The sequence below is a fragment of the Myxocyprinus asiaticus genome, chromosome 13 (genome assembly GCF_019703515.2).
Source record: "Myxocyprinus asiaticus isolate MX2 ecotype Aquarium Trade chromosome 13, UBuf_Myxa_2, whole genome shotgun sequence".
In the NCBI taxonomy this organism is placed as follows: Eukaryota; Metazoa; Chordata; class Actinopteri; order Cypriniformes; family Catostomidae; genus Myxocyprinus; species Myxocyprinus asiaticus.
The window spans coordinates 6,393,298-6,465,380 of record NC_059356.1 but is presented as its reverse complement, the minus strand read 5'-3'; the positions used below and the strand labels follow the sequence as shown (position 1 = coordinate 6,465,380).

General features: G+C 38.2%; 3 protein-coding genes across 5 annotated transcripts; 1 reads left to right on the top strand and 2 right to left on the bottom strand.

Moving 5' to 3' along the window:
• Positions 1-23,113: 23,113 nt before the first annotated feature.
• Positions 23,114-37,676, bottom strand: si:ch211-165g14.1 (transcription factor 20). 3 transcript variants are annotated; one of them, XM_051714344.1, is made up of 6 exons: positions 37,500-37,676; positions 32,511-34,422; positions 30,543-30,636; positions 28,872-28,921; positions 28,652-28,692; positions 23,971-24,091 (listed from the first exon to the last, which is right to left on the bottom strand). In XM_051714344.1, exons 2-6 carry the CDS (start codon positions 34,317-34,319, stop codon positions 24,088-24,090), a joined length of 1,998 nt encoding a protein of 665 aa, XP_051570304.1. In that variant the 5' UTR covers positions 34,320-34,422; positions 37,500-37,676; the 3' UTR covers positions 23,971-24,087. The 3 variants fall into 3 exon arrangements, with proteins under 3 accessions (XP_051570301.1, XP_051570304.1, XP_051570302.1); XM_051714342.1 differs by lacking the exons at positions 23,971-24,091; positions 28,652-28,692 and adding an exon at positions 29,906-30,012; XM_051714341.1 differs by lacking the exons at positions 28,652-28,692; positions 28,872-28,921 and having other exon boundaries at positions 23,114-24,091.
• A 1,639-nt stretch (positions 37,677-39,315) lies between these two features.
• Positions 39,316-49,335, bottom strand: mfsd13al (major facilitator superfamily domain containing 13a-like). Its single transcript, XM_051714396.1, has 6 exons — positions 49,008-49,335; positions 45,426-46,154; positions 43,101-43,255; positions 42,658-42,741; positions 40,490-40,633; positions 39,316-40,266 (listed from the first exon to the last, which is right to left on the bottom strand). Exons 1-6 carry the CDS (start codon positions 49,152-49,154, stop codon positions 40,125-40,127), a joined length of 1,401 nt encoding a protein of 466 aa, XP_051570356.1. The 5' UTR covers positions 49,155-49,335; the 3' UTR covers positions 39,316-40,124.
• A 130-nt stretch (positions 49,336-49,465) lies between these two features.
• cdr2a (cerebellar degeneration-related protein 2a) lies at positions 49,466-68,777 on the top strand. Its single transcript, XM_051714422.1, has 5 exons — positions 49,466-49,711; positions 55,162-55,274; positions 58,575-58,723; positions 59,245-59,412; positions 64,447-68,777. Exons 1-5 carry the CDS (start codon positions 49,630-49,632, stop codon positions 65,261-65,263), a joined length of 1,329 nt encoding a protein of 442 aa, XP_051570382.1. The 5' UTR covers positions 49,466-49,629; the 3' UTR covers positions 65,264-68,777.
• The last annotated feature ends 3,306 nt before the right edge of the window (positions 68,778-72,083 follow it).

The window sequence follows — 72,083 nt, the reverse complement described above, 5'->3', positions numbered from 1 at the left end:
TTTAAATTGCAATTAGTGTCTGTGTATAAATAAACAATGAGTTTGTTTGCTCTCATGTGGATGCACTGAGCAGGCTAGATACTGAGCCATGGGGAGCAGAAAAGAACTGTCAAAAGACCTGCGTAACAAGGTAATGGAACTTTATAAAGATGAAAAAGGATATAAAAAGTTATCCAAAGCCTTGAAAATGTCAGTCAGTACTGTTCAATCACTTATTAAGAAATGGAAAATTTGAGGATCTCTTGATACCAAGCCAAGGTCAGGTAGGCCAAGAAAGATTTCAGCCACAACTGCCAGAAGAATTGCTCAGGATACAAAGAAAAACCCACAGGTAACCTCAGGAGAAATACAGGCTGCTCTGGAAATAGACAGTGTGGTTGTAGTATGAAAAATACACAAAAATAGAACAAATCAGGAAGGGGGCAAATCGTTTTTCACAGCGCTGTACATACACCGATCAGCCACAACATTAAAACCAGCTGCCTAATATTGTGTAGGCCCCCCTCGTGCCGCCAAAACAGCACCAACCTGCATCTCAGAATAGCATTCTGAGATACTATTCTTCTCACCACAATTGTACAGAGCAGTTATCTGAGTTACCGTACACTTTGTCAGTTCAAACCAGTCTGGCCATTCTCTGTTGACCTCTCTCATCTCCCAGGAGATCAGCAGTTACAGAAATACTCAAACTAGCCCATCTGGCACCAACAATCATGCCACGGTCCAAATCACTGAGATTAAAAATATTCTCCCTTCTGATGGTTGATGTGAACATTAACTGAAGCTCCTGACCCGCATCTGCATGATTTTATGCACTGCACTGCTGCTGCTTAGATAATCACATGGATGATTGTTGGTGCCAGATGGGCTGGTTTGAATATTTCTGTAACTGTTGATCTCTTGGTATTTTCACACACAACAGTCTCTAGAATTTACTCAGAATGGTGCCAAAAACAAAAAACATCCAGTGAGCGGCAGTTCTGTGGATGGAAATGCCTTGCTGATGAGAGAGGTCAACAGAGAATGGTCAGACTGGTTCGAATTGACAAAGTCTACGGTAACTCAGATAACCACTCTGTACAATTGTGGTGAGAAGAATATAATCTCAGAATGCTATTCTGAGATGTGTGTTGGCGTTGTTTTGGCGGCACGAGGGGGACCTACACAAAATTAGACAGGTGGTTTTAATATTGTGGCTGATCGGTGTATATGGTCAAAGATAAAAAATTAAGGTTACCAAAATGTTAAATAAATTGTACAAAATAAATAAATAAATAAATAAATAAAGGACAACACTTCAGCTAGAAGATATAGTGCCTGACATGTATTCTTTAGTTGGTCATTGGGCTGCTTCAAAGTAACTTCAGTAGGTAAACATGCATTTCACATCATAATTGTTACAAAATTGTCTTTTAGCACGGCTGGAATACCATTTTGACCAATCAACATCATGGATCTGTTTTATAACAACCATTATTGCATCCATCAGAGTTTTAGTCTGTAGACTGGCCCTTGCTCTCTATGTCTCATACCAAGCATTCACTATCCAAAACAGCCTCCCTTTAAGCTGTTCTATAAAAAAAAGAAAGGCAATGAAAGTGGAAGTGTTGTCTGAGCATGTTGTCATGGTGTGAAAGCTGTATGGCAAAGCAGGAAGAGTCGACTGCCTGGTGGCACCGACAACTGAAATCTGCAGACGCAACCTGAAATATTGTCAACAATTAGTACATCATGAAGCCAACATTACAAGCCCTTTATGATCTGGAGGTTGATGTACATATTCGCTGAATATGTGAGTGCACAGATTGTCTAACCTGCAATTGTAGTTCATTTTCCACTTTATTAGTTCATCCGTACAAGGATTAATGATCATTTCTCTAACATGGAGCCACTGAGTTAATGTGTATTTTTACTTTTTTAAATTGTATTACATCTAAATGCTACATTCAGAATCTGCATGCCTTGTAATGTCCAGGTATGCCTGTTCCACCAATCTGTAATTAGCAGACAAATGTAACTCAATCCACATGTCCCTACCCTTTAACTCGTTTTAGATATGTAAGACAAACAAATGCAAACATAACTGTCAAACATATAAAACACAAGAATACATATTCACTCAATAATCTCATCCCAGACATTTTAAGAGCAACAAAATTACATTTCAAAGCAATGGCAAATTATGTGGCATAAATTGCAGTAACATGAAACAAGTTGTTGCAGGAATAGAGGCCCCAAATGAGTGAAACACCACGATAAATTAGTGCTTCCACATTTACTGTATATGGGAGAAAGAGTTCAAATTTGGATGGATGGATGAAAGGAGATGTGCGGAGAGTGGCAGCAACGTAGAAGAGAGAGTAAGATCCAAAGGTGGTGCTCCTGGACCATTAAGATGGACATCGCCTGCCCGAGAGACCGCGCCGTGACCTTCATCACCCGGAGAGCAAGGTCGGTCACCGAGCGCAGCTCCTGCATCAAATCTGGGGCGGAACTACCTTCGTGCAGTTCCTTTAGCACCTTGGCTTGGTGGACTTGCAGGAGAGCCATGGCTTGTCCAGCGGCACTGTAGGCTTTGGCTGTCAGGGACGACGTGAACCTACAGGCCTTGGACGGGAGCTTTGGGCGTCCATGCCAGGTGGCAGCGCTCTGCGGGCATAGGTGCACCGCGAGCGCCTTATCCACCGGGGGAATCACCGAATGGCCCCTGGCCGCCCCGCAATCGAAGGTAGTGAGGGTGGGGGAGCTGAAGGATCGGGACCGGGCAGTTAAAGGTGCCTCCCATGATCTTGTCAGCTCCTCATGCACTTCCGGGAAGAAAGGGACTGGAGCGGGGCGTGGCTGCTTTGAGCGGCACCATGAGCCCAGGAACCAATCATCAAGCCGCGAGGGTTCAGGGGAGAGCGGAGGGTTCCACTCTAGCCCGATGCTCGCGGCCGTCCGGGAAAGCATGTCCATCATTTCCGCATCAGCCTGTGACTGGGCAACCGCACCCAAGGGGGGGAGCCCAGCTGAGGCTTCTGCATCCGACTGTACAACGCTCGAGAGCTCATCAGCTTCGCGGGCTCCGAACAAGAGGTCGAACTCGCCATGAGACGAGCCAGCGGACTCATCCGGAAGCCCGATCAGGGCAGACGAGTGTGCTGGGGAATGGGAGGTCCGTGGGGGGATACCCGGTAGAGGTGGTCCCATTTCTTACGAAAGCAAGCCGCGACCGCATGCCATGGTCATGTTCTCGCAGTGAGTACATGATCCATCCACGAACGCTGTCTCCACGTGGGTCGCGCCTAGACACAAAAGACAGCGATCATGACCATCAGAAGTTGAGAGGTAACGACCGCAACCAGGAATAACACACAAACGGAAAGACATATTTAAAAAGATGTGTCTTTAAAAAGATGTTCCGTGTGTACCGCTCTTTTAGAGAAATATACTCTTTTAGGAAAATATACTCTCTTTTTTCTGCCGAAGCGCCCAGGGGCATTCTCTGCAGTACACCAGTGCAGAGAAGGGAGAAGCCGCTGAAATGTGCCTTTAGATCCAGCAGAGGTGAATGAACAGTCAGCTCAGTAAACATCGACCGTTCGGCTCCAAAGAGAAAATCTGAATGAGTGGTTGCATACCAGCTCCTTTTATACCCGTATGTCCAGGGGAGTGGTATGCAAATATCACTCGCCAATTTTCATTGGCCTTTTATCAAAGACCAGAGGTGTCTCAGGCTCCCAAGTGTGTCACTATGTCGACACAACATCGAGTGAGTGCTACAGCACAGCTATGCAGCAGTGAACAGCTTACAGTTTTAATAAACTCTGTCCACAGTTGCCATGATGAATCTAATTGCCTCTGGACTGTTTTCTGATACCAATCTCCATAAGAAGCAATGTAGAAAATAGCGAAACAAGCGTTCCAGATGGAATATAAACATTTTAAGTGTTAAGCTGGCACCATACTAGCAGACAACTCGATTTTGGCCAAAGATGTCACACATGCGGACTGCTTTGCTGAGATCTCACTGAAAAGACATGCTGCTGCACAATTAGAGATGAATAAAATCCCCCTACAAAGCAGGGAAGCTGCACAAATACAACACGAAACAACCCCCCCCAAGCAGATCTACCGTCATGACATATTTACTGCGTCTCCAAAGAGTCATGTGCACCGAGTGCATGCTAGCTACTGTAAGTGTGCCTTGGCTGCTTAGACAATGGCATATCACCAATTATCTCAATTACAATGTGTGCCTTAGCCAGCTTGGCCGATGGCTTAATTCTAATGTCCTGACTCATAATGTGTGGCTAACCCAGAAAGGCCCAGAGTTTATTTAACGAGTGATTTAGCCTAGTTATGTGTGGATTTATTAAGCCTAAAATAGCAATGTGTGCCAGCCAGATTTGCTGAGGTTTACCTTGGTAAAGACTTGCTTCTATGTGTCATTGCCAAAGCTGACCTTACCATGCAAGCTGCTGGAAGAAGGCCCCAGCAACCACCTGAGCAAGTATCGTTTTTATAAATTAATGCATTTGCCCAGCTCAAAGTAGTTAAGAAAACAATTAAAAATCAATTTACACAACACAAGACTGTGCAGTCATGAATTAACATGAGCTTGTAGAGAAATAAAAAAACAGCTTGTTGCGAAATCATGTAGTGAAGCACTTACCATGAAATCATGAATCAAATCAGATCTTGCTAAAAGTCCTGAATTAAATGACTGCCACAAGGTTGCTATAAAATCATGAATTAAAAGAGAGCTGCAGAGAAAATATTAAGCAAGCTTTGCAAATCAAGAAATCGAAAACAAAAGCTCACTGCAAATTTGTTAATTAAAACCACAGATCTTACAGTGAAGTCATGAAGAATGATACAAGCTGCTGAATGACATGAATTAAAATGAGAGCTGGCAGTAAAATGATTTAGATCATAAATGTTTGCTGCAAAATCATGCAGATTAAAAGACTTGATTTAAAAGGTTGCAGCAATCATAGATTTAAAAGTAAAGCTTGCTGCAAAATACAAAGAACTTGAAGTGTAATCATGAAGTAAAACAAGCTTGCAGTGAGATCATAAGGAATTAAATCATAAAGCTTGCTGCAAAATTATGTAATAGAACACAAAAGCTTGCTAATAAATCTTGAATTGAAAACTTATCACAAAATAATGAATAAAAGACTAACTGCAAAAGATGGCTGTAAAATGATGGGTTGAAGTAAAAGCTTGCAGCGGAGACATTAAAATAGCTCTCACGAGAGGTTGCTGCAAAATCGTGAAGAGCTTGCTACACAACTTAAAACTGAAGCTAGCAGAGAATCAGTAAGACTAGATTATAAAGCTGGCAGCAGAAACATGAATTGAAACAACATGAGCTCGCTGCTAAATCATCCAAAGCTTGCGGTGTTGTCATGAATTAAAAACACGAGTTTACGTGAATGGCTTTAGAAATATAACATTATTATTACATTAATCGTGAATAAAACTCACTACAATATCAAGAGAATGACGACAGCTCGCATTGAATATCATTAACACGCAAACTACTGCAAAATCATGAATTAGCAAGAGCTCGTTGCACTATTTAGTAAACAAGGTGAACATGAATGAGATGAAAATTAAGCAACTTAACAACAGTAAGGGACCGCCATGGGGCAAAACATCTGTCACATACACCGATCAGCCACAACATTAAAACCACTAGCCTAATATTGTGTAGGTCCCCCACATGCCGCCAAAACAGCACCAACCCGCATCTCAGAATAGCATTCTGAGATGATATTCTTCTCACCACAATTGTACAGAGCGGTTATCTGAGTTACCACAGACTCTGTCAGTTCGAAGTAGTCTGGCTATTCTCTGTTGACCTCTCTCATCAACAAGGCATTTCCATCTGCAGAAATGCCACTCACTGGATGTTTTTGTTTTTTGGCATCATTCTGAGTAAATTCTAGAGACTGTTGTGCGTGAAAATCCCAGGAGGTCAGCAGTTACAGAAATACTCAAACCAGCCTGTCTGGTACAAACAATCATGCCACGGTCCAAATCACTGAGATCACATTTTTACCCCATTCTGATGGTTGATGTGAACATTAACTGAAGCTCCTCACCTGTATCTGCATGATTTTATCTGAATTTCATGCATCATTGTCTTCTGAAATTTGTCAGAGCACTGTTCATAACATAATGCAAGTTTGAATTGCATTTTTAGCATTGCTTCAAGAGACGTTACAGAAAGATATTAAAGAGAATCTTGCTGAGAATGTTATATCTTATAAACATGTTTTTCGTTAGCTACCTGAACAACTGCACAGACATCTGAAGGCAACTCTATCGCCCCCTTGAGTACTAGGATGGGACCGCACGATTGCAATGCACTGGCGTTAATGCATTAACGGTCGGGGTTTGCATACTCACATTGAGTGTTTTTCTGGTGTTTAGCGACTCTGCGGCATGCATCAGAGAGCTGCTGTAGGGGCAAGTGCCAACCAATTCCTTTACACAAATTATATGAGGTGAGGTGAGGAATATGAGGTGACTCATTATGGGATGGTAATGAGAATCAAAGAAGTGATGTATGGGGAAGACGCCTGGAGGACTGGGCATGTTGGTCCGTGCTTCTCTAAAGTTGAATGCTTTTCCCTTTTTTCATCAAACCAAACATGAAAGGAAATGAAAGTTTAATCTAGTCTAATCTAGTTTGCTTTGATTTTTCTGAGATATGCTATAAAAGCTTTAAAGGGATTGTTCACCCAAGTCATCAGTTCCTGACATTCTGCCTAGCATCTCCCTTTTGTGTTCTGCAGAAGAAAGTCATATAGGAAGAACATGAGGGCAAGGAAACGGTGACAGAATTTTCATTTTTGGGTGAAATATCACTTTGCAATGTACCATCTCTTGATATTCTGCCATCTGGATGGCTCAGACTGAAAGACGGAACATGGAAAACAAAACAACAGCTCTGTTGTACATTTTGTTCGAATTTATCAAACTCCCACCTGATTACCATTCCTCCTCTTTCGCACCTCAACGCCAGGCTCAGTTTAGCAACATGATATTGAAAAAATGACAAGACCACAGTGCTTTTTTGGTGACTCAGTTGTTCTTGTACATGGTGGATTTAAACAGTATGGATATGAAGAGGAGATCATATTTATTGTCGGCCGTCTATAAGTTGGAGGCAGTGAAATAAAGTCTGGCACAGGCAGTCAGAACAGAGTGACCCATCTTTTGATTGGATTTCAATGCCCAAAGCTTAAAATGGAACTCCAAGATCTTAGCGTCAGCCTTTTTAAAAGCTTAGAAATGGTGAATTGCAATGCAATTTTTCAGCTATTTATCAGATAATGATGTAAATGATATATGTGCCGTGGCATATAGGTTTTACAGTGATTCACACTGAACACATGGTGCAGCATACTGATTGGTGTTCTTAACTGAGTGCCATTAAATGAAACAAGAACTCTGCAGCTTATTAGTTGAGTTTGCTAAGGCACGCATCAATATTATTTCTCATACTTAATAGAGAGACGTAATTCACCTTTTTTTACCACATGTGAACGGAACACTCGTCATGTTCACATACACATACATGATGTTTATAGCTTATTAGGGACACATTGTGAATGGATCAGATAGATGGATTTCAATTCCAAATGATTTAGATTGGGTTTTATACATTTACACACAAAGACGTTAAAAGATATTACACTTTTTTTCAACCCAAACCCTGGGTTGGGCCTGTTGGGTAATTTTATTGGGTTATTTTCTCAGTTGGGTAGTTTTTGTGCAACCCAGCCAGTGGGTTAATGGCTGGGTCATTCTCACTGGTAGTTGAATCTATACAGTACACCCCTCCCCCCACCCTAATGCGACAACCCAGCGGCGGTGTCAGAACAACCCAGCTGATGAGTTACCTGACACTGGCTTTTTAGATCGTCTTCAGGAGTGAGTGTTTCGCAGCGCAGACAAATTAGAGGATTTATTCTGTGAAATAAGGTTTGTGTCAGTGTTTTTATCTATTATATTATTACAGTACAACAGAAAATGCAAAGAGACCGTTCCATAATCAGAACTGAGCAGCTCATATGACATCAGCTGTTAATAGATGTCACGTTAGCTTCGGCTTTGCTAACCTGTAATGCCCACTAGATGCTGAATAGGTTTATTTACTTTTTCAGATTAGTTTTTTAATTTATTTATTTTTTGTAATGTAAACGTTTCTTTTCGGCAAAATTTGCCATTTTGAATCCAAAATACATCACCTACATGATTCATTTAGTTCATACCCTGTATCACCCTGACTACACCGGACACGAGCAGTGCGTCGCTGATACGAATGCCATTTCACAACACAGGCTTCAGGGCTTTAACACACCACTCTACACAAGCATCATGTGGAGCTTTGTCCAACACATGAAAAGCGTTGGTATGCACGATAAACATTGAAAACATATTTGTATAATTTAGTATAGAAAAAAGTCAGGGAACAATGAGCCATCGAATATCGGATCAAGTCTACGTTTTTCTTTCTACTTTAAAACGTCTCTGGTTATGCATGTAACCTCGGTTCCCTGAGATGAAGGGAATGAGACATTGCTATGAAGACCTAATTGGAAACCTTGTACAATAATGGCAATCTTCTGATTGGCAATGATGTTTGCATAGAGGTACTGCTTCCAGATATCGCATTGCGTATTCCACCAGAACCAGCACAAAGCGATGCCCGTGTGCTGTCCACTCAAATGGCCCATGCCAATTCTTTCAAATGGAACCTTGATCAAAGGAAGCGGGTGCAACGGCTTTCTTGGAGTGGCCGGCAGATTCATCAGCTGACATTCACGGCATGCTGCACACCACTGGCGAACATCCCTGTGAATGCCCGGCCAATAGAAATAGGCCATTAGACGGTTTAGTGTTTTTTTTCACCCTAAGTGACCCGCCATCGGATTATGATAAGCCATCTGGAATAACATTTCCCGATGGCTCTTTGGCATCAACAATTGGGTTGTATCCTCTTTTGTCTGTGTGTCCTGCGTCACTCGATACAACCAATCATTTATAATAGAGAAATACAGATATGAGAGTGCGATGTCTGGCTAAAGACATTGACCATCAATCACTTTCACTTTATCAAAGGCATGCCTAGGCATGTATCGTCTCCCATCTGCTCCAGAGGGTAATCCCTGGTAGGGAATCCTCTAAGGTCTGGGGAAGCCGAGACTTCCCCCTCCCTTATGTCATCCTGATGCGGAGCTGACGTAGACAGCCCCAGCTCCACCTCCCCAGCCAGTGCATCAAATCCCACACGAGACACTTTGTTACAGGACCGATCTGCACAGATTTCCTTTAATAAAGTGGTAAACACTGGCCAATTCATTCCCAAAATTAGCAGATGGGTGAGGCGGGGACTAACTGCAGCCTGGATAATATGCTTTTGTCCCCAGAATTGAATCGTTACAGTCACTACAGGATAATCATGGATATCACCATGCACACACCTCACCTTCACCCTGCGACTAGCACCCAAAGCCTCATCTTGAACCAGGCACTGATGGATGGAGGTTTGGTTGCAACCCGAATCCACCAAGACCTGGTATGTACCCCTTAATACTCACAGGTATGCGGTACATCCCAGCTCGATCAGGGTTGGCCTCTGGGGTATTGGGGACCCAAACCAATATCCCCACCTCCACCATTTCAAGGACTAATGCCCTGGCTCACGCCAGCTCCAGCAAACCAGCCCAGACTTCATGCCCATACCTGTGGCAGCAGGTCCACCAACCTGGGAGTGAGTGTGGAGAGGGACAAAGGAAATGGGAGGAATAGGCAAACCCCAAAGCTGGGGAAGTGGTTTGGGGGGGGAGAACTCCCCATTTCTGGGGAGTGGGAACAGGACGGGAGGAAGGGGAAGGGGAGAGCAAGAGAGCGTCGTACTCCTCCCCAGCCCATACCCACTTCCGGCAGGCATCACGGAGCAGCTGGGCATAAACAAACAAGCGGCCGACCTCACCGAATGTGAGGGAGCGAAACCACTGGCAGTGTTGTTCTGGAGTGCGGCCAACCCGTTGTAAGATCACTTTCTTCAGGGTCTCATACTCCACTCGGATGTCCACGGGGAGTTTCTGAGCCATGAGTGGGGCTTCTCTGGACAGCAGCGGAAGCAGCCGAATCGCCCACTCAGTTTTCGGCCATCTGGAGGCGGTCGTGATCTGTTCAAAGAGCCCCACGAATGCCTCCGGGTCATCCTTGGGCCCCATCTTGGTCAACATGAGGTCTGACGTGGTCATTGCTGCCTCCGGGGTCTGTAATGCCTGCCGATCCTCCATTTTAATTTGGAGAAGCTCCTGGAAGTGCTTCTCCTGGGCCAGGAGGGCCTGATGTTGCGTATGTTGCATGTCTGTAAGGGCTTGGATGACTTTGCCCAGTGGTGAGGATTCCATGGCGGCAGCTCTTCCTCCAAAGTCCTGGGTTTCGGCACCAGTGTAACAGATCAGGCTCTTAAATCCATCTCCAACTCACACTGCAATGACAAACAGCTGTTAGAGACAATCATTGCCAGATGATGATACTTACCGTTCTCATCTTCTGATCTCGCTCTCCATTCACAGGCCGGCACTCAACCACGCCCCCACCACCACAACGGGGTAAGACCAGCGTCTAATTGCTCTTGAAGGAATGTAAGAATCTCAGCTATGGAGCAATTCACTGGGTCTTCATTACGTGAAGAGCACCAATTTGCAAACACCTGCCATTTTAGTTCATAGAGGTGTCTCGTGGACAGTGCTCTAGCCTGTAAAATGGTGTTTATCTCCGACTGAGCCAATTCTGGCTGGTTTGATGTGCTCCATTCAGAGGCCACATGTGCAGGTTCCACAGATGCCAAATGGCTGGGATGCCAAATCGTGCCTTGCGCTTGAGAGAGGAGGTCTGTCCTTAGTGATATTTCCCACAGAAAGCCATCCAATACCTCTATCATCTCTGGAAACCAAGACTGATTGAGCCATTTCAATCAACAGAACAATTTCCTCATCCTCTCGGACTTTGCTGATGACAGAATGAAGGAGGCGTTCCAGGCGAACCGCATATTGGCATTTCGCAGGCCACTTGTTGTGCAGAGGGAGAGGAGATGACGCTCGCTCCATTGGAGGAGGAGTTCACATCCTTTGTGGTGATCATATTCCACACTGGCGATTTATGCATGCCACTACTGTCATGTTATTCGAATGAATCAGAACATGGTGATTCATTATGTCGGAATGGAAAGCCTTCAAGGCTAGAAAAATAGGCAGTAGTTCTAGGTGGTTGATGTGCCATGTCCCCTTAGCACCTGTCCAGGTGCCTTCCATCCATTGCACACCATGCCCCAACCCATGTTGGATGCGTCCGTGGTCACCACTTTTCATCTGAAAACTTGACTCAGCATAACACCTTGCTGATAGAAGGCTGAAGCTGTCCAAGATGCTAAAGCAGCCAGACAGTGGCGAGTTACCCCAATGTGCATGCACCCGTGGTGCCAGGCTTGATGTCATGTCGTTTGAGCCAATACTGGAGAGGGCTCATGTAACAGACCTAACGGTATGATGGTGGATGCTGCCACCATAAAACCTAACATTTTCTGAAAAGACTTCAGTGGAACTGTTTTTCCCAGTTTGAACTGAGGCAGACACTGAAGAATGGACTGAACGCGCTCGCTCGTGAGGTGCGCACGCATGCTCATAGAGTCGAGTTGAACCCCTAAAAAGGAGATTTGTTGGCTGGGGGATAGTGTGCTTTTTGCCCAGCTGACATTCAGATCCAGGCTTTTAAGATGGCAAAGCAATAAGTCTCTGTGTTCTCTCAACAAAGCCTCCGATTGGGCTAGTAGCAGCCAATCGTCGAGGTAATTCAACACATGCACACCGTTCAATTTCAATGGGGCAAGCGCCACATCTATACATTTCGTGAATGTGCAGGGAGCCAGAGACAGACCAGAAGGAAGGACTTTGAATTGATACACAGTTCTCAAAAACCACCTGTAACGCGGCACAATTGATACATGAAAGTACATGTCCTTCAGGTCTATTGACGCCAACCAGTCCTGTGGACAGATGTGCGAGAAGACCTGTTTCTGAGTTAACATTTTGAATGGGCGCTTCATGAGTGCACGATTCAAGTGTTTCATGGGCCGGAGCCCGCCACCTTTCTTTGGAATGAGAAAATAACGTCTGTAAACCCCTCTGTGGTGTCGCAGTCTGGGACAGTTTCTATGCCGTCATTCGAGAGGAGACTGTGAATTTCTGCATGTAATACCAGCGCGTCCTGTAGTGGGACCACAAATGGCAGAACGGTGTTGAAGCGAGGTGGTACGAAGTGATAGTAAAGCAGTGTTCTATTGTTTTTAAGCATTCAATTTGACACGCCCGTGAGAGTTCACCACGCGTCAACGCAGTGAGACAGCGGGCTTATTGATTCGCTCACTACAGGAGACAGAGCGCCGCTCGCCATAGGGAAGCAATTGATTATTGTGTGTGGAGTGTGACATTTGTGTATCATCCCGGCAAACTCCGCCGGGGAAAGAGCAATGTGTAAATGTGCATGTGTCTCACGCTTTCAAGTACTTTCTCTTTTGTGTGAGAACACTGTTTATGTGAAAACAATACACAGAAACACATTTGAGCACCATCCCGGAAACCTACAGTGGGGAATGTGCAGCGTGTGAATGTGTGCTTCTCGAATAGGTGCGATAAGTACATTTCTGATTCATGCCACATAGTTTATGTGAATACAATGCAGAGAAACTGCATGCGTTAAGTCTCCCGGCGAACACCGGCGGGAAGGAGAATCGAACAGCGTGCGAGTGCTTTCTGTTTTTTTGAGAACATTGTTTATATGAAAACCATCACACAGAAACAACATATATGCAAACTTCCAGCAAACTCCAGTGGGGAGGGCGTCTCGAGAAGGTACAGGGCAAGCAGATGCAACAAGCACTATCTCTATTGCGTGAAAACATTGCTTTTGTGAACATAACACGCAAAAAACATGTTTGTCTATCATCCCGGCGTACTCAGCCGGGATGAGTAACGTGTGAATGTGCGTCATGGACAGCGAGTGCATTCCTGTTTCTTGTGAGAGCACAACACAGAAACACATCTGTCTACCATCCCAGCGTTCATGGCGAGGATGAGTAATGTGCAAATGTGCACATCATGAGCAGCAAGCGCATTTCTGTTTCTTGAGGAAGCACGACACCGAAACGTATTTGTCTACCATCCCGGCATATTCGGCAGGGATGAGCAGCGTGTAACTGTGTGCGTTTCGCATCACATTCATGACTTAGTCAAGGTGAGTTAGCATGAAAGCCGGATCTATCTTTCCAGCTTGGCTGGAGGAGATCACTGTAAACCAAGCTCTTCAACTGCCCGTGAGAGGATGCGAATCAGCTCTATATCAGTGGCATGCACACGCTCCTCACCCTCACTGGGGGAAGGGACGGCATATCCTCTGTGGACCAGTCATATTTGATGCTGCAAGGGACACGGAGTCATCCCCATCATCAGAACCGCCAAACGTGATCAGGCTGTGCGCTCTAACAGAGGTCCGGAGCTCATCATGCACATATTGTACTGGTGAGGACACTAAACCGGAAAGTTCAACCTTCATTTTCATGTCCTTCACTTCAGTGGAGACGAAGTCAACCATTTTATTTCAGACCCTCTATTTTCATTGCATTGGCATTCACCAACTTTTCCAGAGAATCAGAACGCTCATTAATCAACGATGAAACTGATGATGAAACTGACGATAACATCATGACCACATCATCCAAGGATTCAATCTTCCCTATCTTAGGAGCAGGTTTAATCGGGGTGTCAGCGAGAGGAACTGGACAGAAATCCGGAGCACCAGCAGATAATGCATAGTCATGCATTTCCATAGAAACGTCCATCAAATTCTTTGCCCTTTCTTTACGCTTTTCAGTGCTTTTAGGCATTGTTCTGCAGCAGTTGTATCTTAAGTGAATTAACAAAAATTTATAAAAAAACAAGGTAGAAGTAATCTGCCCGCGTCGGTTGAAAGATAAAAAAAAGGTCTACAGACAAAGTTCATGTCTATGAAAAAAAAATTATATTTATGGATACAGTCCCAGTGTGCAAACAAAGTTCCCGTCTAATGAGAGTTCTCATCTATGGATAAAGTTCCCGTGCATGGACAAAATTCCCGTTTGTGGACAAAGTTCCCATCTATAGACAAATGCTCCCGCTGAGGGATTAAGTTCCTGTCTATGATTAAAGTCATCTGTGCAGGCAATGTTCTTGTCTATGGACAAAGTTCTAGTCTATGGAAATACTCATGCATATAAAAATTGGTATGACATTTAATACTTTGTTATTTACCAGTATGGTTAAGGTTGTGCTGCTCTACTTAGCTATAGTTGTCATTTAAAGGCTGTTACCTATTCATTTTTGGTCAGCTGAGCTACCGTTTTCTGGTTTACACTACTTTTTGTGCTTTTCTTGCACTTGTTATAACATTCTCGTTCTTTTTTCTCTATTTCAATGTATCTGTTTCTGTTATTTCTATAAATGCCTGGGGAATTAGAGATTCTGTAAAGTGTAAAGCTCTTTTTCTTTTTGGGAAAAAATACAACACAGATTTTTTTTTTTTTTTAAGAGTCGCTCTCAACTACGAATGATTGCAATTTTTGGAAATCACAATGGGGAGGTGATGCTTGTTTTTTCACGGGTCAGAACATTCAGCAGGTGTCTTAATTTTAAAAATATATTTGCTGGTAATGTTTTACATACCAAGATTTTATAGCGAGCAATTCGCATTTATCGAAATTCAAAGTTAGACCAGAAGCTTTGGAAAGACCTTAATATAACTAATAGCAACAGGTATCTGTAAATCATCTTTCAAAAAAAGTGTGGTGTCGTCAGCCAGTTGGCTTACAAGCATATGTTTATCAGCTATATTAACTCTTTGTAATTGGCTATTCAGCAGAAAAGACGTGAGAAGTTGAGAAGCTATTAAGAACATGTAAGGTGAGACAGGACAGCCCTGTCGAACTCCTCGAAACACTCCGAACATAGAAGAAGTACCAGAATTAATTTTAATTGAGCAATTGCCGTTTTCATATAGTGTTCGAATAATTTTACAGAAGGGATCACCAAAGCCAAATTTGTAAAAGGATTGAAAAAGGAATTCGTATGCAAGGTAAATCAAAAGCTTTGTAAAAATCTAAAAAGAGAATAAAGCTTTCTTCTGTATTCAGCTCATCGTAGTCTAGCAAATCTAGAACAAGGCGTATATTGTTAGTGATATGTCTTTTTGGGATAAAGCCAGACTGAGCTTCATCTATAATTGTGCCCAGAACACGTTTGAGTCTTTTGGCCATTATTAGAGCTAATACCTTATAATCATTGTTTAAAAGACAGATTGGGCGCCAATTATCTATCAAGAGAGTATCTTTCTTAGGTTTAGGTATTAAAGTGAGTAACCCCTGCGATAAGGTAGGTAGGAAGTATTTCAGAATCAATACTCTCTAAATAAGTCTCAAGCAAGAAATGTGCTAATTCTTGAGCAAAGCTTTTATAAAATTTGGCTGTCAGCCCATCTGTTATTGGAGACTTATTGTTCTTAAGAGCATCGATAGACTCAAATATTTCGACAATAGATACAGTATATCGCTATCACAAGCTCCTTTCATCATTAGATAATGTCTTAATGTCCTTTAAAGATTGGAAAAATAGAGAAGCTGAGTCCTTACAAAATTTAGATTTATAGAGATTAGAATAGAAGTTTGCACAAAAAGAACCAATTTCTTTAGAATCAGATGTGACTATACCATTAATTTTCAGAGAGTTAACCGTCAAGTTCTTAGCATTATGCTTTTCCATCCTAAAGAAATATGCTGAACTTTGCTCTCCTTGCTCTAGCCATCTTCATCTCGAGCGAATAAAGGAAACATCTGCACTATACTTATACAATGAGTCTAATTGAGTTTGCAATTCAGCCACCGACAAGCCACCCTTTTCTTTTTCGTGGAGAGTCATTATTTTAGAAATGACAGTCTCCTCTTCATATCTTTTAAGTTTAGATAACTGACTGCCAAAATTCCTAGCACACTTACTAACTTCATGTTTAAGAAGCTCCCAATTTAGGCTATTTTTTTTCCTTTACTGCTTTGATCCAGTAGTATTTAATCAAAAAGGAAATACTTTTCCTCAAATTGTCATGCTTAAGCAAAGAAGAATTAAGTTTCCAATAAAAAGCTATAAGACCTGTACAGAGATGGACCAGAGATAGAGGAGACTGATGAAGAATTGCCTTATGATCAGTTAAAGGGGTAGGAAGAATGCTAACTGAAGCATTAAAGTCCTTAACACATTGTGATACAAGCCAGTAGTCTATACGGGATTGTCTAGAACGGCTTTTGTTACTCCAAGTGTATGCTTTTATATTTGGAGATTTCTCCCTCCAAATATCAATGATATCAAATTTGTCCATAAATATTTTTAATTGTGAGTTAATAGGGGCAGATTGTCTGGGTGGTAGTCTATCAAGGTTATTGTCAGGGACAATATTAAAGTCCCCACCAATGAAAACTAAAGCATCTGGACATGTATTAAGCCACAGCAGAACCGTTTCCCCTATTTCTTCAAGCTTTCAGGAAGAAGTGCAGAAGAGAAGTCTCCACTAGAAGACGCATAGCTGTGGAAGTTCGCATTATCAGAACCACATGCGGTACGCAACATCTCTCTATCTTTATTCTTATCTGTGGCTGACTTCATGTTCAAAAAGATGAGGGGTGCCATGAGATAACTGTAGACAAAAGAAGTGTAACAAAGTTGTAAAAAGTGTAGTTTGGCTGCTAAAAAACGAATATGTCAGCGGAGCTCAATAAAGAATCTTAGCAGGACGCCATCTTGGAACCTCCCTTGCCCATTAATAGGTCCCTCAGCCAATAGAATTGCTGTGACGTCAGAGGGAGACCCGATTTTCAGGGGGGACTCAATTTCTCATGACTAATATTGCCCACAATCCCTTGCTCGACAGAAGATGAGTTGACCGTTTGCTTCAGAACTACAACTGTCATACATGAAAAACTACAAACATGGTGGTGAGACCGACTGCACATCATCTCTTCATCATGTTTTTACAACATATAAACAACATTAAACGTAATGTAAGTTTGTTTGAACCCTGTGAAGAGAAACTATGTTGTTCTCGCTGTCGGACGAAGACACATAATGGCTCATTATATTGCAATCGATCAAGCTGCTCCATTTACATTGATCAGCATGAGTGATTAATAATCCTCATTTTATCATCATGCATTCTCTAATGCCCATATACTGTATTTGTACTGCTTATTGTGGGTGCTCTTGTGTGTTCTTATAGCTTTTTTCTCAAAAATAATCTTTAACAAAAATTGTCAGCACCATATTGATTAAAAACGTGGTTATCACAGACAGAAAATGAAACAAAGGAACACAATTTTCTGTTCTCATTTTATTTTTGATTATTTCTTGTCTCACTGTAGGTCAGATTCTCTTTCAAGGGACTGATGTAATGATATAAACAGTATGTGACACCGCCAAATGAAAAACAAATTAACAAATAAAGTGATCCAGCACAATGTCATTCAAGAGTTCTGTCCTGATGTTGATGATGAATCATAAGATCACATCTTTAACTATAAATATAACTGTTATCCATGTTTTATTTCATCTGCAACACATTGTGAATATCACATGTTGAATAGAGATAAAGATACCCTGGTAGAAAAAACATCTTAAGCTGGTAGCTGTGTTTTAGAACATGGTAGCTGGATTAAGCTGGTCATTAGCTGGTCCAAGCTAGCAGACCAGCTTGGATCAGCTACCATCTGGTCATACTAACTCAAGCTGGTCAAGCTGGTTTTTGGAAGATGGTAGCTGGTCGACCAGCTTATGACCAGCTCATGACCAGCTTATGACCAGTTTAAACCAGCTACCATGTTCCAAAACACAGCTACCAGCATAAGCTGTTTTTTCCACTTGGGAAATGAGATGAGTTTAGTTAACACATGCATGATTATATCAAAACATTAGCGGCTCTCCAAACAAAACACCCCATGACAGATCTTCAACGATGCACTGTTTCTTCTCCAATATGGAAGCATTGTAGGGTATCATAAATGAAATGCAAGAAGAATAATGAATGAAAAATAGTAAAAATGAAATGAGGAACATGCACGTCATGATAACTGTAACAGGATGATTGACAAGTTGGTGTACGGTAACAATGCGACTGAGGGGTCTTTGATTTCGAGACGCGATTTTATGACGTGATAGAATGTCTCAATACTTGCACACTTTTTTGCTACACACTAAAAATGTAGACACTTTTCTATCACAAAATCAGTACAAATTTAAGGGCATAGTATAGACGCAGCCATTTACTTTTTGTTCATCGAAGATCGGGACCAATCTTCAATCGTGTGTCAAATCTAAATCTATAATATTTGATGGGGTAAATGGAGTCTGGTCAGAGATAGTTCTTAATTTCTCTAGTTCATTTTACTTTATTCGCCTTGTTTCCTCCATCTCCAGCCACCTGGCCTCCAATTACAATCTCTTCAACTTTTTCGACAAAACTAGTAAGAGTAGTATGTAGTGTGCCATTTAGAACTCAGCCTGTGATTATTTTCAGTTCACAGTCAATATAATTATCATAAAAATGTGTGATTACAGTCAAAAAGATGCAGCCTTTATTTCCGAATGCCCAAAGTATATAAATCCCCAAAGGGTTTATTGATTGTACTTTTTATCCAGCCACAATTTTGTCACAATGAATGCATGCAGTCTTTATTAGTTAAGTCTGTTCGGAGTCTCACTTTTGCTTACCCAGACACAGCATTCCACAGTAATCCCACAATCCACTCGCGAGCATGGCACTTGACTGTCATAGGAATGAGTTGAAAACGCTCACTCACATTCGCTTCACACGCCAGTGGATGCACAGTGTAAGGCGTAGTCACATTTACCGGTGGAAAATAATTTCTGTAACAAGGGGTAAAATGGGCAAGGAGGAGGCGGGAATCAGCTGAACAATCAAAATAATGTTTAATGAAAACTTAAAAGACACAAACATAAACACACATGGCAGCTGCATGTGGCTCTCTCTCTCCTGAACTGCCGCAACCGGCTCGGCTTTATCCCTCTCCTTGGCTGATTAGCCCGATTGGGCCCGGCCCCACCATCCTCCTCATCACACTCCTCCCTCCTTTGACTCAGGCCGGCAGGCTTTCCCTGCCTTTCAAGACCTGGGAGGGAGACAAGAGGAGGGAAAATGGGAGAGGGAAAGAACGAGGCAGAGCGACAGTGAGAGAGGAGAGAAAAACAAATTGCTCACCGGTTCCCAGACATGCCGACGCCTGGTCCTCGACCACTCCTCCACCCTCTGGCGAAAGACAGCCACTCCTCCCCGGGCAGACCGGAGCAAGTCCTCCGACCCCTGGCGGATGGAATGCCCCTCCACGTTCTGGCGGCCCCTCTGCCCCTGGCAGCAGCACCACCGCTCCAGGCGGCCGGTAGCGAGCCTCTCGTCCCCTCGCAGACGGCGGCCATTCCTTCACGTCCAGGCGACTGGCAGCGACTCCCCCAGCGGACTGGCGCAGCTGCTCCTTTGAGCGGACGGCAGTGGCGAGGACTCCACGGCAGCACATCCCTCCTCCTTCCCAGGTTTCGGAACCAATGTAACAAGGGGTAAAATGGGCAAGGAGGAGGTGGGAACCGGCTGAACAATCAAAATAATTTTTTATGAAAACTTAATAGACACAAATATAAACACACGGCAGCTGCGTATGGCTCTTTCTCTCCAGAACTGTCGCATCTGGCTTGGCTTTATCCCGCTCCTCGGCTGATTAGCCTGACTGGGGGCCGGCCGTGTGCACTCACGGCCCGGCCCCACCCTCTTCCTCGTCACAATTTCCCATCGTGGATTTCGTATGTTCAAGTTTGGTGAACTTTGACAGGCAAATGTTTCGAGTTGACCAATAGGGAGCTGCTTGGTTTGGCAGTGACCTCTGTGTGGGTGGTGCTTCGTACTACATACGAATATTGACGATGAACAAGGCTATCGTTGTAGTTTCTTTTTAACTCAGCCCCGCTCCAGCTCTAAGATGTAAGTTGGGCCATAGGACCATCTGGGTGGGCAAAAACAGTTGGAGGGGTGGGAGGGGGTTTGGTCGCCAAGGTGGGCCAAGCTCATGACTGGGTGGACCAGGTCCACCCAGCTCCCCCTGTGGAGCCGGGCCTGTTTTAACTTGACTCTCACACAGTGTAAAGTGCAACATTAAAAAGATGCTGCTTGGCAATTAATTGACTAATTAGGTGCTGGATGCACATTCAAGTGCAACATAAACATGCTTTTGCTTCTGTTTCTTGTCAGGAGAAATGTAATGTTGCCCATACATCACAAGATGTAAGATTTTATCAAGAAAATTCACGTTGGATAATAATTTCTTTTTTTTTTCTAGTAAGACCTTTGAAATTTGGGCAAAAACCGTATTCTTGATAATAATTTTTTTTAATAATAAAAGTTTTCCTGTAAAACATATCTAAAAATCCTTAAAACAAGATCAGTTTAATTTATCTTGTTTTAGAAACAACACTGCATATGATATTTCGGTTTTTCAGAGAATGTATTTTTAACATGTGTATTTTGTCTTTATAGTCAAAACAAGTGAAAAAATCTACCAGTGCTGAAGAAGTAATCCAAAGTATTAAGAATACTTTACTGACCTTGAGTAATCTAACAGAATACATTACAAATGACATTTTACAGCATGTATTCTGTAATCTGTAGTGGAATACATTTCAAAAGTAACCCTCCCAACCCTGTATATATAGAAGATAATATGGAAGTCAAGAATGGGAAAATTCTTTGTCAGAGTCATTGTCATTGTGCTCTCACCCCAGAGGAAAACATCTGAGAAAGATGCAAAAGAAAATTGTGGATGAGGTGGAAAGCCTTTTTACTGAGCAGTTGATTATGATATAGGCTCAAACCAAATTAGACTGTGTGATTTCTGGGTACTGAGATAATATTAATGCCCAGAGCCAATGAAAGAGAGAGAGAGAGAGAGAGAGAGAGAGTGTGTCCAGACATTAGCTGCAGGCAACATTATCCATAAAACAACATTATACAGGCATGACAGACCGTGTATTTTTCTCTCTTTTATCTTATCATGGTTAATCTTGAAGATAAACAGGACGGATTAGTCATCAGATAGAACACAGACAGATGCTGTGCTTGAAAAGTGAGGCCATCATTACATTTCCACACTATTAGCCAGACACTTCAGGAATGGATAGGCTAACATTAATTTATTAAGTTCGTATTTTCGAAGAAAGATTTAAAAGTAACCAAATGTTGGACAAGCTGTATGACCAACACTACAGAATACATCTAAAAGGAATCATAGTTATTAAAAAATAAAATTTTCTTTTGAAAAGTCCATTGTACTATGAAAACATAGGTTCTGTTTCAAAACCTAGTGTGCTGCCATGTCTACTGCCTACATAACATCATAATTGACTGATTTGGAATGGTCTTCATAGGCAGCAAGTTGTTGGTGTGCCTCATGTGAAACGAACGGGAGACTTAGGCCATGTCAATACTAATACGTTTTCGTTAGACAAAGCATCTTTTTCTCTACGTTTTGGCCTTCCGCCCACACTCAGATGGCGTTTTTGTCAGCTTTTTGAAAACGCTCTCCCATGTGGATAAATTTGAAAACGCCATCTTTGTGTTGTAGTGTGGACTGGGAAAACTGAGATATCTGAAAACGATTATGTATTTGTTGTCATGTGACGCAGTCATGTGATCCATTCAACCAAAACAATCAAGATGGCGGCCCGTGTTATAGTGGCACTGTTGTGCATAATATTCACTTTAATAGCGTTGTTCAAGATAAATGTTACTTTGTACAACATTCACATTACATTCCTTCAAAGGTGAAGGAATTCATTTTTGTGGTAATGCACATTATGCCACAAATGTTGTCGACTGAGCTTAACTTGTATTGAATCCGGAACATTCATTTAATTCACAATCGATTACAAAATAGAGTTTGGTCAAAGTCTTTCTAGCAAGTCAGTCCACTGTCGGCCATCTTTGGAATGCTCTCGGGAGGCTATTTCCAGTCACGCCAGTGCAGCTCCTATCTACTTAAATGGGGGAACACCAAAATCTCAAAAACGGTTGGTCAAGATTATGATTACAGTTATTTTTTTTAAATCAGCAGTAAAATAAAACAACACTGGTATCATAAATGATGCTTCATTACCTCAGATTACTTTGAAAAATGCTATTTTACCGGTTTGTTTTGCATGCACATGCATATTCTCGAGTTGATTGACAGGCGATGTCTGTATCTAAAAGTTGATTGGCTTAAGATGTGACTGTAGTCTACATGCAGTGGCACAGAGGATACATAAGGACATTTCAGGATCTTGTAGGACTATGGATCCCTTACAAGCCCTGTGTTTCAACACAGTTGGGAGTACATGACCCTAAATATTAAACTTTGGTACATAACATCCAGCACCATTTGTGCAATGGAACTTGATGAAAACGTGTGGCTTGTTGAGGAGAGGCATGACGTTCTCTAAACGATCAGACTTATGATTTTCTTAAACAGACTTACATTAGAGGGACCAGGATAATAGAGACTTCAGAGTTGGCTCTTTTGTACTGAGTCCCTCCTTATTTTCAGAAATAGTATTGTGTTCCCTCGCATTACCTTTATCCAGCCACATTTTAACCACGATATTTGTGGAAAAACTATAGTAAAAAACATAACACAGAAAAACATAAACTATGGTAATAAAAATCAGTCATTCAGCTAAAAAAAAAAAAAAAAAATTTTTTTTAATTATTATTTGTTTTTAAAACAATGGTCCTGAACACTTTGATGGCAGCATTTATAGCCCAAAATTTAAATTCTTGAAAAAAGGCACAACTACTTTGAATTATGCACTTACACAGGTAGCTTTACAGTATTATCCGATTATGATTGCTTGGTGCTTTGAAGTTGTTCTAGCACCACCATCAGGCAAAATTTGCATCAACATGTGTCAAAATAAACGAACAGTCACACAATGACATGGTTGGATGGGATGTAAAGTAAAAGCATTTATTAAATGAGAACTTGAGACATCACAAGGCAGCAGGTGAAATGGAAAATCCCATAGACACAGTGGCCACAAATTAAAATTAAAAACTGAAATCAGATCCATATTCAACTTATCAACATCATCAAATGAAAAATTTACTGAATTTATAAAAGATGCGAAAACACACTTCGAGGCTGTTCATTGGCAAATAAATACACACTTATGCATTAAACATAAATATAAATAAATATGTTCACATAATAGTGCGTACTATACCATACCAGCAATTCAGTCTTACGTCATAAGGACACCATTGTTTCAGAATGTACAGTTTATGTTAAATATGAAAGGGTTTTTCACCCCAAAAATTAATTACGTCATCATTCAACAACTTTGTTGTGTTACACAAAAGAGAGAAAGATGAGAGTGAGAAAATGACAGAATTTCAATTTTTGGGTGAACTATATCTTTAATGAAAAGTCACTGGCTGGAGTTCATGAAAGAGTGAAAAAGAAAGAGAAAGCTCTTCTGTGTCTATATGATTGTTGTATTGTTCTTTTAAATGAAAAAACGCTCTCATTAACTCTGGTCAGGTGAAGCCCTTTCATTCTGCGCAACGTTGTAATGGGTTTTATATGATTCGACCTGTAGCAGATGAAGGAGATAACTGGCCTTGTGTAAACTGCAGTGAACAGGACATAAATCATTATTTTAAAAATCAGCAGTGGTTGAATACATCATATGTGCTCAGAGGAATGCAATGAAATTCATCCAGCATTGTCCGAGGGTACCACTCGTATCCGACAGCTAAAAAGGCAGTGGCCATCCAGCTCTGAACATTCATCTGCCTGCGAGCAAATGTAAACACTCAAATATGCCAGATGGAAAAATCTGTAAACACATTAGCGATGATTTCACAGCCAGATACCACTCATTACCAAATGTCCTACGAAGTCTACCTGCAAAAGATAATAAAAATAAGCATTTCACAGTTAAACCTTGCTTTTTTAGTGAGAGTTAATAAAGGTTTTAATCATAAATACTTCATTAATATTGCATGTGTGAACTGACAGCAATTACAGTAGTTATGTCGAAAAACAAAAGAGAAAAAATAAAATGTGTTTGTACATCTATTGCATTACTAATGCAAATGTATCTTTTATAATAGTACATTAGTTTTATTTGACATTTTATTACTTTTGTCTTGAATACTTGAAACAGATATATTGTTAGCAACATGTCATAATTTCCACCAAATATATATATATTTTTTTATTTATTTTTATTTTTTTCCCCAGAGTGTGTATACACACACACACTCTATCTCTCTCTCTCTGGAAAAAATTAAGAGATCACTGCAAAATTATCAGTTTCTCTGGATTTACTATTTATAGGTATGTGTTTGAGTAAAATGAAAATTTTTGTTTTATTCTATAAAGTACTGACAACATTTCTCCCAAATTCCAAATAAAAATATTGTCATTTAGATATTAGGCAGGTGGTTTTACAACATTAAAACCACCTGCCCAATACTGTGTGGGTCCCCCTCGTGCCGCCAAAACAGCGCCAACATGATATTCTTCTCACCACAATTGTACAGAGCAGTTATCTGAGTTACCGTAGACTTTGTCAGTTCGAACCAGTCTGGCCATTCTCTGCTGACCTCTCTCATCAGCAAGCGTAAGGATCTGAGCGACTTTGACAAGATTTTTTTGAAAAAAATGTGATTTTTTTGAAACAAATGTGATCTCAGTGATTTGGAGCGTGGCATGATTGTTGGTGCCAGATGGGCTGGTTTGAGTATTTCTGTAACTGCTGATCTCCTGGGATTTTCACACATACAGGCTCTAGAGTTTACTCAGAATGGTGCCAAAAACAAAAATCATCCAGTGAGGGGCAGTTCTGTGGACTTGTTGATGAGAGAGGTCAACAGAGAATGGCCAGATTGGTTCAAACTGACAAAGTCTAACTCAGATAACTGCTCTGTACAATTGTGGTGAGAAGAATGCTATTCTGAGATGTGGGTTGGCTCTGTTTTGACGGCACCAGGGGGACCTATGCAATAGTAGGCAGGTGGTTTTAATGTTGTGGCTGATCAGTGTGTGTGTATATATATATATATATATATATATATATATATATATATATATATATATATATATATATATACACTGTATGTTTTAATACAAACAAATTGTTTAAATGTAAAAAAAGAGATTTAAAAACATAACACTGTATATACAGTATACACACATATACATATATACACACACACACACACACACAAACACACACACACACACACACACACACACACACTGGTGGCCATAAGTTTGGAATAATGTACAGATTTTGCTGTTTCGTACGGAAATTGGTACTTTAATTCACCAAAGTGGCATTCAACTGATCACAAAGTATAGTCAGGACATTACTGATGTAAAAAACAGCACCATCACTATTTGAAAAAGTCATTTTTGATCAAATCTAGACAGGCCCCATTTCCAGCAGCCATCACTCCAACACCTTATCCTTGAGTAATCATGCTAAATTGATCATTTGGTACTAAAAAATCACTTGCCATTACATCAAACACAGTTGAAAGCTATTTGGTTCATTAAATGAAGCTTAACATTGTCTTTGTGTTTGTTTTTGAGTTGCCACACTATGCTATAGACTGGCATGTCTTAAGGTCAATATTAGGTAAAAAAAAAAAAAGAAACTGCTTTCTCTAGAAACTCATCAGTCAATCATTGTTTTGAGGAATGAAGGCTATACAATGCTTGAAATTGTCAGAAATCTGAAGATTTCATACAAAGGTGTACACTACAGTCTTCAAAGACAAAGGACAACTGGCTCTAACAAGGACAGAAAGAGATGTGGAAGGTCCAGATGTACAACTAAACAAGAGGATAAGTACATCAGAGTCTCTAGTTTGAGAAATAGATGCCTCACATGTCCTCAGCTGACAGCTTCATTGAATTCTACCTGCTCAACACCAGTTTCATGTTCAACAGTAAAGAGAAGACTCAGGGGTGCAGGCCTTATGGGAAGAGTTGCAAAGAAAAAGCCACTTTTGAAACAGAAAAACGAAAAGAAAAGGTTAGAGTGAGCAAAGAAACACAGACATTGGACAACAGATAATTGGAAAAGAGTGTTATGGATCTTAATCCCATTGAGCTTTTGTGGGATCAGCTAGACTGTAAGGTGTGTGAGAAGTGCCCGACAAGACAGCCACATCTATGGCAAGTGCTACAGGAAGTGTGGGGTGAAATGTCACCTGAGTATCTGGACAAACTGATAGCTAGAATGCCAAGGATCTGTAAAGCTGTCATTGCTGCACGTGGAGGATTTTTTGATGAGAAAACTTTGAAGTAGTTTAAGAAGTTCTGAACATTTTTTTCAAATTGTAATAGTAATTTTTCACATTATTAATGTCCTGACTATACATTGTGATCAGTTGAATGCCACTTTGGTGAATAAAAGTATCAATTTCATTTCATAAGAGCAAAATCTGTACATCATTCCAAACTTTTGGCCGCTAGTGTGTGTGTGTGTGTGTGTGTGTGTGTATATATATACACTATATTGCCAAAAGTATTCGCTCACCCATCCAAATAATTGAATTCAGGTGTTCCAATCACTTCCATGGCAACAGGTGTATAAAATGAAGCACCTAGGCATGCAGACTGCTTCTACAAACATTTGTGAAAGAATGGGCCGCTCTCAGGAGCTCAGTGAATTCCAGCGTGCTACTGTGATAGGATGCCACCTGTGCAACAAGTCCAGTCATGAAATTTCCTCGCTACTAAATATTCCACAGTCAACTGTCAGTGGTATTATAACAAAGTGGTAGTGACTGGGAATGACAGCAACTCAGCCACGAAGTGGTAGGCCACGTAAAATGACAGAGCGGGGTCAGCGGATGCTGAGGCGCATAGTGCGCAGAGGTTGCCAACTTTCTGCAGAGTCAATCGCTACAGACCTCCAAAGTTCATGTGGCCTTCAGATTAGCTCAAGAACAGTGCGTAGAGAGCTTCATGGAATGGGTTTCCATGGCCGAGCAGCTGCATCCAAGCCATACATCACCAAGTGCAATGCAAAGTGTCGGATGCAGTGGTGTAAAGCACGCCGCCACTGGACTCTAGAGCAGTGGAGACGCGTTCTCTGGAGTGACGAATCATGCTTCTCCATCTGGCAATCTGATGGACGAGTCTGGGTTTGGTGGTTGCCAGGAGAACGGTACTTGTCTGACTGCATTGTGCCAACTGTGAAGTTTGGTGGAGGGGGGATTATGGTGTGGGGTTGTTTTTCAGGAGCTGGGCTTGGCCCCTTAGTTCCAGTGAAAGGAACTCTGAATGCTTCAGCATACCAAGAGATTTTGGACAATTCCATGCTCCCAACTTTGTGGGAACAGTTTGGGGATGGCCCCTTCCTGTTCCAACATGACTGTGCACCAGTGCACAAAGCAAGGTCCATAAAGACATGGATGAGCGAGTTTGGTGTGGAAGAACTTGACTGGCCTGCACAGAGTCCTGACCTAAACCCGATAGAGCACCTTTGGGATGAATTAGAGCGAAGACTGCGAGCCAGGCCTTCTCGTCCAACATCAGTGTCTGACCTCACAAATGTGCTTCTGGAAGAATGGTCAAAAATTCCCAAAAACACACTCCTAAACTCTTCCCAGAAGAGTTGAAGCTGTTATAGCTGCAAAGGGAGGGCCGACGTCATATTAAACCCTATGGATTAAGAATGGGATGTCACTTAAGTTCATATGCGTCTAAAGGCAGATGAGCGAATACTTTTGGCAATATAGTGTATATGCATATACAAATGATACAGTTATTTTTTACAAAACTTAACTGTTTCAAATGTTTTTTTTAAACTACATGCTGTCATATGAACAACCTGTCAGAAATTATACTGTTTTAAGTTTCATTAATCTTAAGTATACAAAACAGCACAACAAGTAATGATAATTTTGTGAGTAAAATGTTGATTAAGTAATCTACTGATTCAGCGAGTCATTCAGTGAATATTTCTTCAGACTGAATCGACCAGTAACTCATAAGTGAATCGGATTACACTGGTTGTGCTGTTTTTGTGTGCAGCCCTCAAAAACAACTCAATAGAAACATGTATTTTTTCACTGTTATTCTGTGACACACAGTCTTTTTTATCTCATTGCATTCATTAAAGACTGCAAGATCACAACTCCGGGAAAATTTCTTTACAAAATAATTGATTTAGATGTAGGTTCAGTAGAGGTAGAGCGCTGCTGCTGGAAAGCAGTGCAGTAAACACTAGATTAAAGCTAATGGTGCAGAAAAGACACACTTTAGCTTAAACAAAAAAAAAAAGGAAGCCTATTTTTAGTACCATTAAGCACTGTGACATTATGTTTGTGACAATTACGCAAATTTTCCTCACAAATTCTCATTAAAGTAAATGTCTAAGCCTTGATAAAGGAATAAGAAGTGTGAAAATGCTGTAATATACTTTCCATGGTATTTCAACGTCACCTGTTCTTCAGCCTGCTAACACTCATTCTGGATGCTTTATTCTGAGAGAACAAACACAAGACTGAGGATTATCATCAGAGAAGATGATGCCAGAGGAAGACAATACATCTGAGAGTCAGTGCTGCTCTCTATTACACTCCAAACTCATCTCATCCTCCTTCAGAACTCAAACTCTGTATGTTTCTGTGAACGACAAGTTAAAGCAATATCTCCAAGTCACCTTGTGCTTTGGGCATCTTATCGTGAAGTTCTCTTCATTGAGTGCACTGTCTGTGAAGATAAAAAAAGAGCCAATGCAACAAAACAGGGATGAAAACAAGGAATGGAAAGCAAACTGATACTTTATGGAAGATTCAACTTTCCTCTAAACATTTACAATAAATAACTTTTTTTATTACGACATGTCAAATCAGATGACATAATGAACTATTATATATACACTGGTGGCCAAAAGTTTGGAATAATGTACAGATTTTGCTGTTTCGTACGGAAATTGGTACTTTAATTCACCAAAGTGGCATTCAACTGATCACAAAGTATAGTCAGGACATTACTGATGTAAAAAACAGCACCATCACTATTTGAAAAAAGTCCTTTTTTTTCCCTCCACTTTTTCTCCCCAATTTGGAATGCCCAATTCCCAATGTGCTCTAAGTCCTCGTGGTGGCGTAGTGACTCGCCTCAATCCAGGTGGCGGAGGACGAATCTCAGTTGACTCCACGTCTGAGACCGTCAATCCGCGCATCTTATCACGTGGCTTGTTGAGCGCGTTACCGCAGAGACATAGTGCGTGTGGAGGCTTCACGCTATTCTCCGCGGCATCCACACACAACTCACCACATGCCCCACCGAGAGCGAATCACATTATAGCAACCAAGATTAGGTTACGCCATGTGACTCTACCCTCCATAGCAACCGGGCCAATTTGGTTGCTTAGGAAGCCTGACTGGAGTCACTCAGCACGCCCTGGATTCGAACTCGCGACTCCATGGGTGGTAGTCGGTGTCTTTACTTGCTGAGCTACCCAGGCCCCCTGAAAAAATTCATTTTTGATCAAATCTAAACAGGCCCCATTTCCAGCAGCCATCACTCCAACACCTTATCCTTGAGTAATCATGCTAAATTGCTACAGTCTTCAAAGACAAAGGACAACTGGCTCTAACAAGGACAGAAAGAGATGTGGAAGGCCAGATGTACAACTAAACAAGAGGATAAGTACATCAGAGTCTCTAGTTTGAGAAATAGATGCCTCACATGTACTCAGCTGACAGCTTCATTGAATTCTACCTGCTCAACACCAGTTTCATGTACAACAGTAAAGAGAAGACTCAGGGGTGCAGGCCTTATGGGAAGAGTTGCCACTTTTGAAACAGAAAAACAAAAAGAAAAGGTTAGAGTGGGCAAAGAAACACAGACATTGGACAACAGATAATTGGAAATGAGTGTTATGGCTCTTAACCCCATTGAGCTTTTGTGGGATCAGCTAGACTGTAAGGTGCGTGAGAAGTGCCCAACAAGACAGCCACATCTATGGCAAGTGCTACAGGAAGTGTGGGGTGAAATGTCACCTGAGTATCTGGACAAACTGACAGCTAAAATGCCAAGGATCTGTAAAGCTGTCATTGCTGTACGTGGAGGATTTTTTGATGAGAACACTTTGAAGTAGTTTAAGAAGTTCTGAATATTTTTTCAAATTGAAATAGTAATTTTTCACATTATTAATGTCCTGACTATACATTGTGATCAGTTGAATGCCACTTTGGTGAATTGAAGTACCAATTTCTTTCCAAAAGAGCAAAATCTGTACATTATTCCAAACTTTTGGCCGGCATATATATCACTCATTACTGTTGGTTTCAGTTTGCGGTACAGGCAAAATTATGACTCTTACCCGACTGCAGGGCACAGGGAAAGTGGTATTTATTGGGGCAGTCTTTAAAGAAACATCCCAAAGTGGCACCAACTCTGTGACAGTATGAGCACACCTGCAAACAACCAAACAGATCAGTACCTTACAGCTTCAAGGGATTCAAAAACAAAGTCACAGATTTTGTATGTATTTTTATGACAGTGTAGACATGGGAATCTCGTGAAACCTGTCGGAAACAGGTATGGATCATATTTCATGTCAAAATACAAATAAATATCACACCTTTTTAGCAAGGATTTATGTAATGGTCTTTAAGGAGGAAGGTCAAGTCATTTTTATTTGTATAGCGCTTTTCACAACACACATCGTTTCAAAGCAGCTTTACAGAAAATCATGCATTAACAGAAAATGAAGCTGTAATATCTATAATGTCTTAGAGTCATCATTGTGGAGTTTGATAAAATACGATTGTGAATTGTGTTTAAAAATAAGTAATTAAATAATAATTGTATTTAGAACCCCAGTGATCAAGCTGAAGGCGACTGTGGCAAGAGCACAAAACTCCATAAGATGTTGGTTAGTGGAGAAAAATAACCTTGGGAGAAACCAGACTCACTGTGGGGGCCAGTTCCCCTCTGGCTATCATGATGAATATAATATCAATATTAGTTATAAATGTGCAGTGCAAGTCATGGTTTAAAATTATTAAGCTAAGTAAGTGTTAACTAAGTAGCTGTAAGATTAATGACTAATGTCTTTGAAGTTCATCCTGGATTAACTGCAGAAGTTAATATAGATGCACTGTCCTATGATAGGAGTTGCATTCAGAGAACAGCAGCAAGAAGCAAGGGAGCAAACTCTGGTATTTCCTAATGTCTAGGAAGGAAAGGAAAAGCACATTCCGGAAACATTAAGGATCCAATAACATAGTAGCACCATGGTATCGTCTAATGAGGTGCTGTGTGATCAGCTGAAATTATAAACAATGTATTTGAATAAAAGAAATAAAGGCTATTTTTGGGACAATTAAGATTTTATGCAATATGACATTAGTTGTGACAATTAAGCACTTTCAGCCCTATGAATTTCAACAATGTAAAATCCTGTTAAAACATTTTTCACACTCTCACTCTTGTAATTTGTCTACAAACAATGGCCAACGGTGTATATACAATCATCACAGGAGATGGCATTTTTGTAATTTTTATCTTAAAAGTCATAAATATTCCTACCACAGTGTGGTTTCTAGCACATCTCAAATTCAGTATTGTGTTTAATAGAATTCTGTGCTGGAAATGACGCTAATGGACATGACATTTTCAACACTTTTGAAATAAAAAGACTCCTTTGCTTGTGAAGGCTAATTTCATAGCTAACACCATGTATCCTAAAACAAAAACAATAAATAATATTTTCACACATTTTGGCAAAATTACAATTTGACTGGAAATGATGCCCAATGAAAATATTCTGCTCACAAGTGATTTTTGCCTTGATTTTTCTTTATTTTCTTCAAACATCACTTGTCTCATATTTCATCTCAAGCATGCTCTTCACTGACACTTTAGTCCACTTGGTTAACAAGTACACAAACTTTTTTTTGGAAAAAAAACAGGGCGATCAGGACCCTGGCACGAAGCTGACTGTACATTATCCGGCTTATTACACAGCTACCAACTAAATAAATAAATGGACATGAAATATTGATCCGAGTTGAAATTATGTTATTATGTGAGAATAAAGAAATCACAGAAATGAAAAAAGAATTTTACCTCCAGTTTGCTTCGGAGTCCTGTTGGTGATTATTTGCAAAAACAACCGTCTGACTGCTCATTGAGATTATTTAATTAGCTTACTTGTCGAGATCATAGAGTGATATGAAAAATAGGAAAGACGACTTGCAATATTGATTTTGGGGTGAAATAATTCATGGGACATTTCTCCGTGAGAATCACCCAGACAAGAAATATAAAATGAAGCGTTCCTTACCATTTCTTGCGCAAGCCGGATGGCTTCTTCCAATCCGTAGAGTCTCCCTTTAACCAAAAAGATGCCTGCCGTCCAAATGCAACAGTCCTCATGTATCCAGCGTTCACTACAGACACCAGACTCCTCATCAATCTCCACACAGTTCTCTTTCCTCGACTGTTTAGCTCCGATTTCCAAAAGATCTGCTTCTTTGATGGACTGGCCTCCAACATCTTCCAAACTGTAGACAGAGTCCAAGTCACTGCAGTTGGGGTCTTGCCTCCTGGCGGGTGAGCTATTGTCACTCTTACACATGGGCTGAGCTCCACTGGGGTAGTACGGTCCATACAAGTCCCCGAGGCCTTCACCATTTGGAGCCCTTCCACACAAGCAACAGAGATGCTTGTGGTGAAACCTGGCATCGCACCCAACACGGCCCAGTTGCAAACACAAAGTCTTTGGGATAACACCAGAGACCGTCTGCTGTTGTGAGCCTTTCTTCGTTGCAGCATCATCCTCTTCCCTAAAGTTGATGATGGTGCAGGATGAGAACTTCACATGAATGTAGGGAGAAAAGCTGTCTGATTTGGCATCTTTCTTGTCTTTTTGGTTTGCATATTTTAGGTTGATCTCCAGCTCTTGAGGAGAAAACATGGATGAAGTCACAGATGACCGAGGTTTTCTGCATCTTCTCTTGGTTGTTCTTGCTTTCGATTTGCTCCCTGTTAAAGCTCTCACCCGCTTCCTTGGGGTCCTCGTTTTGGGCATTGGTTTGGTTTGTTTCCTGCTTGTCGAGGCCAGAGTCTTCCGTGGACAGCTGGGCGGCGAAGATGACATCCCACTTGGTGGAGGCTTCAAGATGCTTGTGTTGTCTGCATCCAAGGTAGATGGGAAGATTTTGGGAAAAGCAGAATTTGTGTCTTGATCGCTGTCTTGCGGGACGAGTGGTATCGAGACCGATTCAATCCATGACAGCAAGGATTTGGAGTCATAACTAACCTCATGTTCTTCCAAAGCAGGTTCATTCAGGACATGGAAATTGTACACATTTTCTGGAGAGCAGCCCATTTGACTATCCCGGTCAACTTCCTGCCTTGCGGAGGAAGAACTTCCTCTTTCATGGCGTATCTCATGAACTATAACACTCCCAGATTGGAAGCTACAATGTGGAGGCGTCTTGCATTTGGAGTTGGTTATCGGCACCTCAACGATGTCACTCTCATCGTTACTAGAGATGTATTCATCTGAGCATGGAGATCTTTTGTTGGCATCTGTACTTTTGTATGCCAGAGTTTCAACTGCAGTTTTTACAAGTGCAGAGCTGGTGGAATGTAGTGTGTATGCAGCAGCACTGGCGTCCTGAGGTAAATACGATGAGCCCTTAGTCTGTGACATGAACGATAGAGAGTCACTCAAGTATGTTTCTTGTGGAAGTGTCTCTAATCCATTGTGTGCTATCCGATCTCCTAATGTGCTGTTTTCTAACAAGGAATCTGATTTCTTACATTTTTGCGTTTGCGTCAACACGCCATCCATTTCCACATGGTAATCATCATCAAACATGCAGCCTGTAGGTGGGCATTGAGACAGTATCTGAGCCACAGAGGGCAGTCCACTGATCAGTGATAAAGGCAAAGAGTAGGGGCCATGGGAGGACATGCCACAAGCTCTTGTCCCATAATGCTTTGATGCTGGTTCTGGGTGATCAGGTGGATTCGGTTTGCAAGGCTGAGTGATGTACCTACCTGACCGTGACTCTGAGATATTAACCTTATTTCCTGAGGTAATGCCACGCCAGTTGGGCTTCTTGACAAGGTCCAAAGTCTCCATGGAGTTCGTCTTTAAAGGACTCTGCAACCCCCTGACAGATCCAGAGCTGTGGAATGAGACTCCTGAAGGTGCATGACAATGACCTGGTTTAGAGATTCCATAACTGAAAGAACCAAGATTTTAACAAGTCAATAAAACGACCGGACAGGCCAACAAGGTAGTTTGACTTTCCTGGATCATTACAATATGTTAATGGTGTTAATAAGGAGAAATCATCATTAAACTGGAGTTTTTCACAATAACATGTCCAGAATAGGGATGCGCTGATCCTAGATGCAGATGTTTTAGATAGACTGGGTATTGGTCTGACAAGCCTTATCCAATTCCAATACTGTGTTTTAGTCATGGCTATTACTGTCAAGCACCAAAAAGAACCATAAAAGCATCATTAAAGTAGTTCATATGACTCATGCATTTTTTTCAAAGTCTCTTGAAGACATATAATAGCTCTGTGAATCGCAAAAGGCTGTGTTTAATAAGTCAATATATGTAGTATGCATGTGCAGCACGTTTCACTGCTCTGCTCTGTTGACACACTCATAGCATATGCGGGGCTATCATAATGCGCAGCTGTTTCAGCGCGCAATATGAGAGTACTCCATACGTCTTGGATGTAGATGCTCGACAGTTTGGTTCACTAATAACATGCATTGAAAATGGCACCGATGGAGCATTTCACCAGATTTTGAATAAGAAGCTAATTTAACAACTGTGAACTAGCCTACACACAGACAAGGTCTTTCTGGAGTGTTCCACCAAAATCAAATCCAGAGGGTTTTAAAATAAAAAACATTTACGACTAAAATATATTACTACTTTATAATAAAATTCTAAAAGATAATAATATTAATATTAACAATAATAAATGATTATTGTTATTACTATTTGTTTACAAATTAAAACAACACAAAAACTGGGTAAATCAAAAGTGGAATGATATTCTATCACAACTAAATTGAACAAAATAAAAAGTCCAGATACAAGCTGAATTTTTTTTTAAAGAATGCTGGCTTCTTTTTTACTGAAGACTTTCAATGGAATCTCTATAAATTGTCCTGCTGCATTATTCAGTAGATTAGTTATCAATAACATTTTTCTTAATAGGCTACACATTTATATTGAAATAATGTGTAGTTAGATGTTTTAGTTTCTTTACATATACAGTAAATTAGTACAACTCAATCAGTTCCACACAGTGAGATATAGATATTGTAAAATGACTAATAAAAAACAACACTGGTATCGGAACGGTATTGGCACTGGCCGATACAGAGAGTTCAGGTTTCAGAATCGGGAGAGAAAAAGTGTCATTGGTGCATCCCTAATCCAGTTCACATTTCACTGTGAAATCGAAAGAGAACAAATTAGCAATTATATTGTGTGAAAAAAAAAAAAAAGAAAGAAGTAAATTAAAGATGCACTCAGTAATTTATTTCCTCATTCCACTCACATGAGATGACGACTCCAGTCATATCAGTAACTTCATAAAAAAATGTTTTATTGTACATCAAGAGGGTCCCCTCATGGGGGCGGCCATTTTAGAATCACATGACCATTCAAATACTTCTCACTTAATCTCAGTAATTGCCCTGTTATTGGACACTTTCACTCGTGGATTAAATGAATCCTGGCTAACTATGAATGGTGAACTTCTACAATGGCGTTTGTAACTAAAAAGTATTGCGTTTGAATGATGCTGCATCCACACCACTAGGTGTCATTGCAAGTCCAAAACGACATTTTCAAAAAATTACTGAGTGCACTTTTAAGACTTTCTGCATTGTAATATTATTTTCATGACAATTAAATCACTCAAAATAAATTCTGTCATCATTTACTTACCCTCATGTTGTTCCAAACTCCTATGACTGTATTTTTTTCATGGAACACACAAAGAGATGTTAGTCACCATTCACTTTCATTGTTTGAAGATCCAGTGAAAGTGAATGGTGACTGAGGCTGTCAGTCCCTAACATTCTGCCTAACATCTCCTTTTGTGCTCCACATAAAAAGAAAGGGTTTAAAACAACGATAAGGTGAATAAACGATGACAGAATATTTGGGTGAATTACCCCTTTAAGCACATTTCATGCAAAATACTCATTACAGTAATGTGTCCAGAGCGTTTCCTTTTGTGTGTTTTTTTTTATTTATTTTTTATTCCCGTTATGTCAATGGTGATTCTCGATAGTTTCTATTAATGTAATAATAGAGTATTGTTTAATATTATTATTTAATATATATAATTCATATTTTTTTCAGTCAGCATAAAGACATTAAATAATACCTAGCTTTATACATAATAACAATTTAAATAATATATATATCATTATGTTTAAAGATTATTAGTGTTATTATTTTATTACATATCTATTAATATTATTGTTTAAAAAACACGATCATTATTCTAATGAATATTCAAATGTTTTTTTTTTTAATCATTATTAAAGATTACTCAGTTAAATTTGTTGGAATCTTGTTATGAAATTGAAAATTTGTAAATCTTAAAATATTTTTTTTGTGTGTATTAGAATTGGATAGAAGTATTTGTTTTACTGAATTTAATTTAAACAGGATTTTATTGTAATTTTCATTACTGCACTACTGTAATGAGAATGACTTTATTGTAGTACAGTAACAGGAACAATCTGCTTAATTGTCATGGCAAATGTATGAAAAATGTCACAAAGGAATCAATAAATATATCATAATTGTCCTAAAAATATTCTTCATTTTATTAAAGAAAACAATACTTAAGATTTTTAATTAATTAATTATTATACATTTTTTTAATTTTGGGATGAAATATGACACCTGGATTTAACGGGTTTCTTGAGATTCACCCCAAACGTTAACAGTACAGATACTTTGTCACAAATTTGCAATAAATAACAAATACATAGACACATTTCAAACAAACACAAACTCATTAATCTTTTTTTTTCTATTTATACTCCTACAAATTGACAAACTAATTTTAAAACAGGTGTATCAAGCTCTTCTAACAAATGTTTCCTGCAACATAATGATGATTTCAACACAAACCCTGCAGAAATAAATCTATATAAGCCACTGTAACAGCAGGTCATGAAGAGCTTTATTCTGATCTATTGATTGATATTGATGAAGTCAATTCACACTGACTCACTTTCACTGAAACTAAAGCTGCAAAACACTTACCAGAGAAATAAAGCGTCCTTTAACTATCCAGAGTTACTGGACATACCACCAAAGGCAAGAATATCTTATCAAAATTAATTTGGTCTAAAACACACATTGATTGGATATATAAAAGCGTAATATTACTGACGACAGCAACACAAGGCAGTTCTCTTATTCAACTGTGTGAATCCGGTTAACACGGCGACCGGAAGACAATTAAACAGTTTTCAAAATAAAAGCTTTCATTGCGAGCGCAGTTCAGTGGGTTTGAGCATACTAAATGAAATAGATATGCATAAAAGAGTATAAAATAATTATAAAAATATATGTATATATATATATATATATATAGTATTTAAAATAATTGAAATTAAAATAACAATATTCAACAAATTCTAAATTACTATGAAAATTAATATGAAAAAATATGTCATGCCTTATAATGTTTTAATAATTAAGTTTCCCTATAACCCTACAAGGTGTTTTAATGGTGCTTAATGATGGTGTATGCAGTTTTAACGATCCCCTTGTTGTGGGCTTGCAATTAAAAAATTTAACAACTTTTTATTTTATTTTTTTTAATTTTTTTTTTATTTATTTATTTTTTAAATTGTGAAAAAGCTTGTGCACTTGGAAGGTCATTCGCTTTATGTTTCTTAAAACAAATTCTATTCTTTTCTCAATAATGTGCATACCAGGGACTTGGGTAGCTCTGTGATTAAAGACACTGACTATCACCCCTGGAGTCACGAGTTCAAATCCCAGGGTGTGCTGAGTGACTCCAGCCAGGTCTCCTAAGCAACCAAATTGGCCCAGTTGCTAGTGTGGGTAGAGTCACATGGGGTAACCTCCTTGTGGTCATTATAATGTGGTTCTCACATGGTGAGTTGTGTGTGGATGCCGTGGAGAATAGCGTGAAGCCTCCACATGCACTATGTCTCTGCAGTAACACACTCAACAAGCCACGTAATAAGATGTGCAGATTGACGGTCTCAAACTAGGAAGCAACTGATATTTGTCTTCTGCCACCCAGATTGAGGCAAATCACTATGCCACCACAAGGACTTCAAGCACATTGGGAACTGGGCATTCCAAATTGGGGAGAAAATATAAAAATGAATGTGCATACCAAATCAACATAATTATGATGTATCACAGTCATATCAGTGTTTCAGCATAAGGCCAAATTTATTGATATAGAAAAACAATAACAATCAGTCAATAAATAAACACCCCTAAAATACAAAACTAATAGTGTTCTGAGTGGAGACAACAGGAAAGGCACCAAGAAATGCATTTAAAATCTAAAATGTATTTAAATAATAAAAAATACCAAGAACATTTATGCATTTAACTCTTTTGTAAAACACTACAATCTATTATACTGCTAATAACTTTTAAATTGAACAAATTTACAGTTTATTTAATAAACTCAATTTTTAACTTCTTTTCCTGTGAAAGTAGCCAAATATGATTTGGTCCTTTACACTTAAAAAAATATTTTAGCCTATTTTTAAGATTTACGCATTACATTTTCATAACAAAAGTCCATCAAATTGAATTGCATAAATCTTTAAAGTGTAAATTAATAAACCTTAAATGTATTCAAGTTTTATTCATTTAATTTAAAGATTATGCAATTAAATGTCATCTAAAAAATCAATGAATAAAACTTATATAAATGTAAGTTTTATTAATTTAATATAGTTAAAAATTATGCAATTACATTTTATCTAAAAAAAATTCTAAGAAATATTTAACAAAAAATTTATTAATAAAACTTAAATGAATTCATTTTATTCATTTAATTTAGTTTAAGATTCCGCAATAAAATCTAATCTAAAAAAAAATATATAGGTCATATTTAACAAAAAATAAATTACTAAAACTTAAATTTTTTCAAGTTTAATTTAGTTAAATATTATGCAATTAAATTTAATCGGGAAAAAATATCCAAGTAATATTGAACAATATTAAATAATATTTAAAAAAATGTATTAATGTTTTGCATTAATTAATGCTTTTTTTTTTAAAAGATTACACAATACAATTTGATGGAATTTTTTTTATGGAATTATTTTTATGCAATTCAAATGCGTAAATCTTAAAAATATGCAAAAAAACAAAAAAGTACAATCATAACAATTACAAATCAATATGTATCATTCCAACAGCTCAGTGGCACTATTGCGTTTACCGTATAGAGTCACATATAAACTTATATGTGACAGTATATTTTTTTTCTCACATGATATAATTATTTAATCTAAAATCAAATCTTCATGTCCATTTATTATTTACTCAGAAAGTAGCTGTGTGATAAGAAAGATAATGTACAGTTATTAACACTCTCTGCTTTGCATCATAGGCCTACTCTATTACAGTTTACAACATTTCATAAAATCTTATTACTGGGCCTTTAATAATCTCCAAGCTCCAACCCAAGTATATATTTTTACAATATATATAGCCTAAGCACCAACACCACAAACACATCACACCTGTTTCCCAGTAAAATAGACCCCTGACACTTGATGTATATATATTCCCTTTCTTTCTGTAGTGTGTAGTTTGACAGTCAAAATCAGATCATAAAGTGCTGTACATGAACGCACACATACACATAATAAAACAAGCTATAATTCATCCATCTATGTATTTGGAGTCCAGTGTATGACTGTCCCGTATGGAGAACGGCCTCCATGCCAGCACCTGCAAGACTGTGACACACATCGGTACCACACAAACCAGGTAAAACATGGTGCTGTGCAGAGACTGAAGAGCACTAGAATGAGAGAGAGAGAGAGAGAGAGAGAGAGAGAGAGAGTGAAAATGTTTTCTTGTATGCAATGCTCCTTTTCCACCACTAGAGGAGGAAACAGCACATTGGTAATTACAATAAGCATTTTATGCCTTTATACAGTAGGCATGATGAGAGGATAGTGAAAAAAACATACCTGTAATGTTACGTTTTGATGAATTGTGTTAGAATATTTCATTTGCCTTACCTTGAGTCTGCAGCTCTCCCAACATCTTTCATTTCCTCATAGCCATACTGGTTGAGGACGGACACAACCAGCATCGGGGCCAGAGACTGCGCCGGCTTTGTGAAAAGAGCATTGGTCCCAAAAACCATAGATGAGAGAGGAGAGCTGGAAACATTGACATTATAAACTAAAATCAATGATGTCTGTGCAAGTCAAACTGGCATTAAGAAAATCAGTGAACAAAGTAACAGACACTATTAAAAAATCCTGTTTAATTTATGGTAATAAACAGAAATTCATTATAAAAAATAGTGACCATGTTTCAGGCATTACGGGATGTTATTTTAGTGCCTATATATTTTACAGCATACTGCCATGTCTATCATTAAATCTTATAATGTTAAACCAGAATAAACATAAATATTTATATAAAATACAGTGAAATGTGATGGGTCACACAAGAACATTTGGGTATGCCCAATTATTGATTTTCACTGCAATTTTAACAATAGTTTACAGTGAAAGTACACTCAAAAAATTATTTTACGATTTATGCATTTTAATTGTATAGCAAAATTCCATCAAAAGAATATTAAATAAATCTAAATATTTGAAATTGCATTCATTTATTTTGTTAAACATTACACAATTCAATTTGATGAAATGTTGTTATGAAATTAAAATGCGTAAATCTTAGAAATAGGCTGAAGTATTATTTACAGTGTATTGTCTTGTTAAACATGACATACATTTTGACTGTTAACTATAAAGTAAATCACAACATTTTTACTTCCAAAAACCAAATTTTTACAATATTTGACCATAAAATTACATGCATTGTCTTGTTAAATAAAATGTCATTTTCACTGTACATGGTAAGTTTCCAGTTACCGAGGGTAACAAGTTACAAGGGTACCAGTTAACCAATTCACATTTTTAACTGTAGCATTAAAATTACACAAATAAAAAATAAAATAAAAAATTACAGTGCAATTTTAATCAAATTAAAAAGAGTATGACCATTTAAAGGGATAGTTCACCCAAAAATGAAAATTCTCTCATCAATAACTCATCCTCATGTCATCCCAGATGTGTTTGATTTTCTTTCTACAGCAGAACACAAATGAAGATTTTTAGAAGAATATTTCACCTCTGTTGGTCCTCACAATGCAAGTGAATGGTGACCACAACTTTGAAGCACATAGAGTCAGCATAAAAGTAACTCTAGTGGTTTAATCCATGTCTTCAGAAGTGATATTACAGGTGTGGGTGAGAAACAGATCAATATTTAAATCATTTTTTAGTGTGAATCTACACTTTCACTTTCACATTATTCTTTTGTTTTTGCCGATTCACATAGTAAAAAAAGGACTTACATTTTGATCTGTTTCTCACCCACACCTATCATATCACTTCTGAAGACATGGATTAAACCACTGGAGTCTTATGGATTACTTTTATACTGACTTTATGTGATTCTGGTCACTGTTAACTTGCATTAAAAATATTCATTTGTGTTCAGCAGAAGAAAGAAAGTCATATACATCTGGGATGACATGAGGGTGAGTAAATGATGAGAAATATTTCATTTGTTCATTTTTGGGTGAACTATCCCTTTAAGAAGCAGGATTTTGATAAAAAAAAACTTTGACATTTAAAATTTTTGTTAATTATATGTACAGTGTATATATATATATATAGTTATATCTTTTTCAGGACTAGGGATGAGCGATATGTTGAATGTTCTTGAAATATTCGTAGTTACTTTTATGCTGATATAAAAATACATAACATCAGGAAAATTGTGATGATTAATGATTTGTTTGTCACTCAAAAATGCTCAGAAGTTTTTGTGAAATATATGTAGGTGAATAATGTTTATTTGGTAATAAACATTACAACAATATGGTTATTGTTGTAATGATTATGTTTAAAATAGATTTGTGCTGCATATTTTACGTCTTGAACATAACATTTTGAATCTATAAGGCAGCAATGGCCTTTTGGTTGAAATGATGGTTCCTGATTGAAAAAATATATATATTTAAATGACCAAAATACATACTGAATATTGTAAAAATGCTGAAAAATGTAAAGATATATTTCTTAACACATTGTTTGATGAATAATAGTGTGCAGAGGCAACATTGAGGTTGATTCAACAGCATGCTGCAGACAGCAAAAATTACCTGCGTTTGTATTTCTGTAGGTCAGAGTCAATAATGTCAGCCAGCGGCAAATTGAAAAGACTGAAGGCTGCTTGAACCAAGACCCTAATTCACCATCAGGTACACAAGACACACACAAAAAAGAATGAGAACAGCTAGTATGAAAGAATGCATTGTACACTAATCAGCAGAAAACACACACTGTAAGCCGGCCTAAGATTATTCACTAGGCAGGACTATAATACCTAACTGCATCTCCAAATATTCATTATGTGAATATTTATAGTGAATAAGGACTACAATTTCTGTCTGTTCTTCACACAAAGCTATTGTATGGTTTGGCACTATAAGTCACAATTCACTTTTGTTCCATGGAAAAGAGCATCTTGGACATTCTGCCTACTATCTCTTTTAGTGTTTCATGGAAGAAAGAAAATAATTGGTGGAACAACGCTGATTCTTACATGTTGACAGTAAGGAACAATGCGAGGAAATAGTAGTTTCTTGGACCCAACAGAAGCATGATGACAGCAGCCCCAGCCTCCACATAGAAGGTGACCAGAATGAGTCTGTAGTAGCCGAACTTGCAAAGAAGATTCTGGCTGCACAACACCAACAACTGTAGAGCAAAAATAGAGAACACATCGTTTAAGACCTTTCTGTCTCAGCTATTGTCTTAATTTTGATTTAGCTGTAAGGTTTGCATCTCAAGCTTCTGGTTCTTGGGGTGTTGTAAGTGGTTTCTAGCACCTTGCTATGCAGTTATTAGGGTATTCTGGGTGGTTGCCAGGGAGTTGTTATTTGGTTTTATAGTCAGCATGAAATGAAAATTCACCCTATCTATTTTCTAAATGCATGTTATTGATCTTATTGTGAACGATTCATCCATGCATGTTGTTTTTGTTTTGTTTTTTGACCTCGTAATCTTTAATCAGAATTTCATAACTTGAAACTTCTCCAATCATTTAGTCCGCTTAAACCCTGCCTCTTTCTTATAAATACCACAACCTTGCGTAGAGTTGAACGAAGCGTCAGTCGCATGTTGGTGAAGATGGCAAGGTGTATTTTCGTCTGTTTTCCTTCAAAACTATAGTTTCTTAACCCAAACTTCCTAGGTTACGGGTCAACTGGCTTGAATTTACATTTCGAATGAGGAATAACGGCAAATTTGTGGTTGTGTTCGAGACATTTCACGTCTGAATTGCTGAAGTGATCACTAATGAGTACAACACTTCAGATGCCTCGAGTTTATTTATATTTTTGAATGCTCTTGGGATGCACAGCACGAGTAAGTGTTTTTTATTTCCCTTTATATTAATTGAACTTCAAGTTCAGTCATGTAACTCTACATGGTGCAAGCTTATGGTCAGTGCTGGTTAGGCTACTTCTGATTTGTAATCTGGTACTGATTACAAATTACATGACTACAATTGTAGTAAGTAATGTCATTTGTTGGATTACATTTTAAAGTAATATAATCTGATTGCTTTTAGATTACCTTTGGATTACTTCTAATCCAACTTTTGTTTATTTGATGTCACATGCATTTGAGTATAAACTGGTACCATTTGATATAATGTTGCTTAAATGTATTAAAGAAAATTTACTTAATCCATGTGTGGTAACAGATCAGATCAGTTATATTTGTGAATCATCATCTCAAAAGTTGTCAGAAAAGCAAAGGCGCATTCATGTTAATTTCTGAAGCCAAATACAAAAACAGTTTGTGAAACTAAAACTAACTTTACGGCACTAATGCAATCGGTTCGGCATTTATGTGTGGATTACTTCTCCATCTTAAGTGTAATTATGGCTACCTAGCTGATGGCTCCTATCAGGGCTGTGTATGCTGTGTATGCAATGCCAACCCCCTCCACCCCCACCCCCCTTCCTTATGAAAACTTCTTAAATTATAAGAAGAACTGGAGGGATCAATAAATTATTAACAATTTATTGCAACTGCCTGATTAATAAGTAATCATATAATCCATATAAAAGTAATTGTAATCTGATTATGGCTTCTTTAACATGTCATTTAGTCTAATTACAAATACTTGATTTTTGTAATTTGATTATGTTATCCCATGGGGCATAGGTCGATCTGAAACCGTTTAATTAATTCTTTCTAAAAGTGAGGGGGACATATTCCCCTCAGTTATAATGGTTCCTATGCCCCTGTATAATCCAAAACACATGTAATCCGTTACTACCCAGCACTGCTTATAGGACATGTTCTCTGTTATCTAATCATCTTGTGTAGTTCACGGCCTTTGACATGTTTTCAAGTCTTCCAAGATTCTGCGATTGTAACGCAAATTCAGTCACTCTCTGCATTATTTGCAGTAGCTTGCAATTTGGTATAATTTCCACAATTCTTCTGCATAAACTGTGAATCTGAGGTAATCCGATTACTTTTCCCCATGTTTAACAGCGGTCAGAATTCTCCAAATCAAAATTATTTTCTAAACTTTTGTGGGGCCGCGCGTACATCACAGCCAGATGAGTGCGGTCCGTGGTGTGGGTCGGTGACGGTCTGAGCTCATTTGGAGTGCTCGCATAATGCACTAGAAGATAAGACACCAAAACTCATCAGAGTAAGCAGATCTAGTCCTCCAAGACAAACACTACTAAATTGTCATATCCATTATAACACTTTAAAATGTAATACGAGAGATGTCATGACTGAAATGGTAGTTACACAGTGAAGTATATTATTTAGGATTAAGGTTCAAATCACTAACCATAAGTAATGCATGCTTTAGTTAACACCACAAATAATGATGATGCACCTGCGGGCAGATGAATCCAGCTCCATACATGAAGCTCTTTGCCAGCGATGGCAGGACATCTGGAGGAATGAGGTGCTCTGCAAAAATCATGGTGAAGTTATTGCAGAATGCCACCATGAACACTTGGAAGAAGTTCATGATGACAAAGAGCTGGAAGTTTCGGTTGGTGAGGATCTGCCAGGTCATGGAGAGCACAGAAGACATGGAGAGCGGAGGTTTCTGAGGACCCGGGGAACTCTGCTCAGAACTTTTACTATCAAATCGACTTTCACTATGGAAGCCCGTGTACAGCATACAACAACAGGCCAGCACGGCGACCAGGACAGTAAAGCCCTGGAAGGCTGCAAAGTCGTCCATGTTCCTGGAGATGAGACCACTGAAGAGCACACTAGAAGATCCAACCAGAGACGCCACCTGGCTGTATTTGATCAGTCTCAGTCTGTTCTGATGTTGTCCCGAGATTTCTGCAAACAGTGCACACTGAGCTAACAGCACGAATGTGAGCATGCCATCGAAAGCACACAGAGTCACCATGAGGTGAACGCCGCTCAGCCAGTCGCCTGGCTCATACGTCCTCCACGGGAACCATGCCAGCAAGAAAGCCAGACAGTACAGCGGGGCTCCGTATAAAATCGAGAGCCGCCGTCGCGAGCAGCACTCCATGCGCGAGTTGTCTTGCAAATAGCCAAACAAGGGGTCGTTCAGTGCGTTCCAGATCATATAGACCACCTGTGGAGACAATAACAGTGGACTCTTTATTGGTTCAAATTAAAGTTCAGCTGCTTCATAGAGTGTGTTTGATGACAGGGTATTTAAGTATATACCAAAATATCCTAACACCTTTGTAACTGTATTTTCAGACAACATGCATTTGATTTCTTGTAAGGTTCTAGCGTGGGCAGTGAAAAGCATTTCGAGTAGGTCTGAGAATGGTGTCGAGAAATAGTAACAATGGGAAATTGTAGCACCTCTCGCTAAAAGCCTTGTTCTGTGTGAATAAATGTGGGCAGGACCATAGTAAACAGCAGCTCAGAGTTTCGATATGTCACATTACCAGACCATTTCAGGCGTCATCAGATATCCTGGTATAAAGCATTTTCATATATAGGTCATATATATATATATATATATATATATATATATATATATATATATATATACATACATACACACACACACAGTTGTGCTCAAAAATTTGCATACCCTGGCAGAAACTGTGAAATTTTGGCACTGATCATGCAAAGCCTTGAAAATGCCAGTCAGTACTGTTCAATCACTTATTAAGAAATGGAAAATTCAGGGATCTCTTGATACCAAGCCAAGGTCAGGTAGACCAAGAAAGATTTCAGCCACAACTGCCAGAAGAATTGCTCAGGATACAAAGAAAAACCCACAGGTAACTTCAGGAGAAATACAGGCTGCTCTGGAAAAAGACAGTGTGGTTGTTTCAAGGAGCACAATACTTGTTGACCCCTCTCCAAACATACCGCTTATGGTTGTGACCATAAATCTCCATTTTGGTCTCGTCACTCCAAATTACAGTGTGCCAGAAGCTGTGGGGTGTGTTAAGGTGTTGTCGGGCATATTGTAACTGGGCTTTTTTGTGGCATTGGCTTCTTTCTGGCAACTCGACCATGCAGCTCATTTTTGTTCAAGTATCGTCGTATTGTGCTTCTTGAAACAACCACACTGTCTTTTTCCAGAGCAGCCTGTATTTCTCCTGAGGTTACCTGTGGGTTTTTCTTTGTATCCCGAACAATTCTTCTGGCAGTTGTGGCTGAAATCTTTCTTGGTCTACCTGACCTTGGCTTGGTATCAAAAGACCCCTGAATTTTCCACTTCTTAATAAGTGATTGAACAGTACTGACTGGCATTTTCAAGGCTTTGGATATCTTTTTATATCCTTTTCCATCTTTATAAAGTTCCATTACCTTGTTACGCAGGTCTTTTGACAGTTCTTTTCTGCTCCCCATGGCTCAGTATCTAACCTGCTCAGTGCATCCACGTGAGAGCTAACAAACTCATTGACTATTTATACACAGACAATAATTGCAATTTAAAAAGCCACAGGTGTGGGAAATCAACCTTTAATTGCCATTTAAACCTGTGTGTGTCACCTTGTGTGTCTGTAACAAGGCCAAACATTCAAGGGTATGTAAACTTTTGATCAGGGCCATTTGGGTGATTTCTGTTATCATTATTATTTAAAAAGGAGCCAAACAACTATGTGATAATAAATGGCTTCATATGATCACTATCCTTAAATAAAAGACAGTTTTTTTGCATGATCAGTCATATTTTCAAAATCAATGCCAAAATTTCACAATTTCTGCCAGGGTATGCAAACTTTTGAACACAACTGTATGTGTGTGTGTGTGTGTGTGTGTTTATATAGGCTGATATAATGAACAGTATAGGCTACTGCACATATAAACGGAAATTAAATGTTGAAAAAATGTAAATATTTGTACACAATATCTACTTAATTCACTAAAACTATTTGAAAGTGCAAACTGCACATTATTCAGTGACAAATAATGGTAGATTTTGGAACGAACACAACGGAGGGCTCTGTTAAAGGGATAGTTCACCTAAAAATATTCTAACAACATTATTGTGCTATTGTATATTTCTCCTTTTTTTTTAAACTGTTATATCTTATTTTTGTAATTATTTGTTTTATGTCACTATATGTATATATGTTTAAATGTATGTTTGTATGTACATATATACATTGCATTCTCTTGCACTGGAAGCTTCTGTCACCATGACAGATTCCTTGTGTGTGTAAGCACACTTGGCAATAAAGCTGATTCTGATTCTGATAAATGAAAATGTTGAAATGTGAAAGTGTAGATCTATAGTAAAAAAGGACTTAACTATTGATCTGTTTCTCACCCACACCTATCATATCACTTCTGAAGACATGGCTTAAACCACTGGAGTCTCATGGATTTATTTTATGCTGACTTTATGTGCTTTTTGGAGCTTCAAAGGTCTGGTCACCATTCACTTAAATTGTATGGACCAACAGAGCTGAAATATTCTTCTAAAAATCTTCATTTGTGTTCTGCAGAATAAAGTCAGACACATCTGGGATGGCATGAGGGTGAATAAATGATTAGAATGTTTTTATTTTTGGGTGAACTATCCCTTTAATCGCCCAAGCGGCCACAATTGGCTGATTAATTAATCTCAGAATGCACAAATATCGTTACTCCGTTACTGTCAAAATACAGATTAAAAAAAAAAAAAAGCATATGCGAATTATCTTAATGTAGTTCTTAATGCAGCAATGGTGAATCTTTAGTTGCTGTAAACGATTTTCGCTGTTTTTGGCTAACGACAAAAAGACCGCCTCATCGCTTCAACCAGACGCCGTTTCTCCCAAACCCCGCCCTCCAAACACATGTCAGCCAACCCGGTGTCAGCAACAAATGATTGACAGGTAGATATCGTTTCTGATTGGCTGCAAATAGAGGGCCAGTCTCGATGCTTTTTGTTGTTTACAGAGTCTAGTGCTGTCAGAGACAGGTGTGATTAATCAAGTAAGAATATCTATTAACATCTGCAAAAACTCACCTGTGACTGGTGGAAGGCTACTTCTGAAATTCTGTACCTGTTTAAGAACAGTTTTACATAGTAGAAACTAAAAATGCTGTTCATCATGCCAGCACCAAGTGTAGTCATGCAGTAAGCCAAGGCTGCTGGATGAGCAAAGCGCCTCATGCTGGAAATACAATGTTGTCCACAAAGGACAACTAAAAAGCAGTGTGAAACGAAATGATAAAACTAAAAACTCATGCAATCGCAGATTATTAGTACTGCGAAACACTCAACAAAGACATGTAATTTTGAACGAATTTCTCCGCATTTCCCCATACAGAACGTTCACTTCCTGTTCTTTCGAAGTAGGCGCGGCTGGTACGCAAATTTTTCCCTAACTAAGCTATTATTGGACAAGACGCTACCAAAGCCCCGCCCCTTGCTCTCATTGGTCAACGGGGAGATCCGTTCTTGTTTTTATCCCGTCTACTCTTCAGCGCGGAGTCTGCCACGTTGCTGTAGACACCGGTTAGGACCGCTGGGGATTGTAGCTCACCAAGCATGTATCCATCAGATAAAGGGCAAATGTCTTAGGATAAACGGGAAAAGAAACTAAACGGACGATTTCTGTCGGCCTGAAGCTTTAACAGGTGTCAAGATGCTGACGGACGTGATAGTAGAGGAGGAATTTGAACACAATGAGGAGGAGTTGTGGTATAGCAGGAAGGATTTGGAACATGGTAAGACTCTCGAATATATATATATATATATATATATATATATATATATATAAACAACATGTGATGTGACATTAAGGGAAAATGATATTGTTTCATTATGATGAGTGAAAAGAATGAGAAATATGCAGATGATGGGTTACTACAGGTGATAATGCAGCAGTTTATGACGTCTAACTGAAGGTCACGCCCATATAAACCTTTTAAATGCGCACTGTGACGTCAAACTGATGAAACCTATTCTTTTCACTTCTATAATTATGATGTCCCTCCCAATGTATTGGGAAATTCGTCTTAAAAAAATGATCTGTGTTTGAGAGGAGTAAGCTCTTGTTTTTAAAGGAATATTCTGGGTTAAATTCAAGTTCAATCGACAGCATTTGTGGCATAATCAGTGTTGAGTAAGTTACTCTAAAAAAAGTAACTAATTACTAACTACTAATTACATCTTCTACAGTGTAATTAGATTACTATACAGACAGTATTACTCTGTCTGAAAAGTAATTGCATTACTTATTACTAATTACTTTCTAAAACCCTTATCAACCTCGACCAGATGAAAAATACAAGGATAGACATGAAACTGTTCTTTTAATTCTTTCAGATAAATCATATAAAATCAAATAAATGATTCATGAACTGGCCAAAGAATTTGAGGGGGTGGCGTTAAATTAGAAAACATATATTTTAACATTAGATGTTAAGTTTAAATTTTAAATTCACTGTTGTTTTATATAGAATTGTTCTAGAGTCTGTACAGTATTTAACACAATTACATCAGAAGTAACTGTAATTACATTACTGAAAAAATAATAGTAATCCCTTACTTTTTCAATGAAAAAGTAATTTAATTACAGTAATTAATTACTTAGTAATGCATTATATCCAACACTGGGCATAATGTCGATTAGCAAAAAAAAAAAAAAATAATAATAATTTCGACTAGTCTCTTGTTTATAAAAAAAAAAAAAAAAAAGCAAAATCTGGATTACAGTGAGGCGCTTACAGTGGAAGTGAATGGAGCCAGTCGATAAACGCTAAAATATTCACTGTTTCAAAAGTATAGTTGCACCATGTAAACATTATATGTGTTAACATGATTTTAGTGTGATAATATCACTAACTAACATTTACTGTGTAAAGTTATATACAATCTAACTTTGTTACATGATGACGTAACACCGATAGAACCTGCAAGTGATTTTATCACACTAAAATCATGTTAACATGTATACTGTTTACGTCTTGTGTCAATACTTTTGAAGCCGTGTGTGTGTGTATATATATATATATATATATATATATATATATATATATATATATAATATTTCTCCCAATTTGGAATGCCCAATTCCCACTACTTAGTAGATCCTCGTGGTGTTGTGTTTACTCATCTCAATACGGGTTGTGTAGGACAAATCTCAGTTGCCTCCGCTTCTGAGACCGTCAATCCGCACATCTTATCACGTGGCTCATTGTGCATGACACCACGGAGACTCCGCATGTGGAGGCTCATGCTACTCTCCGCGATCCACGCACAACTTACCACACTCCCCATTGAGAGCGAGAACCAATAATCGTGACCACGAGGAGGTTACCCCATGTGACTCTACCCTCCCTAGCAACCGGGCCGATTTGGTTGCTTGTGAGACCTGGCTGGAGTCACTCAGCACCCCTGGATTCGAACTCGCAACTCCAGGGGTGGTAGTCAGCGTCAATACTCGCTGAGCTTCCCAGGCCCTCCCAAACCACATGCATTTTAATATTTATGGACTGGCTAACAATTTTTGGTTCCCAGAACGTTCTGGGAACGTTAGTTGTTGGTTCCCTGAACGTTCCCAGAACATACATTTTTAAGGTTTGTTTTTGGTTAGCCAGAAAAGTTTTCTGTACGGAAATGGAGCGTTCTTTTTAGGTTTGCAGAATGTTCCCCTAACGTTCTATTAATGTTCCTCTAACCTCAGTTTTCATCATATTTTTATGTACATATTCATGCATTCATACATCATTAATCATAAATAAAACAGTCTATATAAATTATCAGCCCGCAATCAAAGTCTTTGCTGATCCATTGTTTAATTTAAAACATTTAATTATCATTTAATACAAAAAACATGAAATCGTTTTCATAGACAAATAAATAAAGAGCATTGTATCATTAAAAAATAAATTGTAACTGTAAAAACGGACTGTCAGTGGAAGATAAAATAGCCTACACTTAATCCTCTACAGTTTGGTTCTCAGATTAATGTATTTATTTTTAAGGATGTTTATATACAACGCAAATTGCAAAATAAGTTAATCTAACATTGTTCAATACTGAAAACTGAGCCTTGATCTTTGCGTTTCTTCAGCACCAGACATTATGCAGATATTAAAGTAAATTATTCCAAATATTCACATTCACAAACACATTCGAGGGTTCTTGAAGTCAGAAATGTATTGACAAATATAGATAAATAGATAAATAAATTACAAATTAGATAAACATTCAAATAATCTTATAGGCTAACATTAGATTCATTTCTGAAGTGTGCAATGTAGCGGAGACTCAGTGCTTCTCGTCATTAGTGGCCAATAAACAACAAAAGCAATAAAAAAAAGTTCCAACAATCATGTTTTTTTTTATTATACGAGTCAAATCTTTCTCAAAGCAATACCATATTTATTTAATCTCACATCTAGAAGCAATTATTTATTGAGGAAATCGACAAATAATGTCAGTCATCGAGTTCCTCCACCGAAATGACCGTTCATTTTTTAATTCAGCAGTGTGCAGATTTATATAGATCATGGGTGATTCCAATCGAAAGTGATCCTCCCTATACCCTATTCACTCAGCTCTTGATATGGGCACTCTGAAGGGAGCATGGCATTACTGTATGAATGTACTCATCGCTAGCAGTCTTATGGAAAGGCCCTTCGTGGAAAATATATTTTCTTACTATGATTGGGGACGACATTTCGAGTTGCATCCTCTTCTCGCAGTGCCCTTAAAGGGTGCAAAAAAGCTATTTGGAAGACACCCAGATATAGTAAATATAAAACCATAAGAGAACGTTCTGTATGTTATTTTTAGGTTATCCCACAAAAACCAACCTGCAACGTTCTGGGAATGTTAGTTTATGGTTATAAAATAAAGAATCTGAAGAAAACATTCTTAGAATGTTAGGAATTGGTTCCCAAAAAAATAACCAAACGGGAACAATACACTAACGTTAGGGGAACGTTATGTGTTTACTGGCATTCACTTTCATTGTAAGTATCTTACTCTGTTATTTTATTTTTTAGTTTTATTTGTTTCCTAATAAAACAGAAATCATTCTGTAGTTTTATGTCCATGAATTGTAACTTTTATAATTTTGAATTGTAGGAAAAAATTGTAGTGATTAGGAGAGGCTCTTACCCTTAAAGGGAAAGTTCACCCTCATGCTGTCCCAGATGTGTGTGACTTTCTTCTGCAGAACACAAACAAAGATTTTTAGAAGAATATCTCAGCTCTGTAGGTCTATACAATACAAGTGGATGGTAATTAGACCTTTAAAGCTCCAAAAAGCACAGACAGTCATACTAAAAGTAATCAGTTCGACTCTAGTGGTTAAATTAATGTCTTCTTAAGCAATACGATCACTTTGGGTGAGAAGCAAATCAATATTTAAGTCCTTTTCACTATAATTGTTTGCGCGTTCATGAGAAGAATCTGTTCACGCTGCCTCTCACGTGACGTAAGCGTGTTGGCACGTTCACACGAGAACTGAAGCGATACAACCAGAAGTGCAGCTTGATTTGTTTACAACAGAACGATGTTCAGAAGCTTAATTGGTTTTGCTTTCATTTGAACATGCCAGCACGTTGTATTTCTGTTTATGGCAGAAATAGTAAGAGAAGTATGGAAGTAGGCCATTCTGAATTCAGACTGTGTGTGTGTGTTCTGCTTTGTGGATGTGTTATAGTCTCACCCCTTCATTTCTGTCTCTGTATGTTATTTGATAAATTCCCCCCAAACATTGCTCTGTGTTTTAGGCTCGCTCATTCATTTCCAATGGTCAGACAAATTTGACTGCAAACAACACGTCTTTTTTTTTTTTTTTTTTTTTTTTTTTTTTTTTTTGGTCACGTGGTCTAAACTCATCGAATCCAGTCCAAATGTCTTTAGTGTGTTCAGATGGCAAATGTAGGAAAATGAACCAAGCCTCGAGCCTTTCATATGAAGTATACCATTTTTATTAAAGAAACAAAATTGATTTCTGTCAAAAATGAACAGTGCACATGGGTTAAAAGAGATTTGGATGGTCCATAATATTTATGGTTTTCATATTTTATTGTTTTATTACTTTTTTAAAAAATAATATCTTGCTACATTTTTGTACTTCACTGACTGTGATTTGATTACATGTTAGTTAGTGAATTAGTTTTTACTTCTCTTTTTATTAACAGGCTTTTATTCAAAGTTACCAAAGCAATACATTTTATCAGTATGTGTTTTCCCTTAAAATGCTGTCGTGTTGCTAACACTAGTCAAACTAGCGATGCACCGAAATTTCGGCCGTCGAAAGTGTTCGGTCATAAATGCTATTTTCGGTTTTTGAAAATCGGAAAAAAACTGTTACTCAAATAACAGAGACACTGACATGAAGAAAATGCTGTGTTTTATGCGATCTGTACAGTATGTGTTTGTGCAACAGCACAAAAACACTCAGTAGAGTTTATGGAAGCACACTATTGTGAAATTTAAAGTGCAAACGCACATTCTGTTATTATTTGCATTACCTAGTTGCCTATTAAAGTCCCAAAAGTAAAGAAGCGATCACTCTGTTGAATTTCAGCGCATTAATAGAGAGTGTTTTTCTGTGCATATCCAGAGGCTGTTTAGCATGAGCCACCATGACACACATATCTTCGGTTCGAGCCGAGCCGCACATTAAATCAGGGGCGTCAAACATGAGTCCAAGTCAACCCGCTTTGCATCCGCCACTCGTTGTGTATTCATAAGTACTTTATTAGCATATTAGGAAAAAGTCAGATTTATATATATATATATAGTATATACATACAGTACATATTATACAGTATACATACAGAGATAGATGATTATTCCATAGTCTAATAAAAATATTATATATAGTGTATATATAAACATAAAAACATTTTCGGGTTTTGGTTTTTGGCCCAGTGTCTCCAGAATTTTCGCTTTCGGCCAAAATTTCTCATTTCGGTGTATCACTAAGTCAAACTACAGGAACTGCCTGTAAGTCCACTTGAATGTTCCGTTGTGAGAAACTTGTTGAAATGGGCAGCTCTTCTGTGACTCGCTCACATGGACTCTGTTTGGGCATGTCGTTCTGCTCTTTTCTGAGCATTCCTACTGCTGGGTTGATGGGATCTTCGTAAGCGCCCACTAATGTTTAGCATTCTGTCTTTTCTGTGTGTGTGTGTGTGTGTGTTTGAGACAGATCTGCATTTGGCCGCTGAGCTGGGCAAGACTCTGTTGGACAGGAACCATGAGCTGGAGCAGGGCCTTCAGCAGATGTACTCCACCAATCAGGAGCAGCTGCAGGAGATTGAGGTGACAATTCCCCCGAAGCTCCCAAATATCCCACACATACCCATCTGTTTTGTTGAACACTTCCCCTGTGGCACAGCGAAGACCATTTTTTCTCTACAATGACTACAAAAGTCAAGAGAAAAGCTCTAGGATTATTTGTTTGCAGATGCCACTTGCTTAGATATTTTGTTATCTGATGTAATGACTTTCAGACAACTTTAAGTGTAGCTTAAGTGTCAATTCTTCCTGAGGCCACTGTATCAGAAATTTGGCTGGTAGACTCACTGTCACTTGTTGAGTTTATAAGATCTCGGCTAATCTTTCTCTTGGCAGGAAATACGTAAACCTCAAAAGATTTCCTGTTTGATCTTCATTCCTCCAGGCAGGTAGAATGTTGCGAAGTAGAACTTCTGCTTTTTTTGACATTGTAAATGTGTCTGACATCAGACCAATCATGAGATAAGACTTTAAACATGTTTATGGTGCCCTGTTTGGCTAATGTGTTACAGTCTGATGTAACTCTTTTTCTAAGGCTGTTTTCACACTTGGTTTGATTGGTCTTGAACCCAAATTCGATTTCATCCCACTTCCCTTTTGAGGTCGACCGATAGAGGATTTTGCAGACACTAATAACTACGTTGGTGGAAAAAGCCCATAACCGATTAATCGGCCTATAATTTTTAAATCCGATTTAAAGAATTTTTTTTTTAGTTTTTCCTTACTATGATGGGCACAGAGGCTACTTAGAGTCCAAAATTAATAAAATCCCAGATGTAGTTCATTGTTCAACCATAATCCCCAAAATAACCAGAAAAAAACTAAAGATGTGGTGCATTACGTGGGACGTTTAATTAAAACAAACCAAAAACACGTAGATTTGGCCCTGTTACAATGCTCTAAAAGGAAGTAATTACCAAATTAAACTTTTTAAAGCTTGTATTGTACCTGATGAAGGGTTTTGTGTATATACGGCACATATTTCACCAGATGAGGTGTATGTGCTGTCGAGGCACGTTTCCATAAAAACGCATTTTTCTTTGCATGCCCTTGCATTCATTTAAAACACTTCATTACCTAATCATAATTTAAAAAATACGCATTACAGGGAGGATAAAAATATGGATGAATAATGTTAATAATGACCGATTTACATACAGCAAATCCCCACATAATTGTTTTTATTTCACCTCTAGAGGCCGCTGTTAAAATATAGAACTAAACCGTTTTTACTGTAGAATCCCCCACCAGAAAAAAAAATGTCAGCCTAAATTTAGCCAATAACTGTTCCAAAAATCAACTATCGGCACAATTAATCGGTAAAACTGATTAACCGGTAAAACCGCTATATTGGTAAAAACGCTATAACCGATTATATCGGTTTTTACCGATTAAACTATGCCGACAGTTGCTTTTTGGAATGGTTATTGGCAGAAATGTAGGCTGATCTACCTCTGCTTTCCTTAGCCCCCACCAAACTCTTTTCACATTGTATGTTTGCGTCATCTCCATGAGTACAACTGTGAGTACTAGCAGCAACATGAAGTTTTATTCAAGTTTTTGGGAGCAACTCGCATGCAACGTGATTAGATCATGCACCAACAATGTACCATTCTGTTTGAAATGTAGATTGTTGCATAATGCATACTGTTCCACATACTTTATGTTGTAGCCATTATACAGTATGTTATATATATGTGCAGTGTGCAGTAGGTAGTAAGCTAGTATTCTATCTTAGAGCTCAAGCAGACTTAATTAGCATCACTGTCTAACAGGAAGCTTGACTGTGTGGCTTTATGGAGCAGAGCTGGTGATTCATGATGCTGGCTTTATAATTGCTTTGCATGTTGTGATATGCAAATGGTTTTAAAGATATTTCACCATTTAAATAGTCTTCAGTTTGGTTTTTTTTTTTTGTCAAAAACAATAGTAATTGGAAGGCAATTGCAAAATGATTTGAAGATACATTTCCGTCGCTTGTATTGAAACCAACATTATTGTGTACAAAAGAACAGGGTTATGTTGGCAAAACCACAGTTACATTTGGTTGTGAAATGTCCTTGGAACTTGTGAAATATTACGCAGTATTTGGGTCAATGTTTGCAAAACATCTTAAGAGCTTTTCTAGCATTCTTGGCTAGCTCTCATTGATATGCGTGATGTACTTTATAACATGGAGGGTACTTTACAATATGGTTCTTTTTGTTAGCAGTAGTTAATGTATTAGGTATCATGAATTGACAATGAGAAATATTTTGACAGCATTTATTCTTGGTTAATTTATAAAAATACAATTGTTCATTGTTTATTCATCTTAGATCCATTAGGCTAATTAGTTTCAACAATTATATAAAAAAAAAAAAGTATTAATATATGTTGAAATTAACATTAACCAACATTAATAAGTGCAGTAAAAACGTTTCAGTTGCTTGTGTTAACGAATACAACCTTATTGTAGTGTTATCAATGTTTTGAAGTTAATGAACACAGGGAAGAATATTTAATTTTCAATTGTATGCATCAAAATAACAATGTATAATTAGAATTACTAAAACATTTGAATACATGGAAAATTCCATGGAAGATATTGGATTATAGTTATTAAACAAACTTCTGATTTCATCTAACTAATTATTGAAAATGTATCAAACTAAAGTGCGCTGTGAAAAGGCTATTACAACATCTGTCTTAAAGCTCTCCTACTTGTGAGTCACGAGAGAAGAAAGGGTCACGAATCTAGTCTAATAACAGTCAAAATAAAAATAAAAAGCATGGTAAAATCCAGGGACTTAAAATGGTTCAAGGAACGAAAATGAACAAAATATTTCGCAGAAAATGGAACAAAATCCCTTCCAATTATTCAGGAGTGAAAACGTTATTTTTAAATGCTGGTAACCGGTATATTTGTTCCAATAATTTTTTCATAAAACCTAAGACCAAAGGGTTTAACGCAGTAAATATGTGGAAAAATTAGGCATTTATATTTTAAGTCGAATATGAGCATGTGCTTTGAAGGACACGTTATTAACCGTTCTTTTATTTCGTTCTAACTGGTTACCATTTGGAAACGAGGCTGCGGAACGCTGGAACCAGAACAAAAAAATACTGTTTCTGCTCCGTACTAACCAAAATAAAAAACATTTTGTTTTTAGTCCCTGTTAAAATTATTGCAGTATTCACAATTTTGCTTAATTTCATATCGCCCTTAAAAATCATCGTAAATATTTGATCACCCAGCCCAAGGAGGGACATGTCCTTCTCAATGTTTATGGTGGTTACGGTAATTATATATTTGAATAGATTTTTCTGTATGACCTCACACAGTACCTAACGAAGCAGGTGGATCTCCTGCGGCAGATGAACGACCAGCATGCCAAAGTATACGAGCAACTGGACCTGGCAGCACGAGACCTGGAGAAAAGTAACCAAAGACTGGTGCTGGAGAACCGCACAGCCCAGCAAAAAATCCAGGGGTGAGGATAAGTCCAAGGTTTTGAAAATTTCCCAATTTTCAGTTTTTCTTTTTCTTTTGTTTTGAATTTTGATTTTCAATTTCAGTTTAGCTTTACTTTTCATTTTTCATAAATAGCTTTTATTTCATTTGTGTCTTTGGGAAATGACTAGTTTTAGCTTTGTTTTTATTTTTGTTTCAGATCCGTTTTATTTTTCATCACAAATTGTTCTCTGTCTTTAGCAAAAAGGTGAACTGTGCATCAAAAAACTCAAGTCATTTTCTCTGTAATCTGCTGTTTTGTACATATTTTAGTGCACATTTATAGTTTCAGTTACATTTTTTATTCTTTTGCAAACTCATATTTTTTTTTCTTACTTTAGCCAATGAAAAATAGTTTTGCACTGCTAGTTTTTGTCTTTGTAATAGTTTGCGTTTACAATACTAACCTTGGCCAACTCCAGTTCTCCCTGCAGCATAGCCATGCTGTTGGCAAGGACAACATGTCAAGACATGCATCTCTTTATTTATCATGATCTGCAGTCTGACTGAGACCATAGATGGATTACAGACTCATATGGAGGGTCTGCAGAAGCAGGTGGATGATCTGAAGACGTCCCAGTCAAAGAGAGACCTTGCTGATGCACGCCGCTGTCTTGGAGCCCAGAGCATGTCCTGCCTAAAAGAAATATATGATCTGCAACAAGTCAAGTGAGCCAAATATATTGATCAAATCAACCTCACCATGTCATGTTTGTTTGTTTGACTGACTTTGTGCAAAATCTCTTTGCATGCAGAGAAAAATGTGTAATCAAGATGGAGAGTCGCTGAAAGTGCATGTTCAGACAGTAATATCTTTAGACCCAGGAAAAGCTAAATTGATGTTTTGGGGCTTTTAGTCCATGCCGGGCGTCCGACTAAAAAAATGAATAAGGAGCCGTTGGCTCCTAAACTGAAACATTTAGAAGCCAAATGGCTGTTTTATTTGCCACATCACAGAATTGCTCGATTTAGATAAAATGCCAAAGAAAAGACAGCTGATGGCTCATAAATCGGGTGTTTAATATATATATATACTGTACAGTTGTGCACAAATTTGCATTCCCCTTTTGTCTCAGTTTCTACACCCCTTTCAGAATTTCTACAAATATAAGAGATAAAAGATCTTTTATATTTTTTTATTTAGTACTGCCCTAAGAATCTATATTACAGGTATTTACATAAAGCATAATATGTATATAGCAGTGTGTTGCCTTCTTGAGCATCAGTGAATGTTTACACCTTGTGTAATAGTTGTGTATGAGTATCAAAAGCTGGATCTCACATCACAAATAATTATATGTATATGGGAGTGCATATATACACCGATCAGCCACAATATTAAAACCACCTGCCTAATAATGTGTTGGTCCCCCTCGTGCTGCCAAAACAGCAACAAGACATTTACGTCCACAGAACTGCCCCTCACTGGATGTGCTGATCTCCTGGGATTTTCACGTACAACAGTCTCTAGCATTTACTGTGAATGGTGCCAAAAACAAAAATCATCCAGTGAACAGCAGTTCTGTGGGCATAAATGTCTTGTTGATGAGAGAGGTCAACAGAGAATGGCCAGACTGGTTCGAAATGACAAAGTCTACGGTAACTCGGATAACCACTCTGTACAATTGTCAGAATGCTATTCTGTGATGCAAGAATGCTATTCAAGTGTGCAAATTGAATGAAGCAGTTTATTGTGCTACTCCAATCCCAATCAATAATAACCGGGGGGGGGGGGGTTACTTTAAAGTTACTTTAACTTTACTGTTAAAGTAACATGGACAACCCCCCCCCCCCCATGACATCCAACTCGTGGGTGACCTCTCTGAGAGTGTAATCGCCCTACTTATAGTACATGCTGACTGGACATCTTATGGTCCTTCAAAACAAGACATAATCTGGCCTGGCCTTTCTACTGTAATCCAATAATCCTGGATCTAATTGGTCTCCGCTGGAGAGGCAAACAACATGGAACTACAAGTAAACAGTATGCATCAAGCCTAATAATGCAACTGAAAACAGATTCCTCAAAGCAAATAAAGTGTATTTATTGATATTTTTCCCCCCTGATGTCCTCTTATAATGTTAGTTTTTCATATTTTCTACTTTCTTTCTGAGCAATAGAATTAAATGCCCATTTTCTTTTTTGTTGCTGTGCCTTTAAAGACTGAATAGAGGTATACCAATATATCGATTTTACCAGTTAATCGGTGCTTTTTGGAACTATCGGTTATCTGCAAAAATATATGCAACAAAAAATGGGACTATATGGAAATGTGCCCTGTCAGCACATACATCATGTCTCCAACTTCACATCTTGTGAATAATAAAAAAACTTATTCCTCATTAAACCTTATCTGGTAAAGTGTATATATGTAAACCTCTTCATCTGGTGAATATAAAGGCAATCAAAAGCTTAATTTGGTAAATACTTAAATAAAGAGCATTGCAAAAAAGCCAAGTCTCTGTCATTACAAAATAAGAGTCCCAGGTGTGTTTCTTGCTTGTTTATAGTTAAAAGTCCCACATTATGCACCAAATCTTTATTTTACTTTTATTTTATTTATTTTTTTCGTATTATTATTGGGATTTTGGTTGAACAATAAACTACATCTGGGATTTTATTTATTTTGGACTCTTGTTGCCTCTGTCTGTTTAATAAGGAAAGATTAAGAACATTTTTTTAAAATGATTCTATAAATCGATTTAAGAAACTATCGTCCGATTAATCGGTCATCAGCATTTTCCACCACCTTAGTTATCGTATCGGCAAAATCCACTATCGGTCGACCTCTAAGCCAGAAACATACAGTACTTTACCCAAGTACGCCTATGCAGATGCGTGCGCTCGGCCAGCGCATAGCCAACGTGTGGTCCGGTTGAATATACATAACGTGCGTTTTGCATTACTGTGGTGGCAACAAACCTCGGGCATTTGAGTATCAAAAGTTTGTGCCATTAAACTATGTTTTATTATTCAGGTAAGCAAAAAAAAAATGTTGACTTGAACTTATTGACTCGTCAAACTGTTGTGCCGCCATACAGCTGACCAAGTGATAGCTGGTGTGAAAAAGAGAACTGCTGAAGAAGCAGACAGTTCACACTAATGTCTGTTATAGCACCCCTTGTGTTAATGTTGAGAATGCAATGCGAACTTGTGCTGTGTTATGCTGTGCTATGAATTGCGGTCTGACACATGGTGTACTTGCAAGAAGTATGTTTCAGTCTTAAGACTTGCATGTAAAAACCCTCTTTACATGTGATATTAATTTACTTCCCGCTGTGTCCAGCTGTTTTTTCAGTGTCTTGCACATGAGTGCCACATTTTTAGACACTGTGTAAGGTAAAAAGAGCATCAAGCTAGCTTTTTTAGTGCGAGAATTTGATCTATCTGAACGGCCCCTACGCAGTGCATTTTAACCTCCCGAGGCCCGAGTGTGACTGCTGTGTACATTTTCCACTTCCCCTTTTGATTTGTAACTAGTAGCATCTAATAAACAAGCACAAAAAAAAGCTATTTATTTTCTGGAGCAAATAGGTTTCCTAAAAATTGATGTCCACATATGTGGACAGCAAGACTACATTGTGAAATTTTAAGTAAAACCAAGCTATAGAAAGTCAGATTCTTTTTTTAATCAAATAGTTTATGTTTCCAGGAGTGTTGGTTATTCATGTTTTTGAGACGTTAGAGACATTACAGCTGATTTTCCATAAAGCTGAATAAACAATTCTGATTAAAGGTAATGGCCAGCATCATCCAATCACTGACAGCCATGTTAAAATAAAGTTTAGCATTATACAATTCTATATCTATGTGCTGATTATCATTATCCCATGTCTGTCAAACATGTTGAGTGGTCCAAACATCATCTGCAGCCTGAAACTGAACTTTTGGTCAAATTTTAGGAGTGAATGCACTTAGCTGCATAGAAAGCTATAGGATGCTCCCTTGCTCCCAATTTAGTGAATGACTTAACCTCTAGTGTGCTGTCTGTCTGCACTGGTCTCAGAACAGTTTGAAATGCAACTCCATATAAAGCCTCTGAAAGCAAAATTTTTCAGCTTTTGCATGAATACATTTATTCTCAATGTGAAAATGCACAGTAAATGTATAGGAATGTATTTAATAATGTTAATGAATAGAACCGTATTGTACAGTGATGATAATAAAATGTAACAATTTATATTAAAATGAAGCGAAATGACCCACAGATGTGTTAATGTTGAAAGTTTTTCAAAATATTTAACATGTTTTTTCAACCTTTTGAGGGAATAAGGTCCTAATTTCCACAAATGAATATATATTTTTTTATTTTTTTTATTTTTTTATTTTTTTTTAAAGCGGCATATCAAATGAAACTAGAGATGCTACTCTTTACACCCAAACAGGTTTTAATGAAAAAAATTAGAGGTTTGTTACCAGGCACTTTTGTTGGTGCTGCGCCTGTAGAAGTGCTTCACGGAAATCGACACCATGCTGTTGTGTCACGTGACGCTATGCGCCAGAAGTTTAACCCTTATGTTACAGTGTAGAGTGTTGTGAACAGTATTCAGTCAGTTTAAATTAATTTAAATTATGCATTGCGTATAGCAAAGACAAAATACAATGTCCATACATGTGGACGTGTAGTCGCAAAAAAAAAAAAACCTTTTTCTTCAGTTCTCTCAGTCTCACTTAAAGCCACTCCACCTTCCTCCTCCATTTCTTAGACAGAATGTGTACCGTGTGCGTGTAGTGTGAATAAATTTGCTTAACCACGACAGAGATGTATACCGGTTGTCAAAAATTTCTACCAGTTTATTGTGTCTACCGGTATATCGCCCACCCATATTACTACTGTTCAAATCTACAACTAATTATTGAATGAAAAACACTGTGGTAGTACCGTGTCACCAGTTATCATAGAACTGTCTATTTAAGCATTTCTTGTGTTACTTGAGATTTGAGAATATGATCTGATTAAAAATCTTTTGATTTAACAGTTTTATGCATTTTATTTATTTTTTTAATGGAATGCATTTTTTAAGGGATGTTCTTTGCAATAAGAAAATACGGTGCTGTTTGGATTACATGTATTTATTGCGCCCTCTTCTGGACTTAAGGGACAACATCGATTTAAAAAGCTGGTGATCGTTTGACATGTATTATAATTTGAATTTGGTAATATTTAAGTGAAAAAGTGTAATTTAGTTTCTCAGCCCTACTGCCATTGGTCGAACAAAAAGATAGTCCCGCGCGAAACTCACGCCATTGGTTAAGTCAGTGTTGATGTGTCGGGCTGGTCGGAATATTCAAACAAACAGTGTTTACACTTTTCAGGGACATAATTTAACCCAGGTAGATGCTGTATCTACACCATTTTGGAGGAAAATAGCAATGGATTCTTCATTGACGGCCTTTCAAAAATAGCCATGTATTCTGTCAAAATTAATTTCCTTGCAAGCAACGTATAACTCGCAAAATTTGAATTGTATTATTGTAATATAGTAGTCTTCCTGTCTCCTGCAATCAGCCACATTGCATTTACGGCTCAGACGATTTACTAAAAAATGTTTGTCTCCAGAACAAGCCGGGCACATTTTTCCAGGGCTTTTTGTGCCAGCTGAGCAACTGCCATTGAGATGAATAGGAAAGCTAACACTCTCCAAGTATTTTAAACCTTCTTGTGCAAAAATGGCACAACTCAAGGTTCTGTTTTCTTGTAGGTATCTGAGCTTAGAGAACCTGCGTGAGGAAAAGTCCTACCCTGCCCTGGATGACAGACATGCGGAGGAGGAGAACTCAACCCTGCAACACACCCTCCACACCCTGAAGGCGCAGCTGGCGGCAGAGCGTGCCCGACGTGTGGAGGCAGAGCAGGAGACGGAGCTGACGGTGCAAGAAAACAGCATGCTAGAACAGCGTCTGAGTCTTCTGGAGGGAGCACGCCATCGCCAGGCAGAGCTGGAAGCTGAGGTGGAGGAGCTACAGCAGCTGTGGCGCTCCGAGTCATCCAGCGCAAAACCAACAGACGCTCTGCTGCCCGACAACGTTTTCTTTTCCGCTGAGGAAAGGGTGGGGCCAGAGGACGAGGAGGAGCTAGAGGCAGAGTTTCAACAGGGGAGGCGTCGCTGCATTAGTGAGAGCTACGTCCGAGGGGCTCGAGCCGAGGATATCCGGCGCGGACACGAGCGCACGTGCATCCGGCGAGCTCAGGCAGTGAAGCAGCGCGGAATCTCGCTGCTGAATGAGGTTGATGCGCAGTATAGCGCACTGCAGGTGAAGTATGACGAGCTGCTCCGTCGCTGCCAGCAGGGGGCGGACAAGCTCAGCCACAAGGGTGTGCAGACAGCCGCCGCTAACGTGCAACGGCGCAAGAGTCTGATAAAGACCGCAACGGCAACAACAACAAACTCCATCTGCTCCGCAGATGAGCTCCATCAGCCAGAATACATAGCCCTGTTTAAAGAGCTCTTCACCTGCATTCAGAAAACCAAAGAGGACCTGAGTGAGAACGGGGCTGGGCAGAAGAAGTCTCAGTGAGTTTAATGAAATAGATAATCTAAAAATGAAAAATCTGTTTTCATTTATTTACCCTAGTGTCGTTCCCAACCCACTTGTGTACGCTTTTTAGCAAACCCACTTTTTAGAGGATGAGTACATGATGACAAAAGTGTATTGTTTGGTGAAATACTCCTTTTTATATGTCATCTGAATTGGGGTTGGCAGTATTATACATCTTTAGTCTGATGCGTTGCACTTCCTCTGGCTTCTGCTAATGTAATTTGATGAAGGACATGCTGAGAGACTGCGGCTTGACATATTAGACATTTTAAAGGTGCTGCTATTTATGTGTATTTGTTGATTGCACTATAACACCTGTGCCTTTGCAACACCAGGCCGTCCTCTTTAAAAATCACTAAATGCAAGCGTAGATGGACCGTAGGTCTTAAACTAATTGTTTTGTACTGTACTTTTATAGGTCTAATTCTATTGATTGCTGCATATGAAATGTGTGGACCTCTAAGATATAGCCATACATGATTGCATCTCTTCTTTGGGTTTGCAAGCAACTCTTAATTTCGTAGAATCAAGTGTTTGTAGAAGAAAGAGGGTTGATTAAATTATTATTATTATTAACAACTAACGTGGCTTAGGAAGAACATGTCCAGGTCACACTTAAAAAATAATTTTTTTTTTTTCCTCAAAGAAATTAGGCCTATTTTAGGACCATAAAGTCTGTTTACATTGTGATTATTTTCAGGACAATTAAGCACATTTCCCCTAAAATTGTAATTACCATAATGCAAAAAATGTAATAAATAAACATATACAAAAACTTTATTATAATAATTATTTTTACAGTAATGTGAAATAAATTATAAAATTATTTAAATTGTGATGTACAGTATTTCTATATGGTTGTATTTGTTGCACTGCGTTTTAATTTATGTTGATTGTAATACAGTCAAATATACTGTACAGCAAAGACAATATAAGAAGAATGATCTTTAAAAATACATAAATCAAAAATGGCAGAAAACTCTGAAAATGTTTGAAACTTTGGGGGAAATGTCATACATTTAATGCAACAAAATCGTATTGGTCTTAAAAATAAATATCATTTTCTTCATGCAAAATACCTGTATGACATTTCTTTCTTTTGTGTGAAATGCAACCTCGACATGTTTTTGTGATACTTTGTTAATAAACATTAAAAACAAAAGACCAAAAAGCATGAGGTATTCAGTAGGATGCTCTTTGTAGCCAATACCATAGCCATATATTCAAAGTGTCTTGAAATCGCAGAAGCAATATAAAAGCTCTTTTTTTTTCCCCTCGATTTTAAAATACAACGCTGCACGTGATTTTGAAGACATTGCTAAACCAAGGTTTCTTGTACTTTAGCAATATTGCTTGTTACATTTATAAACGGTCTGTTTGTGTTTACCTCACCGCATTGACGTGCTAACAAAATAGTTACAATTAGCTCTTGTAAATTAAACTGTGCTTGAAATGTATAGTTCATTTAGAGTGTAGTTAAATGTTCAGTGGAGTGGTGAGGCAGACGCTCTCGCTTGAATTCTCAGCACTTTTGACATACATGTAAACACAACTGTGAAGCCATGCACTTTAGCCAGACCTATGGTCAGTTTAGTTTTGGTTTATTTATTTTTTAAATTTTTAGTTTTTTCATTCCATGATGTAGTCAAGAGGTTTTATTTTTTTTTATTATTTTCTCATTTGGTGTTTATTCACTGTATTCAAATTCTGTTTGTTTTCAAACTTTATTCCCCCCCCCAGTTTTACGCCACTGTGTTTAGGTCAGCACTAGAATGTTACTGATATCTTGATGGACGTGAAAATGTATTGACGGAACTGGATTGGAGGGTGTTATGTTTAAAGATAGATAACTATTGCTTGGATTGTGTTACCTAAATGTTACAGTACAATGTAGACCATTTTCATAATGTGTTATACAAGTGTGTAAAAGCTAATCTGACAATGCCTAATTGTTGTTGGTTTAAGTGTTTGGTAACGTGTGTTTCATAACATAATCCATGTGCTACATACTTAAAACCACAACATAATTCCTGTTTTGTAATGTTTCTGAAGCTGTTAAATGCTGTTGCCTTGAGCTGGAAATTACAGTTTAAGCAGACTTTAATGGGACAAGGTATTGTATAGATGTTTAGAAAAGTGACAGAAAATCAGAGAAAAGGATTTGCTGTTGAAAGATGCAATAGTTGGTGTATCAGTTGGTCTTGGAAAAAGTAAAAAAAAAAAAAGCAAAGCTGTCTATAGGGAGCAAAATATATCATGGAGTTTTTGCATTATTTTATATTATTACTTATTGTTAAGGAAAGCGGTGCTATTGTATTGCAGCCATTCATCAGCTATAAAAATGTGTTTTTCCAGCATAAATTCCTCCTTTTTTTTTTTTTTTTTTTTTTTCCCATTATATCCTATGTAAACCTTTGCAGAATTATATGCTTCTTGGCCAGTATTGTGTTAGAGCGCTACAATGTGCATGATCAGAGGTTAGATTAGTGTACGGCAGAAAGATATAGCTCTTTTGCTTAAGATAAAGCAGTAAAATGGTGCAATTACCAATTTTAGTATTAAATGCAGACCAAATATCTTGTCTGTGGGTAAATGATTATCATCAGAATACCTCACCGGTAAAACAATCAGTTATTTGTGACAGTAACAGAAAGATTATATTTATGATGGTTTGAGAAAGTACAAAATGGATTCTGAGTTGATTCTTCAAGCTACACTTAAATCTTGTGTTACGCTGGAGTTTATTGTTTTAAGTCAAAGACTTTCAGTTTTCTAGATAATTTATGACTGTTGTCAAATGCAAATGATAAAATGTGTGTGTTTAGTGAAGGAAATGAATAATCTGATAATTACTGGTGCTGAATTTGCAAGGTTCTTCCTCAGAAAAGCCACAGCCCAGAACACTGCCCTTGGAAAAGCAGTAATCTATGAACAGTATTTAATGGCATGACTAACATTTGACTGTGGTTAAATAATAAATAACAACCAGTACATTAATCTGTATGGATAAATCAATAATTGTGTTCTGTCTTTATTTCATGATGATATATCCACTTATGAGAAAGCAATATTAACTGTAAGGGAGACCAGGGCTACAAAAGCTATATCTCAGTAATTATGGGGTTTCGAAGGAGTCAAAAGTCAAATGACACAAATGTGTGTTTTATTTAACAGTGGTTTGTATGTTGGTTTCAAACAGCTAGTTCAAAACCCCCTTATATTAGAATAATATTTTGTGAATTTTATTCTCCAAAGTAAAATTTCAAAATCACATTTTTAAACTTGTGAACGCATTAAAACCACACTGGCATACACTCAGGCAAGGGTCAACTATATAATAAAGGTAGATTTGAATGAATAGTTTGAATTACGTTCTCAAGACAAGGGTGTATTTCATTTTATTATGCAGCTCTCTGGAACACCCAATTCTGATTGTTCAATGGTGCCATCTAGAGGTCTGATATTTATCAGTAACAACCGCACATCAGACACATATCAGACCGCTCATCCAGGTATTTGTGAGTCATCTTTCCTGCTTCACTGATCACTATGTGATCTCTACAAGTAAGCTAATAGAATAATAATAAACTCAAATACATGTTTCATTTGCATTTATTTATTTATTTGGCAAGTAGTCTTCTAATAAGCTGGATAATGTTAAGCTGGAGTTAGATGACCATTAATCACAAAATAAACACTAACAGAACTCCGATGCAAACCGGAGGTGTATTTCAGCTGTTAAGCGATATTTTATGTCCATAACATACATTCTCCCTTACAAAATGTCATATATTTCATGAATATCAGGCGGCAACCAACACCATATGTAGAATAAAGCTTTTTCTCTGAGGCTGATGAGTCTTCATCTGAAGTGATAATTTTGCATTGTTTTAAAAATACTGTTCGACTATTAGTACTACCATTTCTTTCTATTTAAAAGTTTAGTAATTAGCAAAAAAATAAAATAAAAATCACTGAGTGCACCTTTAAATGTCTTTGTTCCTGAAATTATGAAAAGGAGTATTCATTTGTTTTTGTTTATTCCGAAAGGCTGCATTTAACATAAACTATAAAAAATTATTTTTTACTATTTGATTATAGATTATACAATTGGTCAAATACTATATATTTATCCTGGTATCCCTGTGGCCATAATTTTATTGTTTAAAATATGTTATGCTGTATTTGTTTGTTAGTTTAAAAACAAAATCCTTTTTTAGGTTAGAATACATTTATAGCGCTTTTAAATAATTTTGCTGAGACTAAGTCTTAACACAAATGATCCTTTAATAATCACACTTATTGGGGCCTGGGTAGCTCAGCGAGTATTGATGCTGACTTTTGACACTGAGTTCGAATCCAGGGCATGCTGAGTGACTCCAGCCAGGTCTCCTAAGCAACCAAATTGGCCCGGTTGCTAGGGAGGGTAGAGTCACATGGGGTAACCCCCTCGTGGTCGCTATAATGTGGTTCGCTCTCGGTGGGGTGCGTGGTGAGTTGTGCGTGGATGCCGCAGAGAATAGCGTGAAGCCTCCACACGCGCTAGGTCTCCGCGGTAACACGCTCAACAAGCCAAGTGATAAGATGCGCGGATTGACGGTCTCAGACGCGGAGGCAACTGAGATTCGTCCTCCGCCACCTGGATTGAGGCAAGTCACTATGCCACCATGAGGACTTTGGGAATTGGGCATTCCAAATTGGGGAGAAAAATACTTATTCTTAAGTCTAGGAATAAGAGCAAAATTACGTCATTCTTAGAATTGTGACATACTCAAGAATAAAATGTTACTCTAAGTGGCTTTATACATAAGACCCATGGTAATAAAAAGCAGTCTGATCAAGAGGATTCACAGCACATTTTATTGTCTTATTTAGAACTGCTGAACACTTGTCTAATGTCACAGTTTTAGCTTACATGACATGTCACAAACCTAACAGATACAATTTATGGAAAAACAAAATTTCACAAAGTTGTACACAGTCCTATTCAATTAAGTACACAGTGAAATTAAAGATAATTTCAGTCTACACTTGCCAGTAGTACTATAATTTCAACATTCAAAACATTTCATTGGTGTTCATGAAATATATTTACTGCTTAAATGCTTTAAATGCAAAAATGGGTACTAAGGGAAATGTTTTACTTACAATGTTTTCAACATTTTAGTTTTTCCTACACATGCTATATTACATGTATATGTCATCTGAGTTTATGTTGCTTGTGTTTCAATAAACATGTTGAACACATATGACACAAATGTAATACATTTGGACATACAAATATACACTTGAACTCACTCATTTCCACAACACACATTATGATGGCCATCAAGTAATACCAGAGACAAAGATCTTTGAACAACGCTGTGACATGACAGAAGAATCACTGGTTTCTTTACAGTATGTATGTTGAAATATATGTCTTTCTGTCTCTGTCTGAGTATTAATACTTCTTTCTTTCAAACTATATACTTGCAAAAGCTGTTTTTAATTCTGAATGTATGAATATATTTACCTTATTTGAACATTCTTAGTGAGGTAGAGACAAAAGCCCTTTATACTGGGTAAAAAGACTAAAATATGATAACCATGAACATACATATGATTACAAATTTAAAATACCTTGTGAGCTACAATGGACAAAGCGCTCCTTTTACAATGCACATTTACATTCTGACTGAAACACACACATTCAGGAAGTACAATGATAAATACATTTCTTTATGGAAGACCATGGGCAAACAGTGCTATCAATTGGGAATGAAGTAAAATAAATAAAAACAGAATCAAGAGACATAAACGAAGTCTTGCTTATCCCAAAATAACATGGGCTGTAGACATAACATCCCAAAAAAAAAAAAAATCAAAGCTATAAATAAATGAAATCTAATCTTAGAATTAAATAGTTACATTTTAAAACATATATAGTTACAAGTCACAGTCAAATACTGAAATGCCACAATCAGCTTTACAGGTTAATATTTCAAATTCACACTAAATCATAAACCAAAATCATTCTCTAGCTTTCAATCTGACTCAGATCTATAAGCACGATAAATCATGTACAGATCAGGTGGAGTGGCACTGCCATTAAATATGCTGAAAAGTTGTAGGGTCAAATTAAGGATGGGCAATATCAATAAAAAAAATTACTTTGATATTTTCAGTCTTTTGACGATCTTTAATAAACATCTCAATATTTATTCATTTACTCTGAAAAGGCTAAAATCATTCAGCCAAGCAGTTATTGTCGCCAATTACATTCGAATACTGTAAATATCTAGTTTATTCAAGGCATGTTTCCACACCCGCGACCCTACCAATCATACGACTTGGCTCGTACAAATTAGTTACGACTTAATTCACACAAAGACCAACCAAAGAACAAACTAAATTTCAAATCGATCCGATACAGGCATCAAATTTTAACTAGTCTCCTATCCAACACTTTATTTTCAGAAAGGAAACATCTGTGAACAAACTTGGTTACTTACTTGGTACTTGGTCCATATTTGTCTCTGCAATAAAAACGACTGAATACTTGTTCCAAACCCTGATGTTTTCTTTCTGCCGTGGTACACAAAAGTTATTTTCCTATTAAAATCATGATTAGGTTTAGGCTTTGTGTAAGGGGTTAAACTTAGGAAAAATCATAATACCATAGTGAGTTGGTTCGTTTATTTTTCTCTATGGGAGTACAAGCCATACGTCTCTGTATGAGCCAACCCATATGATTTCTTACGATTTTGCCATCTCCTATTATTACGATTTGCCATGAGACAGGGTTGGACCCTATAAG

Bases quoted from the DNA above. Each gene is read 5' to 3' on its own strand.
- si:ch211-165g14.1 (XM_051714341.1), bottom strand. From the start codon at position 34,319: ATGGAGACTTTGGACCTTGTCAAGAAGCCCAACTGGCGTGGCATTACC. The intron at 30,637-32,510 runs GTAAGGAACGCT...GGTTGTTTGCAG, and splicing joins TCCGGCTTGCGCAAGAAATG to GTGTGCTCATACTGTCACAG. The intron at 24,092-30,542 runs GTAAGAGTCATA...TATCTTTTGCAG, and splicing joins TCCCTGTGCCCTGCAGTCGG to GTAGACTTCGTAGGACATTT.
- mfsd13al (XM_051714396.1), bottom strand. From the start codon at position 49,154: ATGAGGCGCTTTGCTCATCCAGCAGCCTTGGCTTACTGCATGACTACA. The intron at 46,155-49,007 runs GTGAGTTTTTGC...TTGTCTCCACAG, and splicing joins TAGCCTTCCACCAGTCACAG to GTGGTCTATATGATCTGGAA. The intron at 42,742-43,100 runs GTAAGAATCAGC...ATGGTGAATTAG, and splicing joins TTGTTCCTTACTGTCAACAT to GGTCTTGGTTCAAGCAGCCT.
- cdr2a (XM_051714422.1), top strand. From the start codon at position 49,630: ATGCTGACGGACGTGATAGTAGAGGAGGAATTTGAACACAATGAGGAG. The intron at 55,275-58,574 runs GTGACAATTCCC...GACCTCACACAG, and splicing joins AGCAGCTGCAGGAGATTGAG to TACCTAACGAAGCAGGTGGA. The intron at 59,413-64,446 runs GTGAGCCAAATA...GTTTTCTTGTAG, and splicing joins TATGATCTGCAACAAGTCAA to GTATCTGAGCTTAGAGAACC.